The following is a 72,089-nucleotide window of genomic DNA, read 5'->3' as shown; positions in this document are numbered from 1 at the left end:
ATCTGATGTTTAGAGAACATGTTGATATAAACTAGAAGTCAGGAGGGGAAAGGCTAACAGACACTAAGACTGGACCATGCATTATTCTACATGTAGTGCGTGATGAAGAATATTAAATGACCATTAAATGCAGTATTTCTCTAACGTGGAGACGTGAAGGCTAGACAATGACGGAAACTATCGATGCGATTCAGTAGCTTTAGGAATGCAGAGAAGGAGGACTGAACTGATAACTGGAATCATAACATATTCTTGGCAGACTCAGAGGCAGAGCCAAGGTGAGCCGGGCACTGCGAGGCAGGAAGTAAGTGAAGGGTCGAGGATACAGGTGGGGGCTGTATCGCTCCTCAGCGAGGCTTCAGGAGACAGAAGCCGAATCTGGTGTCCGGGCCCTTTTGAGGCCTAGAAACGGGGACTTTTCAATAGAATAACGTGCACACTGAGAAACGTGGCAACGTAGTTTTACATAGGCCTGATATTCGTAGTATTCACGAGAACTGGAAACTGGCATACTAGAGGTGGACACAACTGTAATTGTGTCATTAATCGGACATAGGGAATGCATATGCATATTTAATCATGCACACATAACATATGATGGATGACACGTAGGGACACAGAACATGGCAAAATTTACTTTTCCACATTGTCCACAGGGCTACTCAGGGCCTACCTGAGGGGTGACCAATGTGTAATAAAAGGGGAGTATAAGGCCAGGCAAGCGGTTTTAAATGAAAAGTCGAGGTGACAGTGATCTGAACACGCAGTCCCTGCAGTGGCAGCCCTGAGACAAGTTTGAAAGGCGGCTTGTGTGGGTGGCACAATCAGTGCTGCAGCACACTAATAGCATATATATTACAGGCCCTGGGTATATGGTATGCCACTTTACAAAGGACTTACAAATAAACTAAGTATGCCAATCAGGTATACACCAATGTCAACATGGTTAGGGGAGAAGCACACGCACTTTAACACTGGTCAGCAGGGGCAAAGTGCTCAGAGTCCTGACGCCAAAGAAAAGATACAACAGGCAGTGGAGGCAAGCAGCAACAAGTTGGAGGAAGACCACCCAGTGAATGACAGATCTAACAGGGACTGAGAGGCAGCGACTGTGGTTCCTAATTCAGAAGCTCAGCATATATTTTGAAAACTGTGTATGCTTTAGAAAGGCAGTGAGTAAATGGTATTTTCTGCCTTTCTATGTAATTTACAGCTTTCACATCCCAGCATCTTTTTGCCTGTCCTAAAACTACCAGGTGAAAATGGGCCCTTGGTCCTCAGACAGACAGACAGATGCAAACAGCTCAGCGAGGGCACAGCTGCAGTACTTTAGATTGTTTCTCTCATGACCTCATAACATGTATTTAGCTTTGAGCACACACCAAAGGCTGCTGAAAAAAATATATCTGTATCAAGAGGCCTCACGACTGCCCATTGCTTTGGTAAAAGGCGTTTGCAACAAACACTGCCTTAGGGGCAACCAAGGGCCTGTGTTTGTGTGAATCACAAGTGTTTTGTTCTCCGGCCCATAAGGCTAAAAAACTCCTAATGTCCCCATCTGCTGCCCCCTCATGGAGTTCCATTTCAGGCTGTGTCTGAGGAAAGGGATCTCTGCACAAGACTAGGACACAGAGAAAGAAAACAGGTTATAGGTTTAATGAGACATGATTTGCTAAGTTCCCTTCAGCCAGTCTATTCCTGCAACATTCTAGAGCACCCCTAGGTGGCAGAAGAGTGCTGTGAGGCTGAGGGGATAGACTTGCAGTGTTTCTTCTCTTAATATTTCTGGACATTTCTGGAGGAGAATATGTTTGTTATTGTTATAGCCCCACACACCTCAAGGCTACATTTAGCACACTGCACTCTATTCTCACCTCCACTGACCTTGTCTATAAGAGCAGTGTTGCAAAATGGCAGTAAAAATTATTGGAACATAATTTTGAAGTAGAATATGTTCCAGGGGAAAAAAACATTGTCGCTGATTGTCTATCTAGATTACCAAGTATTAATTACACAGATAACATTAAGGAGGTTGATGATGGAGATGTATTTTTTTGTTTTGCCATTTCAGAGTCATATAGTGCCATTTCAGAGAGTGAGTGGAGAGATGGATATTTATGTGATGAAGACATCAAAAAGGTGATGGACATGATTCTCACAGGGTGGAGCTCCCAGTTTTCCATTGAAGATACCATTGACAAATTCAAACATGTTTTTGATGAGTTGTCAATAATTGATGGTTTGTTATTCGTTCTACTTCTCTGGTAGTCCCTACCAGTATGAGGAATAAGGTACTTACCCTAGCTCATGAGGGGCATATAGGCATACGTGCCATGAAGAGGAGGATCAGAGAACAGTTCTGGTGGCCCGGCCTTGATAAACAAGTTGAACATTTTGACAGAGATTGTTTACCATCAGTGATAAGACTCAGGTGACTGTCCCCAGTCCTGTTCAAGCTGTGGAAGTTCCGTCTAAATCATGGTCCAAATTGGCAATTGACATCATTGGTCCCTTGAAGTTAACAGATCATGGTATTCTAGAATATGGTATTGTTGTCATGGATTATTTCAGCCATTGGCCAGAATTAAAATTTGTTAATGTTCCGACAACTTCTAGCATCAAAGAATTTCTGAAATTTCTTTTTGCTAGGGACGGGATTCCAGATGAAATTATATCCGACAATGGTTGTCAATTTACGTCCTCAGAATTTGAAGAATTTCTAAAATTCTTAGATATAAAACATATCAAAACATCTCTCTATCACCCTAGGAGTAATGGCCTTGTGGAGAGGTTTAATAGGGTAATCAAAGAGAATATACAACTTTCCAAGGCCAGTAATCTCAATTGTAAAAAAGAACTTACAAATCTATTATGGGCAGTACGCATTACATCCAATTCAGACACAAGAGTTTCTCCTTTTGTTTTACTTAGAGGCAGTGTTCCTTCTTCAAAAATGTTAAGGGGATGGATCGGTGTGTTCGGTGTACCAATAACTAAGGGGCATATTATCAAGGACGGGCGATACATTATCGCCGCTTAAAACGGCGATAATAGGCTTAATAATATGCTCTATAGAATTCCTCTCGAAGCCCATGTTAGATGTGAAGACATCTAACATGGGCTTCTATAGGAATTCTATAGGGCATATTATCAAGCCCATTATCACCGTTTTATCGGCAGTTTCCTGCCGATAAAAGCGGCGATAATGTATCGCCCGTCCTTGATAATATGCCCCTAAGTTACAAGAAGTTACGAAGAAAAGAGCTGAAGCTCAAACGAAATACATTCAACCTTGCACCAGAGAACTCAAAGTAAAAGTGGGGGATTTTGTACGAGTTAAATGTTCTAGAATCTTGCCAAAGGGATTGTCTAAGTTTTCTCAGCCTCAGCTTGTTGTAAGAACTAATAAGAGTGCTGTGCAATTACAAGATGGAAGGCGGTGGAATAAAAGTAACATTTCTGTTTCCAATAAGTACAATTCATTTGGTACTAATCAAACCATCACTTGTGCTGATCTACCTTCGACATCTTCCAGTTCTCATCTTCGTGAACACTCTCCTAGATCAACAAAGTTACCTAATAAATTTCATGAATATGTAAAGTATAAGTAGGTGTGATAATATGTTTGTACTCCACTTTTCTTGTTCATGAAATATTGTTTATATGATTTTAATTAGTATTATATATGTCCGAATAGAATTCTTTTTCTGTTCTATCAAATGTTTTACATATTTTATTATGCTGTATTTCTTTTAAGTTTCTGTTCTGTATAGGGGAAAGATGTGTTGGGTTCTGGAATGTGGAGGACGACAGTTAGAGGTTACAGAGAGAGGTTGTATTTCTGATCTCTCCGTCCTGTTGGCAATAAAAGAAGAAGTTTATGACTTACCTGACTCCACGACTTCTTTTCAAGCAGCTCATGGGTTTCCATTCAGAGAATTGACCCCAGGACCTCCCTTAACCCCTTCGACGCTCATGACGAGCTGGGCTCGTCATGAAGTAGCCTCCTCGCACGCTCATGACGAGCCCAGCTCGTCATGAATAATGGGTTTTTGTAAATCCCAGCGCAGCAGCAGAATATGATGAGCTTCCATGGGGTTAAAGGTCGCTCTGGACTGGAGCTCAGGAAGAAGAAGAGAAGTCTTGGACCAGGACACAGAGTTTGGAGGGAGCCCAGATCTTCGGTGTTTGAAAACACAACACACAGAAGTGCTGGAGGAAACTCAATCTGTGGTGTTTGAGAACACAGCGCACAAGATGAAAAGAGCCATCTCTGGGCAGTGATTTCTCAAGGTAAGCTGAGAATTGGAGTTATCTAAATGCTTTGCTTCGTGTTCTCTTCTGTTAGGGGCAGGCTTGAGAGTCTGCGGATCTAACCACCTTCATTTTCAAACTCAACAACCGGTTCAGGGTTTGTAGTTAGAGGCCAGAGTCTCACAGGGTGACCCTTCGTGTATTTAATTACCCCTGGCCCAGCTGTAGTGAGGGCAGATAAATAGTGAGGTGTGTTCCCAGGACTGAAGCACTGGCAGACTGTGAGGGCAGGCTGTGGAAGAAGGCTCTGAGTGCAGGCTGTGAGGGAGGCTGTGAGAGGAGGCTGTGAGGGCAGGGAGTGGGAGGAGGCTGTGAGGGCAGGGAGTGGGAGGAGGCTGTGAGGAGGCTCTGGGAGGAGGCTGTGGGAGGAGGCTGTGAGGGAGGCTGTGAGGGAGGCTGTGGGAGGAGGCTGTGAGTGCAGGCTGTGGGAGGAGGCTGTGAGGGCAGGGAGTGAGAGGAGGCTGTGAGGACAGGCTGTGAGAGGAGGCTGTGAGGGCAGGGAGTGGGAGGAGGCTGTGGAAGAGGCTGTGAGTGCAGGTGGTGGCAGGAGGCTGTGAGGGCTGTCGATGAGGCTGTGAGGGAGGCTGTGAGTGCAGGGAGTGGGAGGAGGATGTGGGGGGCTCTGGGAGGAGGCTGTGAGGGCAGGCTGTGAGAGGAGGATGTGGGGAGGCTCTGGGAGGAGGCTGTGGGTGGAGGCTGTGAGTGCAGGGAGTGGGAGGAGGCTGTGTGGAGGCTCTGGGAGGAGGCTGTGGGTGGAGGCTGTGGAGGAGGCTGTGAGTGCAGGGAGTGGGAGGAGGCTGTGAGTGCAGGGAGTGGGAGGAGGCTGTGAGTGCAGGCTGTGGAAGGAGGCTGTGTGGGCAGGGAGTGGGAGGAGGCTGTGAGTGCAGGGAGTGGGAGGAGGCTGTGTGGGCAGGGAGTGGGAGGAGGCTGTGTGGAGGCTCTGGGAGGAGGCTGTGGGTGGAGGCTGTGGAGGAGGCTGTGAGTGCAGGGAGTGGGAGGAGGCTGTGAGTGCAGGCTGTGGAAGGAGGCTGTGAGTGCAGGCTGTGGAGGAGGCTGTGAGTGCAGGCTGTGGAGGAGGCTGTGAGTGCAGGCTGTGGAGGAGGCTGTGAGTGCAGGCTGTGGAGGAGGCTGTGAGTGCAGGGAGTGGGAGGAGGCTGTGAGTGCAGGCTGTGGAAGGAGGCTGTGAGTGCAGGCTGTGGAGGAGGCTGTGAGTGCAGGCTGTGGAGGAGGCTGTGAGTGCAGGCTGTGGAGGAGGCTGTGAGGGCAGGCTGTGAGGGAGGCTGTGGGAGGAGGCTGTGGAGGAGGCTCTGGGAGGAGGCTGTGAAGATGAAAATGGCAGGAGGTATAGACTCTGAGACCTCTTACCTTCGGGGCCCAGGTACAGTGTCTGAGATCTCCAGACTGCTGAACAACATGGGCCATCAGCCTACTCAGTAATATGGGTAATAGGCCACAGTCTAACTCAACTATCCACTTTACTTTGTGCACCTTACAACAACCTTTTGCCTCTCAGTCTGTCCTTATACATCGTGATGGTACACTGGGTGCCCACTATTCAATTCACAATGATGATGTGTACAGATCTGGACAGTAGCCCAGATGCACTTTGAGGCGATCACGCACTAATATAAAGGGAACATATTCCATCACCTGCCCTTGGCTACTTGAAGCTCTCTAAAGAATAACCAGAGTACTTCTTAGATGCGCCTAGCAGGACAGTTGTGACAGATGTCCTTGCATGAGAACAGAATGTTGCCTCTTTGTAAATACTATTCCTTCTTTAGATATCCTGTCCTCAGCCATTTATTTGCAAATTGATCCTTTTAAAGCACACACTGTTGATGCATCCCAACGTAGTGCTCATTATTTAACCTTCCAACCATGACTGAGAAGAACGATCCAAGAGACCTTCTCTGAGAGTGAGAGCAGTGAGTGTAGGTACAAAGAGAGTCTGTGCAATCTGCGGATGAGAAAATGATGCTCTGATACTACCATCTGTACAATGTATCATTATCTATCAACCTTGCTGAGTAGTGTACAAGGGAAGTCCACACTACATACTGTTGGGACAGTAATGTGCTCCGCGCCCTACATGGTAACAGTGATACTCTACCTCTCGGACAAGAACCCCAACAAAAGTCAGAAAATCACCGCCTCCATGTCAGAAGTTGCTGACTGGATGAAAGCCAACTGTCTGTAGCTCAACACCGATAATACAGAAGCGTAGATTTTCGGTAGTGTGGTAAATAAATAAATAATACCTCTCTTTTGACTAGACATATATCATAACAGATAGCTCAATAAATAAGAGTCAAGATTCGAGGTAGTAGGAGTTTCGCAGGTTTAATACAGCATAAGGACAGGAACAGGACAACCTGCATAGGAATAGGATGGCATGGCCCAGCAGCTGCTGGGGCTGGATCTGGGATGAGCGCGCTGACTTTTAATAACAATACATGAGCATATATACATAACGCAAACACATAGCATTACATTGCAGTAGGCGTAGCAGTGGGTGGAGCAGAAGGTGTGACGCGTAGCAGTCGCGAAAGATAAGGGCGAAAGTAGGTGTAACTGGGCGTATACATAGACATGTGATGCAAACGTAACAGAATATGTCATAAATGGGGCGGAAACCATGGAGGGGGCTACCTAAGGAGCCGGGACCTCTAACCTGATGGTGCGCGCAAACTAGCAATGACGTATCACTAGGAGAAACTGGGGGCTTCGAACTCTGTGCTAGGAGCAGAGACTGAAGTCTGGAGAGTCAGGGCGACATGTACCTAAACAGTATCTAGTATCTGATGTTTAGAGAACATGTTGATATAAACTAGAAGTCAGGAGAGGAAAGGCTAACTTGATTCTAAGACTGGACCATGCATTATTCTACATGTAGTGCGTGATGAAGAATATTAAATGACCATTAAATGCAGTATTTCTCTAACGTGGAGACGTGAAGGCTAGACAATGACGGAAACTATTGATGCGATTCAGTAGTTTAGGAATGCAGAGGAGGAGGACTGAACTGATAACTGGAATCATAACATACTTTTGGCAGACTCAGAGACTGAGCCAGGCTGGGCCGGGCACTGCGAGGTAGGAAGTAAGTGAAGGGTCGAGGATACAGGTGGGGGCTGTATCGCTCCTCAGCGAGGCTTCAGGAGACAGGAGCTGAATCTGGTGTCCAGGCCCTTTTGAGGCCTAGAAACGGGGACTTTATAATAGAATAACGTGCACACTGAGAAACGTGGCAACGTAGCTTTACATAGGCCTGATATTCGTAGTATTCACGAGGACTGGAAACTGGCATACTAGAGGTGGACACAACTGTAATTGCGTCATTAATCGAACATGGGGAATGCATATGCATATTTAATCATGCACACATAACATATGATGGATGACACGTAGGGACACAGAACATGGCAAAATTTACTTTTCCACATTCCCTCCTTGTCACTACGTTTCCATCAGGAAACATCAATATTCATGATACCATCTATCATTTCATACAGTATCATTTGCTCGTCTCGAATTATCCTGGAACGGACTTTAGAACGGGGCTTGGGACTAGGAATACAAGAGGTAGCACAAATGCCGCAAATCGCAGGGCCACATTGTATACAGAGGCAGCAGCTAAATATGATCGCTACTGCAATACCTAGGAAGGACAATATTTTCCATCCCCAGGCGGAAATTATATTCCAGAACCAACCGGACCATGTCCAGGTGCCTGGATCTTGGTGTATCAGATGGGCAATTTTATGGAGTCTGGTTATAGCTGAATAAACAGACGGCGCGTTATTTGGAATGAAAATGCAGCAACTAGATCCGATGACTCTACAGGCCCCGCCCCTATCGGCCAGTATGACGTCAAGGACGAGACGATTCTGTAAAACGACAAATCTCATAGCAGATTGTTCTTCTGTTAAGTTACCTAGAGCAGAGGCAGTCTCATTTACTACAGCTTCGAGGGTTCTGGTTAACCTACGGATCAGTTTACTATTCTGGATAGGTCCTATAAAGAAGAAGAAACCTCTGTTGAAATCTGTATACTGTTCTAGAGCAGTTTCAGTATAATCGACAATTGGGGACTCCCTTCTATGTCTAATGTGTACTAGATGTGTATTTCTATGATAATCAGGTGGGGCTAGAAAAACTGGTGGCAGTAGGAAGGCAATGTAACAGGTTCCCTCCCAATCGAGGGGCAAACGAACATATGCAGTTTGACCACAAATAAAATAAGAATGACGTGAAGCTTTAAAGATAGATTTCCCACTGTCACTATACTTGACAATAGTAGTACAATCACTATGTCCTACGTGTACGGAACCATAATTTCGGACACATAATTCACCTTTGACTGGTAGTACTGAAATAGCAGGTAAGTCTGGAGTAGTATCAGACTGAACATTCAGGACCATGAAATTCGAAGAATAATTACCTAAATTATACACTTCATTTTCTAGATCTAAACCTGTTCTGTGGGGAAGACCTTGCTTGTCTGGAAAACATGTACTGTTAAGAAAAAACATATCTGTTGAGGATGACGTTAACGTGGACCATGCTCCACACGAACCATTATGTGAAAATGGATAAGGAAAAAGTGGCAGGACTCCCTTCTGTGTCTGGAAAGGGGGGAGTCGACCACACACCCAACAATTAGTGGCATTGCTGGTCTGGTGTGAGTAATGTAACATGCGGATAAATGAGTTATTTCGCATAGCGAGGCGGTAAGACAGTTCATGAGGAGGCAGATCACTAAACGTGTGCTCTACTGTAGCATTAGCAGACTTATTTACATGAAGAACTGGGAAATACAAGAAAAATGCATAACTGGTGCAGGAAATCATAAGGCTGAGAAATAATATGAAACATAGAAAAACGATACATCGGATTGAGTTTTGACTAACTCTCTCACTATGGGGGTCTATTTTATACATGTCAGAAACAGTCTAACCGTTTCACCTAGGGGAGGACTTAGACAATCAAACTGACTGACTTATTTTACTAGACCGGAGTTTTAGCTTGTACTCCTGTTGCGGAGTTTTCTCTAACAGGGGAGGGGTTGTAGCAATGTCTTTTGCGGGACAGTCCTTGAGAACAATATTTTGGCAATCCTTCAAATCCTGGGAAATGTTCTTTAAGACGGGTTTCAGTCCATTAAAAAGTTTGACATGAGAAAGGTGCACCCAGCCTTTGCGTCCTTCCAACTTCACGGCTGTACGGGTGGTGAGGAGGACCTGTCGGGGCTCTTTCCAACGAGGTTCCAGCGGACTTGATCTGTCAAAGTTGCGGACCATCACCATGGATCCTGGAACGATTTCGTGCGGTGCCACCTCGGTATTGTCTGGAAATGCGGCGGCAACCTGTGAACGACATGAGTTGAGGGCAGACATCAAGGAAGCTAGGTAATCTGTCAGCATATTACTTGAAACATCGGTAATACTTCGGGGTCTAGGAGTACCCCACATGTTAGGGGGGCGGCCGAAAACGACCTCATACGGGGACAGACCTGATCTGGAATGTGCGACCATGCGCATATAAAATAAAGCGACTGGTAGAGCTACTAGCCAGTCCACACCTTTTTCTTTACACACTTTTGCAATACGGATTTTCAGGGTCTGGTTATGTCTCTCTAGGAGACCGGCTGCTTCAGGATGGCGTACACAATGAAACTTCCACTGGTACCCTAATAACAGGGAAACATGCTTCATGAGTTCAGATGAGAATGGCTGGCCGTTGTCAGAATATACGACTCTAGGGAGTCCATAACGAGGGAAGAACTCACGAACCAACTGCTTAGCAGTGGTCGCGGCTGTGTAATCTGGGACTGGATATGCTTCTGTCCACCTGGACAAAGCGCATACAACTACAAGGACATACTTGAAACCTCGACATCGCTCCATCTGAATATAATCCATCTGGAGGACTTCAAAAGGGTGGTCAGGGGGCTGGAATCCACCTTGTTCCACCGGGACACTTTTACCTGGATTAAACTGGCAACATATCATACAGGTACGGACTTTCTGCTTGGCTGCAGCTCGTAAATGCTTGTTAAACCAAATGTTCTGGATACTGTCTAACATAGCTTTTTCTCCTAAATGTGCTGGACTATGTGCGGTATTAATAATGACTTGAACCATAGAGTCGGGGAGAAACCATGTGGCTCTACCCTTCGTTAACCATCCTTGATCTGTCTGGACCCCTCCTTGTTCGGACCATTTCTTGATTTCTTCGGGAGTAGCATGTAACTGGATATCTATGACATCTTGTGTAGGGTCCTTAACTGTCATACATGTAATCGGATCTGGAGTATGTGTCTGTGTCGGATTAACTTGAATGTCTGGAGTCTGTGCTGTAAGCTTGGCTGTGCGATCTGCTAGATCGTTACCTTGAGAAATGGTGTCAGTAACCTTCGTATGTGCTTTGCACTTCATAATAGCGATAGATGTCGGTAAGTGTATGGCATCTAACAGAGCTTGAATAAGGAGACCATGCTGAATCTTGGTTCCATGAGAAGTCATGAAACCTCTCTCCTGCCAGAGCACTCCGAAGTCGTGTACAACTCCAAATGCGTAACGTGAATCTGTGTAAACATTAACTTTCAAGTTCTTGGCGTGTATACAGGCTTGTGTCAGAGCAACTAGCTCTGCTGCTTGAGCGGACAGGGTATCAATACGGTGTGTTTCAATAACTTCGGTGTCAGTAGTCACTGCATACGCGGCGACTAGTTCTCCTGTACTTGTTCTCATACATGAACCATCCACATAAAGTGTCAGGTCGGGGTCTGGTAACGGAATATCTGTCAGATCTTGTCTTGGCTTTGTCGTAATGTTAACTACTTCCACGCAATCATGTGTGGCAGAATTCGAATTAACTGATGGTAACAGTGTAGCAGGATTCAGGATGTTGCAGCGTCTGATTTCTATGTGTGGCTGGAACAGTGTCAATTCATAACCTGTTAAACGTGCAATTGTCAAGTGCTGAGTCTGTGTTCGGTTTAAAAGAACCTCCACAGAGTGTGGAACTTGTACTGTCAAGGAGTGTCCTAAGACTATGGAATCACTTTGTCTGATAGCTAGTGCTGTGGCTGCAACTGACTTGAGGCACGCAGGCAGAGCCTGGGCTACAGGATCTAATGTGCTCGAAAAATAAGCACATGGCTTGTATTGTCCTGCTTGATCTTGTGTGAGAACAGATAATGCTGTACCTTCACGTTCAGTAACGAAAAGTGTAAAAGGCTTACTGTAGTTCGGTGTCGCTAGAACTGGAGCTTGGCATAGGGCTTTCTTTAACTCATTGAAACTAAGTGTATGTTCAGATGTCCAAGGGAGGACAGTCGATACGGCTGCCTCCTGTGTCGTTAACTGTATCAGTGGTTTGGCTAGAAATGCATACTGAGGAATCCATTGTCTGCAGTAAGAAGTAAGGCCGATAAAAGCACGTACCTCCTTCTGGGTCTTGGGCTGAGGAAGACTCGCTATTAACTGGATACGGTCTGGTGTCAACTGCCTACCCCTCTTGGACAGTAAGTGTCCTAAGTATACCACTTGCTGGACACAGAATTGAAGCTTAGAAGGGGACACCTTGTGCCCCATCTCGGCTAGGAAATACAAAACTGTAAGTGATGCTCGCTCGCAAGCACGTTCAGAACGGGCTGTGATCAGTAGATCATCGACATACTGGAGCAGGGCAGTGTCAGTTGGCATGTGAATGTTGTCTAGTTGTCTCTTGAGTGCTTGACTGTAAATACTAGGACTTTCTGTGAAACCTTGAGGAGCGCGTGTGAACATATAGCTCCTTCCATTTAAACAAAATCCGAAAAGGAACTGGCTGTCTGGATGAATAGGAACACTGAAAAATGCGTTCTTGAGGTCTATGACAGTGAAGAACGTGGCTTCGGAATCAATGGCCGTTAATAGGGAAGAGATGTCTGGGACAACTGGGTACTGAGGAATAATACATTTATTAAGCTCTCGTAGGTCAATCACTAATCGATATACTGGGGGTGCATTTGGATCAGTACGTTTCATGACTGGAATGATCGGAGAATTACATACGTTGGAGTCAGTTTCTACAACCACTCCTTGAGCCATGAGCTCGTCAATAATTTTGGATAAGGCTGCTACAGCCTCAGGTGGCAATCTGTACTGTCTGATTCGTGGTAACACTACACCTGGCTTGAGAGTCACACGATAGGGTGTGATTTGCATGTAACCTACATCAGTTGGACCTTGCGCCCATAAGTGCTGCGGAACATTAGACAGTCTTGAATCAAAATCTCGTAATACATAGTGACCCTTAAAGTCACGTAGGAACAATCGTATTCCCTCTGGGGAACAGCATATAACTGCACCTAACTCTTTCAGTGTCTTAATACCTAATAGATTTTCTGGACATGACTTAGTAAGTAACAGATCAGTAGTGCGGGACAATGGACCTACTTCTAGAGAAACTGGTTTTGAAATCTCATTTACGATAGGTTTTCCTGAAAATCCAAGGGAAACATTTCTTGAGCCTGAGAGCGGAGCCCCTGGAACTTCGGCATGACTAATTGTGGTCCTACTTGCCCCTGTATCGATCAAAAACCTTCTGTCTTTCCCTAATACTTGACTGTGAACATAGGGACCTTCTTGATCTACAGGTATCTGGATGAGAGGCAAGCCTACCTCCCTCTCTAGGCTGTTTCATGAATACTGCTGGTACTCTGGATACTCAGACTGTGCATACTGGTACATCTGCGATGTAACATGCTGTGTTGCAGCAATAGGCTGCGGTGCTGTAACTGTCTGTGGTGCATTCTGTGACTGAGGAATCTGGGAAACTTGTTCTTGTCTAGGCGGACGTGGTCTTTCTTTAGTCTTACCAGTAGCTATGTTGTGTTTCAGAACTGCACACTCATTTATAAAATGACCTGGCTGTTTACAATAATTGCAGTTCCCTTTAACGGGAGCTGCAGGATGACTGGCTTGATTCGGACCCCTCTTCTGACTGTCTTGAGGAACAGATTGTGCAACTAGTACTTTCATTTTCGTGTCTTTCATACGTTTTCTTTCGTGTTCTTGCTCTTCTCTGATTCTATTCTGATGATACTGAAGCATTTGCAACATCTGGGACGGGGTATTAGCTTGCCAGGTACTTTCGACTTTCAAAACTCGATTTTTAATTTGTGGACTTGAATTCTCGACTAATTTGGTAACAAAAAGGTGAGGGTATGACTCACTACTTGTCTTGAGGCCACTGTTGATGCTGAAACACTTTTCAAATCTAGAATAAAAATCACTAATATCTTCGTCTTGTTTCTGTTTACAGGCTGAGATTGCATCCCAGTCTTCTTTTCTAGTTGTCAATAATCTGGGTAAAACTTGTATTAATAATTCTGGTAATTCTTTACATTTATCTCCAAGACCGGTACCTGGTACTCGTGCCTTGTCTTCAGCTTCTAGAACTGCCCAATCGATCTTTTTCTCTCCCACCTCCCATTCTTTTTCCTTGAGCTTTTCATACACCCCTGCGGGCAGCAGAACCTTTAACATTTTAATTATATCTGGATACGTGTATTCTCCCATACGGAGCATGTCTTTTAATTCTCTATGGAACCCTGCTGGATCTTTGTCATGACAGGGAATTAATTTCTTCATCTCGAGGAGTTCCATCTTTGTAATTGGAGTGTATACAAACACTCGCTGCATTTCGCCACCCGTTCCTTTAACTGGGTGGACTTCTCGTAACGGATTCTGTCTCTCCATGTAAAATGGTTTACCTTCTGGAGGTGAGGCATGAACAAAATGCGGGTTCAGAAACGTTCTATATTTGTGACGCTGTTCTAGAATGACACTAATTAAATCGGTACCTAGACCTTTCCATCTATACTGGAGTAACTCGTTCAGGACATCATGTAACGGACCTGGATCAGAGTGTTGACCCTCATACAAAGTAATGAGGTGCTGGATCATATACATACCCACCAGTCGTTGTTCGGCTGGGGGCATTTTCAGAAACATTTGTGCCACTATTTCGTCTGGAAAAGTGGTAGAATCAGTAATCCATCGGACTGCTGATCGGGCTAGTTCTTGTTCATGCATGGTACTTAACTCACTGTAACCGATTCGTGATTTCAAAATGTGATCGGTAGCTTGAAACACTTGTTCTAGTGAACCTTGTTCTGGTGCTGGAGAATGAAGAATAGACTTGTGTTCTAGGCGTAAATGGCGATCTGGAAATCTAGATTTTCCTACATACGCTATTCTGGCGGAATTCTCGTCCTCTATCTCTTCAGTATCAGAATTACTTTCTTTCTCGCTTACTTGTACTGCTTTACGTTGTTCGTGTATCTTTATTATTTCTCTACGGATTTTCTTGTACATACTCTCCATAGCACCGACGGTCTTGTGCTTACCCTCGGCTATATTATCACTCCACCTTGTCAGGATTTTCATTTCGGCCGGATCTTTAGACGGGTAATCTTGTTCTCTTATGAGACAATTGATCAGAAACTTTAATATCATGAGCTGGATCTCGGCTTTCCTTTGAGACATGGCCTCGCTAATACTTTCTGGATCATCCCCTGTACGGATGAAACGATATATTCTGTCTAGATCTTCTTTCATATTCGGTAAGGTGACTAGATACTCGGCCACCTTTCTTACGCGGAATGAATATAAAACCATATTATCCTCGCCTGGGACTGGATCATAGCCGCATTCGGCAAGGGATTTTCTTATTTCTGCTACAGTCTGATGTCTAGGCGTACGCTGTGACGCTTGTGCATGTAATTCGGCTGTCGTTAAACGTTTGTGTGGCGGCGGGGTTTGAGGAGTACCTCCCCCTGCGGCCCCTAAACTGGAGTCGTCTACTGAGGCTCTTCGTCCTGGCAGAGTGGGAAATGGAAATGTAGGCTGGACTTGTATGACGGGCTGGACCGGGGGTACCGTAACAGGTACTCCGGTGTCTGGAGGAGCGGGAAGTGCCTGATTTACAGGGACTGGTGGAGCGCGAACAGGATTTGCATATTCTGGGACTGTGTCGTCCAAATAGGACGAAATAAAAATATCAGCTGCGGTCTGTTTGTGACGTAGCTTGGTCGGAACTAATGGTGGCGGGAAATTACTGGATGCCTCTGGGGTCGCTTTTGGCAAGCCCTCGGCAAGGAGAGGATACATACCCCTAATAAGGGCATGCCTCTGTCTGTCTGACTGTTCGGCTTTGACTTGTTCACCTATCTCGATTAGTTCTTTTTCTTGTGCTCGTTCTAAGGATTCTCTACTTAATTCTGACTTTCTGATTTCCTTTTCAGTTCTTTTATGAGCTTCTTTGCGCCATAACTCGATGGCATCTTTCTGTGACTGTCTGGCTTTCTTTTTCCATAATGCCTCTTCTACTCGCATGATGCACTCGGCATCCCATGTACCCGATACGGGCCATCTATACTTTTCTTCTAACTGTTTGGTATACTCTACCCATAAATCTAGATACAATATGGCGCTTATGCCATGCTTCTGATACATAAAATGACCTGGACTGTCCCTCGGCGGAACAGGAACTGCTTCTTCTAACAAACCCTTTCTAGTTTTTAGCTGACGTAATCTCGAAAAGAGAGACATTGTAAACTTGAATCGGAACACAATACAATACACGAGAAACAATAACAATTTGGAGAACAATTCAGGCATACCACGACATTGGAAATACATTGAACAACATCATAACATAACAGTTCGGACAGAATATTACCTGGAATACTGAGAACAGAAACACAAGAATTTCTCGAGAACGGAACAGACTAGAGTTACTGGATGCACTGCTGAAACAGTACGGAACATACCGGTCCCATAAAGGGACGCATCAAGACCCGTATCCACCTAGGTGAACACTTCGTTTGTGAGTCTGTGTACCACCAACCCACGGACCAGAGTCAATTTAGATTGACCCTGTCTAGATACTACCCCAGTAATGGTACTCACCGGGCAGCAAGAACGGAAGGCCTCGGACTGGACTGGACTGCTACGACGACGACGGACTTCGGACTTCAGTTACGGGTGGACCTCCGGATACCTCGGACCTTGGACTCTTGGCTTGGGCTCTGGTCGGGACTCGCCGCGTTCCTCCACCGTCTCGTTTGGATGCTGGACCGCCTCCTCCGTCTCCTCCGTGGGCCTGAGGGATACTTGAAGCAGAAATATCTGCATGTGCACGGTATGGTTCCGTCACGGCTGCAGAGGGTCAGGGGGTCGGCGTGGCTTCACCGACGCGTGGGGAAAGGGCAAGTCCCTGTTCGGGCGCCATTATGTGGTAAATAAATAAATAATACCTCTCTTTTTGACTAGACATATAACATAACAGATAGCTCAATAAATAAGAGTCAAGATTCGAGGTAGTAGGAGTTTCGCAGGTTTAATACAGCATAAGGACAGGAACAGGACAACCTGCATAGGAATAGGATGGCAGGGCCCAGCAGCTGCTGGGGCTGGATCTGGGATGAGCGCGCTGACTTTTAATAACAATACATGAGCATATATACATAACGCAAACACATAGCATTACATTGCAGTAGGCGTAGCAGTGGGTGGAGCAGAAGGTGTGACGCGTAGCAGTCGCGAAAGATAAGGGCGAAAGTAGGTGTAACTGGGCGTATACATAGACATGTGATGCAAACGTAACAGAATATGTCATAAATGGGGCGGAAACCATGGAGGGGGCTACCTAAGGAGCCGGGACCTCTAACCTGATGGTGCGCGCAAACTAGCAATGACGTATCACTAGGAGAAACTGGGGGCTTCGAACTCTGTGCTAGGAGCAGAGACTGAAGTCTGGAGAGTCAGGGCGACATGTACCTAAACAGTATCTAGTATCTGATGTTTAGAGAACATGTTGATATAAACTAGAAGTCAGGAGAGGAAAGGCTAACTTGATTCTAAGACTGGACCATGCATTATTCTACATGTAGTGCGTGATGAAGAATATTAAATGACCATTAAATGCAGTATTTCTCTAACGTGGAGACGTGAAGGCTAGACAATGACGGAAACTATTGATGCGATTCAGTAGTTTAGGAATGCAGAGGAGGAGGACTGAACTGATAACTGGAATCATAACATACTTTTGGCAGACTCAGAGACTGAGCCAGGCTGGGCCGGGCACTGCGAGGTAGGAAGTAAGTGAAGGGTCGAGGATACAGGTGGGGGCTGTATCGCTCCTCAGCGAGGCTTCAGAAGACAGGAGCAGAATCTGGTGTCCAGGCCCTTTTGAGGCCTAGAAACGGGGACTTTATAATAGAATAACGTGCACACTGAGAAACGTGGCAACGTAGCTTTACATAGGCCTGATATTCGTAGTATTCACGAGGACTGGAAACTGGCATACTAGAGGTGGACACAACTGTAATTGCGTCATTAATCGAACATGGGGAATGCATATGCATATTTAATCATGCACACATAACATATGATGGATGACACGTAGGGACACAGAACATGGCAAAATTTACTTTTCCACAGTAGGAGCACCTCACTATAGAACCCGCCCGCTGCCCGGCATGCTCCCCAACCTGAGGGCCAATGCCGCTGTAGCAGCGAGGGATTACAGACACTTCGTCCTCGCCCCTGCCCGCACCACAGCAAGAAGGATGTGCAGGTGTGTCAAGATTCCGTCTGTCCAATTTGTGGCTTCGAGTTGGGTCTGTGACTATCTATTTAACACGACCCAGTTCCCCTTTCAGGACTGGTAAGCCGGGTCCATTAATTCACACTGCCATGATTAACACTCGCTCATTAGGGAGCATCATCAGGATGTCTTCGATCTTCTTTTGGACAAACCAGTTGACCTCCTGTTTATTACGGAGACATGGCTGGATGAATTATTTAATCCCACTGTTACGTTGGCCATTCCTTATGGCTATAGGGTCTCTAGAGTTGTCCGCATGGGGGAAGTGGGGGAGGAGTGGCTATAATATATATATAGAGAGATAAGTGGGTCCTCCATAGGGGTGAAGCCACACCATGGGGGGGAATATGAAGCCCTGGATTTCAGTATTGGCACTTTGGATCATTTTACCTCGGAATGCTCGTTGGTTTACAGGCCCCCGGGTCTGGCAGCGCTTTTCTAAAGACCCTGGGGGATTGCGCCCAGGGTACTCTGCTTTTCCCACTATATTGTCCTTGGGGATTGGAATGCAGGGGACACCCAATAATTCATAGACACACTGAATCTTGCCCCGCTCACCCAATGGGTCAGCCTCCCAACGCATCTTGGAGGTCACATCCTTGACCCAATATGCTCTAACTTTCCCATCTTGAAGATCCCCTCCTGGTTCCTTGGTCTGACCACTACTTGATGTGCTTTTCCTGGGTGGCAGCAGACAGTAATTCTCCATCATGGAACTATTGCGTACCTGCTTTTGCAAAAATGGACCCGCTAATGTTCAGTAAGGTTCTGGAGGCTTCCAGGCCGACCCCGCCAATGGCCTGGTAGGGGGCTCGTCGACTTTACAAACTGGATCACAAAAGCAATGGATCTCCTATCCCCTGCTTCCCTCCATATGCTCTCCAGGGATTCTCCATCTAAACTGTGGTTCATGCCCGATCTGACCGATCTAAATCAAGAGTGTAAGAACTTGGAGCGAGGCTCGTGTAAGGAATTTGGTTAAGCTCCTGCTTAGGAAAAAAATGTACTACCCCGCCATTGCCCATGCAAAAGCCTCTATCACTCAGCCCATATTGACTGTAGCCAGGAAAAACACCAAGTACATTTTTTACATTTTTCAGAGCTTTCTGGTGCCCAAAGCCCAATCAAGCACAATCCCATCTTTAAATTCTTGGTGCAACAATCTCTCCAGTTTTTTCATGGAGACAATGTGCACGATACAGGCGTCATTTACTTCTTGCAGCAGAGACACAGCTGTGCCCTTGCCTTCGGGGATCTGCCTGCCCCCCCCTCATTCCTGGGCTGCTTTTGATCCAATTGACTTGGCTAACTCACTTCGAATCCTTAAGGGCTTAAAGTCAGCCTCTCCATCAGACCCTTGCGCTGCCAAACGTCTGGTTGCAGAGATTGTGAACCCGGAGGTTAACAGACTCATTAATATGTCCCTCCAGGAGGCTCTTATCCTGGTGGGCTGGAAGCAGGCTAGGAACCTACCACTACTAAAAGACCATCCCTTGACCCTCTGAGCCCAGTGAGCTATCGTCCCATTTCCCTTTTGCCCAGTGTGGCAAACGTATGTGAAAAGTGGTTACTAAACAGCTTGCTGTAGTGAGTAGGAGGAGCGGGGGTGCCGGACTAGCTGGGGAGCAGCAACCTGTACGTCGCTTCCTCTCTCCTGCCCCCCTCAAGATGAAGTAGGCTGTGGAACCTCCCGGACCTGACCAGCCCCCCCGCCGCAGGCATTTAATTAAAAAAGGCAACCGCCAGCCTACGGTCAGAATGACAGCAGCGGATTCCAGGGGAGATGACCCTTGTGGGTGCCCTGAGCACTGGCTGACCTCAAGATGGAGGTCGGACTGACCTGAATCTGTCTGTGCTCGTGACCATGGCCTGTGTGGACCTCAGACTGCCATACCTTGCAAGGTAGAGATCAGCTGGTCTGGCAAATTCTTATTCTTGTTGAATCGAATCGTAGCGGCTTGGGGGGCTTAGATACTAGCGCTGACATCTAGCACAGGACAGCAGCACAGGACAGCAGCACAGGACAGCAGCACAGGACTGCAGCACAGGACTGCAGCACAGGACTGCAGCAAAGGACAGCAGCAAAGGACAGCAGCACAGGACTGCAGCACAGAACTGCAGCACAGGACTGCATCACAGGACAGAAACACAGGACTGCAGCACAGGACAGCAGCACAGGACTGCAGCACAGGACTGCAGCACAGGACTGCAGCAAAGGACAGCAGCACAGGACTGCAGCACAGAACTGCAGCACAGAACTGCAGCACAGGACTGCATCACAGGACAGAAACACAGGACTGCAGCACAGGACAGCAGCACAGGACTGCAGCACAGGACTGCAGCACAGGACTGCAGCACAGGATTGCAGCACAGAATTGCAGCACAGGACAGCAGCACAGGACAGCACAGGACTGCAGCACAGGACATCAGCACAGGACATCAGCACAGGACTGCAGCACAGGACTGCAGCACAGGACTGCAGCAAAGGACAGCAGCACAGGACTGCAGCACAGAACTGCAGCACAGAACTGCAGCACAGGACTGCATCACAGGACAGAAACACAGGACTGCAGCACAGGACAGCAGCACAGGACTGCAGCACAGGACTGCAGCACAGGACAGCAGCACAGGACTGCAGCACAGGACTGCAGCACAGGAATGCATCACAGGACAGAAACACAGGACTGCAGCACAGGACAGCAGCACAGGACTGCAGCACAGGACTGCAGCACAGGACTGCAGCAAAGGACAGCAGCACAGGACTGCAGCACAGGACAGCAGCACAGGACTGCAGCACAGGACTGCAGCACAGGACTGCAGCAAAGGACAGCAGCAAAGGACAGCAGCACAGGACTGCAGCACAGAACTGCAGCACAGGACTGCAGCACAGGACTGCATCACAGGACAGAAACACAGGACTGCAGCACAGGACAGCAGCACAGGACTGCAGCACAGGACTGCAGCACAGGACTGCAGCAAAGGACAGCAGCACAGGACTGCAGCACAGAACTGCAGCACAGAACTGCAGCACAGGACTGCATCACAGGACAGAAACACAGGACTGCAGCACAGGACAGCAGCACAGGACTGCAGCACAGGACTGCAGCACAGGACTGCAGCACAGGATTGCAGCACAGAATTGCAGCACAGGACAGCAGCACAGGACAGCACAGGACTGCAGCACAGGACATCAGCACAGGACATCAGCACAGGACTGCAGCACAGGACTGCAGCACAGGACTGCAGCAAAGGACAGCAGCACATGACTGCAGCACAGAACTGCAGCACAGAACTGCAGCACAGGACTGCATCACAGGACAGAAACACAGGACTGCAGCACAGGACAGCAGCACAGGACTGCAGCACAGGACTGCAGCACAGGACAGCAGCACAGGACTGCAGCACAGGACTGCAGCACAGGAATGCATCACAGGACAGAAACACAGGACTGCAGCACAGGACAGCAGCACAGGACTGCAGCACAGGACTGCAGCACAGGACTGCAGCAAAGGACAGCAGCACAGGACTGCAGCACAGAACTGCAGCACAGAACTGCAGCACAGGACTGCATCACAGGACAGAAACACAGGACTGCAGCACAGGACAGCAGCACAGGACTGCAGCACAGGACTGCAGCACAGAACTGCAGCACAGGACAGCAGCACAGGATTGCAGCACAGAATAGCAGCACAGGACAGCAGCACAGGACAGCACAGGACTGCAGCACAGGACAGCAGCACAGGACAGCAGCACATGACTGCAGCACAGGACAGCAGCACAGGACTGCAGCACAGGACTGCAACACAGGACTGCAGCACAGGACTGCAGCAAAGGACAGCAGCACAGGACTGCAGCACAGTACTGCAGCACAGAACTGCAGCACAGGACAGCAGCACAGGACTGCAGCACAGGACAGCAGCACAGGACAGCAGCACAGGACTGCAGCACAGGACTGCAGCACAGGACAGCAGCACAGGACAGCAGCAGATATTCTGTTAAATATGTTCCCACCTGTGCTGCACATGGCAGTGCTGTACACCCAGCACTGCATTGCCCTCTATGAGAGCTCTCAATGTCTGCTGCAGTAATGGCATTGATAACAGCTGCAGAACACGTCATGGCAATAAAGGTATTTTCATTTAATCGAGGACCTGCTTTCTCAGGAAAATGCTGGAAAGCTTGCTTTCTGAACAAAATGTTACCAGGAAGTAAAAGCAGGTGGCTGGCGAAAATAAAGCACAGTCATGCTGATTGTAATTTTAAAAAAACCTCTAAATGCAGTCACCATTATTGCATGCAGCCGAAGCTGCCATAAATAGAACGGATGGGGCGCGGCCGCTATAGTGAAAGCGCGCCGCGTCTGCAAGGCTGTGAATGCATTAAGGCAGCCAGGAGCAGTAGCATAACGAACCGTGAGGGCCCCCCCCCCTGCAGGGTACATGAAGGGGCCCCCTCCAGACTTAATCTAGAGCTCCCCATCAGAAGTGCGGTGCTGACGGGGCCCCCTGGAGGGTGAGGGCCCCCCACGCACCGCGGGGGCTGCAGGGGCCTGTGTAACGCCCCTGGCCACGAGTGCACCCTCCTGGTGCAGAGGGTAGCGGGGCAGCTGTGCTCCCGGAAGGGCTCAACCATATTGTTATTCCCTGCAGTTGCCCCTATGGTACACGGGGCCCTTGGTGCTGGGGGGCACAGGGAAATAAGGACACAGAGCTGTGTTTTTGTTCTTCTGGCTCCGGCGACAGACGTCACATCCGCAGGGGCTGGTTTATTAATACTAAGGTCACATGATCTTGGGCCACTCCATCAGGCTGGTTGCCTGTATGGGAAATACTCGCCACACCCTTCTGACCGAGGCATGATCGGTTCGACCCGGGGGGCGCACCCATTAGCACATGGGTGCAACATTACATTCCTCCATAAAATATGCAATGCAAAACTGACAGTCAATAATGTCCATTACACTGATATCGAAACAATTCCAAACACATGGGGACAATATGGAACAGTCTTATGTGAAGTAGCCCTTCAGCATACGAGTTGGCTCAGTATTCTGGTGGAAGTGCTACTGGAATCCCCTGTCTACCTGATTTCCAGACTTCAGAGCATCCAGGCGGCTGCAGCAAAATTGGCACTTTCCCGAGGGCGAACTATCCTCTACTACCCTCGCATTGGCTGAATTACACTGGCTACCTGTACACCAGAGGATCCTCTTTAAATCCCGATGCACTGTCTTTAAGGCAGTGCATGGGATGGGCCCCCGACCACTTCAAAACAAATTTAAATGGTATGAACCCACTCGGACCCTTCGATCCTCCTCTTCTAATCTCATCAGTATACCCAGGATTGGGAAAGCCACCTATGGTGGCAGAGCCTTCAGCATAGCGGCAGCTCATCTGTGGAATAGACTACCTACTGACATCAGAAAAACAGATGAACTGATGGCCTTCCGAAAAAAGGTGAAAACATGGCTTTTCCCTAAAATCTTACTACCCATAATCAAATGACATCCCTTCCACCCCTGATGCACAGCGTTTCAGCTATATGCACACAGCGCCAGGATGCACGTAGGGTTGCAGAGCGCTTTATAAATACTATAAATAAATAAATAAATAAGGTGGTATTTGGAAATTCCTTGCCCACTCAGCTCTCCCTCCGAGTCGCTGGCCTGAGAACCATTCCCACTTTCGGGAGAGCCTCCTGGTGATCTTGAGCCTTCCTCCGCAGGGGGGACAACTCCCACGACCAGTTCCATATCAGAGACCACACCCGGGCTGCTGGAGTTGGCTGCTTCATCATCCGGGTCAGGGCGTTGTCCTGTTTCCAGTTGGGGCTGGCTCAGCTCCGCAGGAGCAGCAGAGGGAGAGTGAAACCTCTTGAAGTGTGCAATGTTCCTGGTCACCGTTTAACCACCTCTTCTAACCATAACACAGGTTCATCGAAGATGAACTATCACCCAGGGCTTCTTCTTGTATGGGAGATTGAATTTGCTGTTTGTCATACGGTTCTGAGCAGGTCTAGATCACCCACTTTCAACTTTGATGGTCGAGCCCTCCGGCGGCTGGCTTATTTCAGCATGACATTGTTTCCTGTGATCATCTACCTGGTCATCGTTTGGATGACTGGGGCAACACTGCGGGTGGTGTGGAATGGTGTCAGCGACCACTCGGCCCATAGACAAATGCCCGGGAGCGACCCCTGTGGTGGAATGAGGTGTTTGACGATAGCTTCTCAGTAATGTGACATTGGCAAGCTCCACTGACTGATCACTTTGTTTAATGTTCGCATGAATTTTTCCACCTCCACCGTTGGCTTGCGGCCACAGAGGGGTGATTCTTCTGTATTTCTTGGTGCAACACACCTTCTCAAAGTGATTGAATTTGCCACGTCTCGCAAATCTGTTGAACTTCGCTGGACACTCCGCCGCATTGTGGGGCACTCCTCCGCAGTACCTGCAGCTTCACATGTGTCTTGGCACTGCGCTCCCTGGTTCTTTCTTACCCTGTCCGGGCACTATCTTGGTGGTCACCACAGTGACTGGTTCCACTTTGACGGGTATCTGTAGTGCAGTCGTCCTTATTGTATGCAGCTGAAGCTGGCCAAAACAAGCATTTGCAATGCAATAGGACTGACATTCACGCGAGACCTATTGCATTGCAAAAGGGAGTGCTGCAGGCACAAACAACGGGGGGAAGGGAGGTTGGGGCAAACGAGTAGTCACAGACTTTGGGGAGTCGAACAAGAAGAAAGTCGTGCCCTGCAACAGTACAAGTAAAGGGGCCAGTAGCCATGGAAGGACAGAAATTATGACATGACTGTCAGAAGTTGGTACTAGCAGTATCCTCCAAAGTAAGTCCAAGCAAGGAGAGTGTTTCCCAAAGTAATTTGAATTGCTCAGGTAATATCTATACGTTTAATGATAGGAGTATACAGAGCATGATTGATTATGTCTTTGTTTCTTATAATTGACATCAGTAAATCATTCAATGTTGTGTTGAGGTTAGCCCTCAAATGATCATAATCCAATCATCCTACCATGTTCAAGCTTTCACAAACCCTCTGGAAATAACTGATCAATCAATCTGTGTGGAGCCGTGCTGAGCATGTACAACTTACAAAACAGGATTTGATTAACTTTGACACTTTGACAAACAAAAGACTGATCTATAATGTCAATAAAATGTTGCATTGTTAACTGGTGATGTCTGCTCAATGTATTGATTTAGACATCTTCAAGCTAGCTCTAACTTTGTCAATGACCTGTTAACATCTTCAACGATTGGTCCAATAACTTTTAAGAAGCATAAGTGTTTGACTCACGCTTGTTTGAGTGCATGGTCTGACTTTCACCCAATTTTTGCTTGAGACATGAATGAGATTATGAAGCTTTGGTACGTCTATAGGAAAACAATCCTTAGTAGGAGTAGTTGCGAGCCAAGGCTTGGGAGGACTTGTGTTACTTTCTTTCATCTGCTTTCATTAACAACACAAGTGCTTCACCTGAGCAGTGTTGAATTTCCAGTCACAGCTCAAGTGCAGAGCAGTGTCACATCTGAGTGAGTATCTCCTTCTCCCAGTTTTGATAATTTCTTAAACGAGAATATGCATTTAATTACAATAGTAAATTATTTCCAGCCTTGAAGAACCCGAGACCTGCATGCCAGAAGGAGGTATTGGCTGTGCACTCCTCAGTTTGTTACTGAAGCTGATAAAGTGAGCAAGAAACCAGAGAACAAGGAACCCTGAGCAGAAAACAGTAAATATGAAATGCACCATATCATTGTTGTTAGAAATGGGGGTCTCTAGTTGGCAGGGGTAGGTACCACTGTCCAAATAGGGACCCTTGCTTCTAGTCAGGGCAAGGAGATAACCCTCTGAGATAACCCCTGCTCACCCTCTAGGTAGCTTGGCACGAGCAGTCTAGGCTAACCAGAGGCAATGCGTAAAGTATTTGTACCAACACTCACAGTAACACAGTGAAAACACCACAAACTGACTCCACAACAGTTCACAGCTCACAGTACCTTTAGTTGCGACAAAGTTCCAAAAGCAGAAGCTGGTGCGGTGGAAAACAAGTGATGCGGTACTCCTGAGACCCTGGGGAGGCGATGCGACAGCCCCGCTGCAGCAGCGGGCGTGTTGCGACTAATCCGGTCTGTATGGGGAGGAAGGCCACTTGTATGGATTACGGGGCGTAGGTTCCGTAGGAACCTTGTTCTCGCAAAGGTACGATGCAACGATCTTTGGCATTGCGACGATCTCCTGGGCGACGATGCATGGACCAGCGGTGATCTTCTCTCTCGCAGCTCCTCGATGCGATGGCTTCTGCGACGACACTCGCAGCGACGTGATGCGGTCCGCAAGCAAGCAGTGCGGCGATCTCACCCAGCGACAAAAGGCTCTGCAATGACGCTCGCAGCGATGTTAGACTTTCCCGCACAGGTCTGGTGCGTCCCGCAAACGAAGGATGCGACGTCTCTGGCAGCGGCAACAGGCGCTGCTGCGATCTCGGCCATCGTATCAGCGGGAATGTCCTCGCCCTTTCGGGGATGCGCTCCGCAGCGAGCGATGCGATAACTTTTCAATTGCAAAAGTCTCTTAAGCTTAGTTTCAAGCTTCCCAGCACAGGTACAACTTCCAGAAGCCCCACAACTGGATCAAGTACTCTGGGAAGGACAGAACTCTCTCAGCAGAGTTCAGGGAAGCTGGAGGTGAAGTCCTTTTGTTCCTGGGACTTCAGAACAGGGAGCCAGCTCTTCTCAGTCCCTTGGAGATTCCTTCAAGACAGGGGACAAAGCACAACAGCAAAGTCCTTCCCCTCTCCTTAGCAGCAAAGCAACAGCAGGTCTGTCCAGCAGAGCAACAGCTGCACAGTCTTCCTTCTTCAGTTTCAGCTTTCTTCTTGGCAGAGGTTACTTCTTGATTCCAGGATGATCTGATTTCCTGTTGACAGGGGTCTTGTACTTATCCCCCTAAAAGTCTTTGATCCCTTTGTGCAGGAGGGCTCTGAGCCCGGCCTGAACCAGTTCTGGGTGTTTCTTGAGCACTTTGTTTTGCTGGCTTCTTCTTTCCTTTCAGAGTGAGGGGCCGGGTCGTCAGCCGCCCAGCAGGAGGTGGAGCCAGCATTGTGGAAGGAAGGCACAGCCCTATTCAGGCCCAGGTGCTATCTCCTCCCAGCACTTAACTTGCAAATGCAGTCATTCAGGCTAGGGCTGACTCAGCCAGCCTCCTGGGGAATCCCCAGCCCCTGTCACTCTCAAACCAGACAGTCAATACACAAACAGGCCAAGGCACACAGAAAGGTCAGACAAGAGAACAGCAACTTTCTAAAAGTGCAGTTCTCAAACACAGGAGTTAAAAACCATCTTTCCTAAAAGATGTGTTATTAATTTCTGAGGTCAGGGATACCAGACTTTTATGTCCTATCTTGCTTCTATGGGAAGATATGCTGGTAACCACTGTAGCCAGCATCCCCCATGATAGCCTATGAAGCAAGATAGCCTTGCAGTAGTGAAAAACGAAAATGGCTGTAATTCACTACCAGAGCATGTCATCTGCACAAGTACATGCTCTACCTTTCACATACACTGCACCCTGCCCAAGGGGGTACATTGGGCCTTCCATAGGGGTGACCAATGTGCACAGAAAGGGAAGGGTTAGGCCTGGCCAGTGTGGGCACTGACCAGTAGGACATGGCAGTTCACAGACTGCACACAGGCACTGCGGTGGCAGGCCTGAGACACCATTTTAGGGCTACTCATGTGGGTGGCACAATCAGTGCTGCAGGCCCACTAGTAGCATTTGTCATCACCAGCCCTGGCACACTCGGTGCACTTTGCTAGGGACTTCTAGGTAATACAAATATGCCAAACATAGATAACCAATTACAATACAATTTACACAGAGAGCATATGCACTTTAGCACTGATCAGCAGTGGTAAAGTGCGCAGAGTCCTATTGCCAACAGCCACGGGTCAGGAAAAATAAGGGAGGAAGAAGCAAAAAGTTTGAGGATGACCCTGCAAGAAGGGCCAGTTCCAACAATTGTGATACAAACCTGTTCTTAGGCCTTTTCTTAGGCATGCTATCTGCATCTTCATTAACCATGGTAAAGGATTTAGCCCTCTTTTGCCTCAAATTGAAGGTGGTAGAATTCCAATTTACAGATTTATTTCAATGTATGAATGTATAATTGATATAATATACAACAAAACAGCATCTGCACCATAGCTAGCAGGAGTCTCAACAAATAGTAGGATGGAATGGGATAAGGTATTTACTGCATAAAATAATAACCGAACAAAGATATTGGTATTTTCTGGGTTGGTTAAATATCTCTTATTCAAGGTTTTGGCCCTTTTAGTGTGGCACACATACGGGTGCAGTATTTACCAGCCCAAAGTCTTCATGTTTGCTTCTACTTTTGGCATTTTTCTTTCTAAATTGTCAGAGGTGTGACTTTTAATTTATGCTGTCAATCCTCCACCCGTGTTAAATATCCCTGAGTAGAAATTATGTAAATAATAGATATGATGTGTGCACATATGTGTATGTGTTTGTTTGGATGGAATTGAGCTCTGCACTTACAAGCATGGCCTCAGTACAATTTAATATTTACTCAATAATTCTGCCTGACATCATGTCATACAGTTTCTTTTTTATACATTTCTAAGGAGTGATGCCAGTACCCAGTGAAGTGCACCCAGTCACACACACACACACACCCACAAACACACACAGGGTGCAGCCACATCCTGTGTATAGAGCTCAGGTATCCTGTGCCCCACCTCTTCTGTGACAGGATAAAAGACATGTCCTGAGCAGGAGATGAACAGGGGACGCAGGCAGGTGATCAGGCACAGAGACTCCATCACCCTTCTTCCTACTCTCTTAGCACCATGAGGGCATTCCTTGCAGCTGTGGCCATGCTCCAGGCACTGATAACTGGAGGTAAGGTGAGCGTGCCCTTTTACTGTCCTAATCGTTTTGCGTTTACTTAAAGGCGCACATAGATTTGAAGAGAGTAATGATCAGGACCGAGCTCACTTTTCTGCAGATATTAGCTGTAAGTTTAAATGCCCCCAGCTGACCCCATCTACTATGATATGATTGCCCGTGTTCCCTTTGTCCCTGGCTTTCCCTGAATGTTCCATTGTTTATCCCAGTTTTGGTCAACCTGTAATTGCAGGGGAATCCCCACCCACAGACTGAAAATCTGGTGCTGTCCTTGGGACCCCCCTTGGTGTGCTCCAAGGTGGGCTCTAGGTGGAATTATTTGAAGTGACGTGGGGGTATTCAGAGGGTGCCCAACTTGACCTGAGGGTCTGCCTGAGGTTCTTCCTTGCTAGACCCTGCCACATTTCTTAGCCCTGTCCCCTGAGACTTGTCTCCCTGTGACAATGCAGTCATTAATGGTGTCAGACATCGCAACAGGTGCAGGATTGAGGGTCATCACACTCAGAGCATCTGTTGTCACAGTTTCCATAAGTTGATCACCAGAATATATTTGCCTGAAGGTTGGGAGTGTGGAGATGCAAGTGGCTCGTTGAACCAGCCATTTCAGAGGCCATCTGTGCTTGCAGCGTCAGGACACGGGTGGAAGCAAATGTTTCCCAGTCTTATTTCCACAGTCCTCTCACAGGCAGTTAGTAATTCCTAACTTCTTCATCTGTCTCAGGTGGTTTGATGCTGGGATTGTGTCAGGTTTGAAGTGGTAGAGCCATTCAGGCATTGCTGATAATACTGATCGAAGAATTATAATTGTCAGGTGTTTCCACAAGGACGTCACGTCAATGTGACTCAGATATTAAAGATTGCTTTTTTGTCATGAAATATGGAACAAAATCTGTACCAACGAGTCTAATTTGTTCCTGGACTTGGGCTCCATCAAACATGAGACTTGTGTCCCAACTCCAGTTCACTATGGTGCAAGTGCGTGTGCATGGCACAAGGCGGCCACACGTGCTCCAGCACAGGCAGAGAGATAAACAGCACAATAGCTATGTAGACACTGTGCAGTTCTACTCTGCCTTTTGATGCACCACAGCGCATCAGCTTTGGTTGCTGCTATGTGTTGGTTCAAATGTTAGTAAATCTGCCCCTCTGTCTTTCATTAATTCCACTTATCTCTATTTTCCCTTTTCTATATATTCTGTCTTTCTCTGCCTCCTTCTTTCCATTTCTGTGTTTCTCTCATTCTCTCTCTGTCTCATTCTGTTATGATATTATTGCCCTCAGCTGGTGCTCATCTCTCTCATTTTCTGTTCATGTTCCTTCAGTTTTTACTCTCCAAACAGCTAGAATTCTCTGAATTCTTTTTATTTTCCATTGTATGTTGTACCATTGACCACCAGGTGCCACATCACAGAAGTGCACTTGGGGCGCAGCGGGCGTTCGCGCCTGCTTGCCACACTCCAGGCACTTTGGTATTACAGAAGGGGCCTCTGACACTTGTGCATCCCCGTCTGTAATAACGATAGCGCTGGCACACATAAAGCGCCAGTGCTATCATCAGACAGCCGTCACACATTTGCATGGGAGTGCGGCCTATGCAAATGAGGGATTCCCGTTGTCTCTACGCCCGTCCCATATTACAGATGTGGTGCAGAGACAGAAACTCTGTCCAGAGGAGCACTAAACGAGGCACACTGTCAGTGTGCCCCCTGAGGGCAGCCCTATGAAGGGGACCCACTCAATGCACCTGCCTGCAGGGGATTTGTAATCTCCCTTAAGTGTGGGCAGGTCGCCGCCTGCACTGAGAAAGATGGAGCAGCTTCAAAGCAGCTGCTCTATTTTTCACATTAATTCACTGCTCCCAGCACAGCATGATTCTGCTGCTGCCCTGAGGGCAGGGCATTGATCCTAACATGGCACATTTAAAAGATGTGCCTGGTGCAAACAAGGAAAATGCACTGTTAGACCTGGCACCATTGGAGTGGGTCTCCCTTCCATTTTTGCTGTTGCCTCATGTGTTTTTGCTGGTGTTAGATGCTTTGGGCACCGTGTCACTGCTATCCAGTGCCACAGTGCAAGTGCTCCCTATTGTTAATTGATGTATGAATCAGTGGTTCCATGTTTGGCTAGTTGGTTTACTTGTCAGACCCTAGAGTAGTGCAGAGGTTGCCCAGGGCGTGTAAATCCAAATGCTGCTGGTGGGCCTGCAGCGCTGGTTGTGCCACCCACAGAAGCAGCCTTGTAAAATGTGTCTAAGGTCTGCCATTGCAGAGCCTGTTTGCAGTCTGGTACTGTCATGCTGGCTGGGCAAGTGTACTCACTTGCCAGTTCCTAAACCTTCCCTTTTCTTCATATCAGTCACCCCTATAGTGACCCATGGGCAGGGTGCATTGTAAGTATAAGGCAGGACAAGCCCTGGTGTGTGTGGCATGTCCTAATAGTGAATTACAGCCATTTTCGTTTTTCACTATTGCAAGGCTACCTGTTCTCCATAGGCCAGAATGGGCTGTTATAACATCTTATAATCCTAACTGACTCAAAGAACATGGTAGAAATTCCAGTTTAGTATGCCTGAACTCAGAATGATAAAATATATATTAATGTGAGTTTGGTTTTAACATTCTTTGTTTGCAAATGCCACTTTTAGAAAGTAGGTATATGCTTTTCTAACCATTCAAGCCTATCTCTGCTAAGTTGTGGATTCCTTTGTCTGGTTTTGAGAGTGACAGGACTGGAGGATTCCAAGAGACAGGCTGAGTCAGCCCAGTGGTGAATATAGAGATCTGTATCTAGATGGGAGGGAGGAGTTGCACCTGAACCTTGAATAGTGCTCCAGGACTGTACTTGCCTTCCACAATGCTGGCTCCACCTCCTGTGGAAAGTCTGATGTGCTTGCCCTGCACTGTGAAAGGAAAGGAGAAGTCTGGTAAACAGAGTGCTTCAGAACTTGTTTGGACTGGGCAAAGGCCCCTCTCCCCTCAGAGAACAAAGATTTTGGGGTATAAATATTGGGATCCTGATCCCATGAAATTAGATCACTTTTGAACTACAAGAAGAAACCTTTATTGAGGAGAGGAACCTGAAGAAACTGAGAAGAGACTATTCCCAAGCTGAAGTGCTGCTTGAGAAATTGGCCTGCAGTGGTTGCCTTACTGCCAAAGGAAGGAGAAAGGAACTTAGTGTACTTTGGTTTCAACTTGTGAAGGATCTCCAAGGGCTTGGAAAAGAGCTTGTCTCCTGCTGAAGTCTCAGGGACAACAGACTTCACCCACCCAGCTCCCCAGAGTTTTTGGGAAGTGCCTGCTGTTGTTTTGGGCCTTCTGAGGGACTGCGTGTCACAAGGAGCTGGAAGCGTGACTCAACAAGAAGAAGCGCGTCGCAGTCGCTGTGCCTGCCGTCGCAACTCCGAAGGAGGGTGTCGCCGCTGGAACTGTCGCACTGCACCGCATTGGAGAGAAGAGTGCCTCAATGAAGAGGAAGCGCGTCGCCGTCGCTGCTGCTACGGTCACAACTCCGAAGGAGGGTGTTGCCGCCGTAGCTGTTGCACTGCACCGCATCAGGAGAAGAATCTCGCAATGAGGTCGGAGCGTGTCGCTGTGCCTGCCATTGCAACTCCGGAGGAGGGTGTCGCAACTGGAACTGCCGCACTGCACCTCATGGAAGAAGAGCACCTCGCGTCCCCGAGAAGCGCGCCGCCATCGGAGCTGCTGGCGTCGCCTCTTGGATGTCGCCGCTGTAGTTGACGCATCGAGCGGAAACTTCACGCATCGTGGGAGAAGAACGTCACTGTTGGAGAGCTGCTGCCGTTGCATCACAAGGATGTCACAGCTGCAGTCCATGCATCGAACTGAGAAGTTCTCGCATCCCCGAGAAGTGTGCCGCATCTGGAAGATCTTTATTTCTTTGTATCTGAATTTTTCCGCATTTCCCGTCGCTGCGACATTGCTTGTCATGGAAGCGCAACGCAACCTAAGCTACAATGACGAAGAGTGTTGCATCTAAGAACTGAACTGTATGTGGTCATAAATGCTTAACACACAACGCCTCTGAGATAAAACCTGTCTGCTCGTGCCAAGCTACCAAGGGGGTGAACAGGGGTTATTTTAGAAGTGTAATCCTCCTATCCTGACTAAAGGCGAGGGTCCCTATTTGTCACAATACCTACCTGTGCCAGCTAGAGACCCCCAAATCTAACATGCACCATATGTATGATACAGCCCCAGACGTTTCTTGGCCTCTCCTCATTGCTAAATCATTTCACTGCAAAGAGTGAAGGGGCCCTACTCTAAGGCTATAACATTGATACGTTTTTTTTTACACATATTGAATTGAAAGCACAATTATTTTCAGATCTCTAGAATTCATTTCATTTTTCCCAGCAGATTGCCTCTTTTGCGAGCAGTGTCTTGCTACCGGCAGCAGTCAATGCTCAGGGATCTTCAAGCAATGCTCTCCTGACGTCACTCACTGCATAAAAGGACTGGAGAACAACACAGTTGGTGAGTGCCACATGCCACATTTTGGTAATGCAACTTAATAGTCAATATTATGGTCAGTGATCATTTTGTAAAATAATGATTACAACATTTTTACTTAGGAATTACCCTAAACGAAAAAATGTCATGGGCGCACCAAGGGGAGAAATCACAAATAAAGCTGGCCCAAATAGCAGGCGGGATCATCAAATTAGTCTCTAAGAACCAGCCTTCTTTTAAGCCGGTGGGTCCCTCTCTAGAGATCTATAGAGCACAAGCCAGGGGAGCTGTTATGTACGGAAGTGAACTCTGGGGCCATACGTGTAATCGTGATCTGGTAGTAACTGAGAATAAATTTATCAGACAGCTCCTATCACTTCCTCCAACCACTCCGCTGCTGCCCATTAGACTCGACCTGGCCTTGAGACCCCTTGATGAAGACATGGGCCTGCGGCCTCTATTATTCTGGCACAGGATTTTGTCTGTACCAGAGCTAGCGAATTACAGGCTAGAATGGCAGGAAATTCCTACCCTTCCAAACATCGGGAAAATTCCCTGGCTAAATTATATTAAGATAGAATTAGGGAAGTTAGGGCTACCCACCTTATGGTCTGACCCACTTTTATCATGTCCCGGGGTTACACGAAGGCAGCTCATTACCCAGTACCGGGAAAGTAAAATGGCTATTCACCTGCAAGGAAGCGGCCTCTGCACCCTAACGTCATAATTTTTAATAATAAAGGACAGCTATAGGTTTGAAACTGTTTTAGATACCATATCCCCAATACTAATCAGGAAACTGTATCTACAATGGAGGTATGGCAGTTTACCATTACGGGCCTATACTAGTAAATGGGTAGATTTTTCCCCGTCTCATTGTCCAGGGTGCAAATCTCAACAGGAAACTGATTTGCACATATTGTTCTTTTGTAGCGCTTATGTGCAGGCACGGAAGAAATGGATCGTCCCACTATGTAAAAACTTGGGTTTCTCCCACAGCCTGCAAGCATATATGGTTCTTAAGACCGATTTATCAGGGCACATAGTCTTTGTCGTAGTCAAATATCTGGGGATAGTTTGGCATAGGAGGAGATATCTTTTAGATGGGGAATTATGATAAATTGGTAAAATAATAAACAGTGATGTAGACATTTTTAGCATACAGAATGGCTAGTCCTTATATTTGTGTATTGATTTTATATGTTTTAAGGGTTGCACATATTTTAACATTTACTGTATTAGATCTAATGTTATTTGTACCTTTTATGGCACATGCTGCCGAAATAAAGATGATGATGATGATGATTACAACATTCTTGAGAGGCCGGGGCAGATTGCACTTCCTGCAGCCCCTGTCAGCGCTGCCAGATACCAGTACCAACAACAACTACATACAATGACAGGCCTAAAAGTATGACAATTTGGATAATACTATGTGAGCCAAAGCAGTAAAATGGGCCTGAGTAAGCACCCCGGTATTAATATTTTGATAATCCTATACTGAATTGTTAAACACTTTGCTCATGTGCTTTTTTTAAATATAGAGGGGCAGATTTGCTAGCCCCTTGCGCCTCTTTTACGCAGCGTCACTTTTGTGATGCAGCGGCGGCGCAAAAGAGGCGCCATTCTAAGGGGTATTTCCAACGTGACGCATCTGAGAGATGTATCACGTTGTAAAGCCCTGCGCCAGAAGTAGGCGTTCAGGCGCAAGGGGGGGGCGTTCCGGCGCAGGAATGTCTTCTAAAAGTGGCTGAGTGAAATCTACAAGATTTGGCCATGCTGCGTCAAAACCCTGCGTCTGCTTGAAGCAGGCGTAAGGATTGATGTTGCACTTTAAAGATAGGGCACACTGGAGCCTTGCTGGAGCTGCGTCGCGCTTGCGAAGCAACTCCAGCAATGCACCACCTTTACGGCACAGAGGTGTCACGCATCTGTGCCGTTTTTGCCCCATGGTGCGCCGCACTATAAATGCGGCACATCCATGGTGGCGGAGGCGTGGCGCACAATAAGTGGCTCATCCCTGCTGATATGCAGGGATGCAACAGTTATTGTGAATCTGCCCCGGAGTGTCAGAGTCCACATGTGGTGAATGGTCATGAACCTGTGCCGCTGACATGAAATAAGTGCAGGTGCCTAGCAGCAGAAAACACCAGTACAATCGAAGAACTGATTCTGGCCATTAACCCCTTCGCTGCGGCAGCTATTCCGCCGCAGCACTAAGGGGGCGGGGCGGCGGCGCGGCGGTCCCGTGCTCATGACGGAACCGCTCCGTCACGGCACGCGGGTGAGCTGTGCTTGTGACGGAACGGTTCCGTCACGGCCCCGCCCGCTCAATAGAACGCGCCGCGCAGGCGCGAAATCAGCGCCACGCAGGCGCGGCGGCGGAGCCTTGACGGAACCGTTCCGTCACCAGCACAGCCCACCCGAGGCTCGTGACGCAACGGTTCTGTCACGAGCATGGGAGGGGTTAATGTGTTGGTTGTAACCTTCCTCTGTGACCTTCAAAATGCCCTCCCATTGCGTCCACGCGGCAGCAACTTGTGATTCACTAATACGTGGTGTCTAGTATACATTTCCAACCTTGTCAGCCTGAGTTCTCTTGCATGCCTGGTTTCAAAGTACTTATTTGCAAACAGTCTCTGGAAGAAAATATGGGAGGTTAGAACTGTGGAAAACATTATAAAGGCATGAGAGTGACATCAGTGACAGAATACCATTAAGTAAGCATTGTTGAGGGAGATGCCAGATGTGGTACCTCATTCTAAAATGTTCAAGAGGATTTTTTCTCCCTACATAAAATTGAAATTTGCTGAAAAACATTCTACGAATTATTTTAACACACCAAACCAATGCTTTTTCAAGGGGCGGTTTCATCCATACTTCTTACTCATGTCTGCTCTGGAACTCACAATGTGCATTTTGCCAACAGGGAATAATGTTATTCTAACTGCATTCAAGGACTGTCTGGATCCTTCTCAGAAAAGAGTCTGCGAAAGAGACTTAACCCTTAAGACCTCAGTTCTCTATTTAGGAATTAGCAGAACTTGCTGCGACTCTGACTTCTGCAATGGAGGAGATGTGCAAGGTATGTATGTTCATGGCTCTGACATGCTTTGCACAGAGTGCATACAGTGTTTGTCTCTGATCTAAGAAACCGAGGATGTGTACAGGGTATGTACAGTCTGTGATGCCTTCACCTGTAACAGAGGAGATGTTTAGGGTACATGCAGACTGTGACTCTTATATCTGTAATATAAAGTAGGTATAGGGTTTGTACAGTTTGTGACTCTGACATCTGTAACTGAGGGGTTGCTTGGCTCTCACACAACTGCTCTGGCACCCGCCAAGAGACAGATAGACTGTAAGGCCCTGTGCATTGCCCACAAGTTAAAGTCCTCATGTACTAACATCTTATCACTCATAGACTGCTTCAAGAGCACAAAGATCTAATGACCTGCCCCTCCTCGCAGGCCCCAAGATGTCCCATCCATTGGACACATCTGTCGTTTATTCTCTTGACGGCACTGGGAATACCGATTTGGCCAGCTGTTTATTCTTTACAAAAAACTCTAACATAACATAACATACCATAAATTAACATAACATACCTTGAAATAAAATGCAAAGGTATGTTCAGTAACAGAAATTAAATGTAAGGTATATAAATTCTGTGATTCTGACATCTGTAACTGAGGGGATGGTCAACATGCATTCGATGTGTGACTGTGACATCTGTGACAGAGTGGTGTAAAATGTAGATATAGTGTATGACTTCTCACAAATAATCTTCATTACTCCATGTATCATGCTTCCTTGCCCCAGCTCGTAACTCCAAATCAAGAGTATACACACCTCTGAGAGTTGTAATAATATCAACCTTCACATAGATTGACTCCACATCATCAGCCACCAACGTCTTGTCATAGTAATCATATACTGGGAATTAAGATTTTAATTGAACACGCCTCCCCTCAGGATTCTCATTGGCATCAAATATGTTCTCACAGGTATGGACCAGGGATACAGATTTCAAACATGTAGAGTTTTCTTAAAGATGAGTTCTCCCTGCTCCTCCTTGTTCCGTATAAAAGTAAACATTAGGTGGGAGTTCCGGTTCCCAGACTAAGTGCATGCAGGAAGCTCTCTTAGTGGGAAGCAGGAAACTAAAAAAGAAAAACTGCTCAACAACTTGGCTAAGGAGGAAAGGAGATGCACGCTTCAGCTCCAATCCCAGCAATGATCATTGGACCAGTGATTTCAGGTCACAAAAGAGTCCTTTTGGATGTGGAGCAGGAACAACTCATCGATGGGGCGTCGGGTGTTGATCTGCCTCCTGTGACCCACCTTAGACTGCCCCTCACTTCAGATCACACTGGTCTTTATTTCATTTAGTTGTGTTAATGAGAACACAACACAGGTCAGCCCCACCGGCCTTTCCAGGCTCCTGGTTACAGGAGGGGGAGGAAGGGGCTTACCCACAGTCCATCTGATAAATGTTGTTTAAGAAGATCTCATAAGATAAAGTGCATAGTGCTCTGCTTTGCCAAAGTATCACACGGGCAGGGCATGAGGTTATCGACCCATCCTTTTTCAGACGGAAATGCTACTAGAAAGGGCAAAGTGCATCAGCAAAATCTGGTTTAAAGGAATCTGATCTGTACATGGCTGGCAAAGGTTAGATAGAATTGCTGTGGGCCGAGAAGCAAACATGAGAGGCCCATCGCCTTGTGTTGTGAGTAGCGCGTATTGGCCCTAGACTGATGTCCCTCTTTGATGATGACTTTCCTATTCGTGGGAATGCTTTCAGGGATGTCATAAAAGTACCCTAGTCCTATCTGTTGGAATTTGTCTTTTACAAATTGAAGCCATGGGATTGTAAAGGCACTGTCCAGGTTAATACAATCTTTGATTACTTCCCCTGAGAACATTACTTTCCCAGCCAGCCACATTTCTGCCCATAAGAGCAGAAGAGCACTACCTATGCTGTCCTGTACGAACGTTAACCCCAGTTCTTGATAGCAAAAGTATGTAGGGGCTCTAATGGGGGTCATTAATAACCTTTTTATAAATGTATTTTCCAACACCTGTGGTTGGTGGCTTTTGTAGTGACTCCACTCCCCTGCCCATAGGTTTCCACAGACGAACATTTAGCGTTGTAAAGGGAGACAAGATCTTTCACAGGATTGTGTCCGAATTGGCATGCAAAGTGTAATAGCCCCTCCACAGTTGTATTTGTGTTTTGCACCCTTGCTGTAATAAGGGGTTCCCAATTCATCTGGTTGTTGAATAGGTTCCCTGTTAGAAGGGGCGATCTCAGAGGGCCAGGTTATGTTCACCTGACCACCCCGGGACCCACCTCTCCCACAAGTACTGCCGAGTCTTAACGTGAGGTCCTCGCCGGGGAGGACTTTGGGCCTAGGATCGTACACATTGAGCTCACACCCCATTACGAACGGACACCACACATTAGGTTTTCAGTAACAAGTTCTTTATCAACAGTAAAAAGGAATCAGCACTCTTATTTACAAGCGATCGAGGGATCGTAAAGTCTCAGGAATTCGTGAAGAGGGAAGCGGGACAGTCTCAGTCTTTAGGCCAGTACGAAGCGTACCCTGCGTACAGCTCTCAACCCTCGAGCCGGGGATACGAAAGATGATGGTCGTACTGGCTGCTTCACTCACTTCGAGTTGACTCAGGTCGTGTTGGTAGCGTCGGTGGTCCAGCCGGACCAGAGTACTCCTCAGGCTGCGAAGAGGTCAGCAGGGCTCGATCCGGAGGTGTTCTTGAGGAGCCGCGACAGCGTCAGCAGGGCTCAGGAGGTTTAACAAAGATCTCTTTAGAGTTCAAGCTCGAGCCTCGACGAGGTCAGCAGGTCTCCGAGGTTCTAGTTCTGTCTTTACAAGGACGAGCCGTGACAGTGTCAGCAGGGCTCCGATGTTCCAGTTCCGTTGTTACGAGAAGGAGCCGCGACAGCGTCAGCAGGGCTCGAAGAGTTCGAAGGTTCAGTTTTCCCCAACGGTCAGCCGCGATCAGATCAGCAGGGCTTTCTTGTCCAGGATACAACTGCCCACTAGTCCTCGGGTGGGCCTTGATATAGTCCATTGGCCCTTTGATGTCCGGACCCTCACAGGCAGAGGCCTCATGCCTTGGGGGGCTGGTCGCTGGGAGGACCGGCGGTTGGCTCTTTGATCCTTTTTGAAGATGCGCCCGGGAATTCCCAAACGCCCATCAGGGTCTGGAGCCAGCACTCGGGGAGGCCAGATGTTGGATCGAAACCGGCCCTCAGGGGGAGGACAGTGGTGTGAGAAAAACCAGTCTCTCGGGGGAGGCCGGAGGTGCATTCGAAACTCCCTGTCTTATCTCACTCGGGGATCCCTTTACGCCCCAGTCGGGAATGGCGCGTCTAGAGCCTAAGTTTCGCTGGGGCCGGGGTCAGGCTAGGCCCAGGGAGTCAGGGGCCTCAGGAAAGGAAAATGGCTGCTGGGCCCTGTGGGGTGATGCAGGTTCTGGGAGCTCGGAGCCAGGAAGTAGGACGGGGCATGCGGGACTGGTCGTCGGTTGCGGGTTCGTGCAGGGGGTTTGGGCGTACACGGAACAGGACGACCAGGGGATTCTGGGTGCAGGGCTAGGCTAACGGGGTGCTGAGGAACGGGGGGAACCACGCCACGAGGCCAGGTCCAACATTCCCTAAGTACGTAAAGTTGTTCAACTCATCTATTCTTTTGCCCCTTACAGCAACATTTCTGGTTTTTGTTGATATGGAGACACACAATGGTAAAAGATTTAATAAAATTGGCTTTTAATTCAAACGACGATATAAAATCTGAAAAATCATTAAACGATTTTTGAAGGGTATTTGTTGTTACTTCCGTTAATACTGTGCCAGCTGCATATGATAGTACTGGGACATGGTTACAACAAATTCAATGAAAATCAATCTCCTTATCCAATAAAAAAGGATCTAGGCCATTTGTGTACATTAAAAAGAGAAACAGGACTATGATGCACCCTTGCCGAACATGTTCTGTAGAGACAATCGGCTTGGTCTTTTCCCACTGTGTACTGTATCTTATAACAACTGTGGGGTTAGCTTGTAACCTGCGTAGGAAGGCAATCAGTCATTCTTCCCATCAGGGCCCACAATTTGTCCTGCTTAATGGTGTCAAATATTAAACTTAACAAATGCCAATACTGTTCATTTAGTTATAACCTATTTGGTGCAACCATATTGAAAACAAGCATTTACAATGCAATAGGTCTCGCAGTGACATTGTTTTGAGTAAATGGCCTTGTAAATGACATTGTTTTTTATATTGTACATGTTTTGTAAAAATGTATTTAAATGATTGTAATGTCAAATGCAAATAGTGTTACAATTTGTAAATCCAGTGATGGTAGAGTCCGTTCTGGGGAAGGGGGCGCTTCGCAAGGTGAACAAAAAGCCTCATGTGATTTCTCTTAAAAGGGGAGAGGGTGAGACCTCAAAAGTAGAGGGGACAGGGGAGCGAGGACTTAGAACCAAAGTGATTGGGTTGATCTGTTTAGAATGTGTGGGGAGTTACTGTTAACATTTAGTTTAGGGTGAGGGACATAGTGAGTAAGGTCAAAGTGGACCAGGGATGCAAAGTGTGAGCTTTATCCGCCCCAGAACTACTTGTGTACAAATTCATAAGCATTCCCTTTGGGTTGTGCTCGGTCGTCAACCATGTGACATCATCCGATCCCATGAGAGCCAAGAAGGATGGATCTAGTCGAAAGCGCCTCCTGCTACAGTCTCTGAGCAACAGTAGTCGCATTGAATCACAGCTGCTCATTCCTTTTACCCCAGGAACAGACTAGTAAATGCTGCCAGTGGGGCTGGGAAGAAGCAGGGAGTGTGTTACATTGTAGGGGAATTTCCATAGTGCTTGGTATCCTTGATCGGGCTTTGCAGTGGTTGATCGAAGGATATCTGGTGAAGAGAAGGGCCTCCTTGTCATGATCTAAATTTCAAGTCTGGAGGGGGCACCTCTCTGTCGCTCAATAGTTCTCTCATCTCACATACACCCTAAACCACACACAACCTCCCACACGCTGAACATAACGCACACACCAAACTGCACATGAGCGTCCCCAGCCACACACTCTAAAACTCAACTCTCCCACACTCTGAACAATACACACACACCAAACAGCACCAGTGCACCAGCCGCACAGTCACACGCAAAATCGCACACAACCTCTCACATGCTGAACCACAACACATATCAAACTCTCCAAAGCACAACTATACACTAGTCCTTACATACACCCACTGGACCGCTAAAACTCACACACCAGCCACACACGCCGAACCACATGCATCAAGACAAACTCATGGGGTCCATAAACTCCAAACCATGCACATATGTATAGACACCAAACTACAAAAGACATACACACATGAATCTACACAAAAGGCACACAGAGGCAAGCACACTAGTGCTCACAAAGGCGCGCATGCCGATAAACACACATACCCAGACAAGGTATACAGACAAAGGCCCACGCACCCCCCCACCACATTTGCATTCACCCATCATCACCCAGTAGACACATGCATGCCATGCGTACACAAGCAGGTCGACGGAAACACACAGACCAAGATGAACATTTGCGTACAGAAGTACATGGGTGATGTCTGAATTGGAGAGACAGCCCCTTACTCTGTACCTTTGATAAGATTGCTCCTCTCTCTCAGATTTTTGTCATTTCCTCTCTTTTACACGCACACCTACAAACGCGTATTCCTCACCCTATCTTTTTTAACCACACACAGACTCGATCACTCCTCCACCTGTCTTCCATACACACACACACTTTGCTTGCCTCACTCCTCACTTGTCAGTTTCTCCTCTGTTTTCCCTCTCCCACCCCCCTTCTGGTTCTTTCTATCTGTCAGCCTTGCCAATGCACAAGCCCACCTCCCACCACCCTTCTGCTCACGGCCTTTCCATATCAGCTTCTGTGTAAATATCAGACTCCCGGAAGCTACTGTCCTTGGATCTGGGAGTGAAGGTAGCAGATCTCTCATTGATGGGAATCCACCTCCCCTGCCTGGTCATTGTCTGCCTACAGTTGACAGGTTGTGTGATCTTGGCCATATGACCGCATTCCAGTGCGTGACCCCCCCGTTGTTGATAGATTGGTTGTGTATGTTTTAGAATTAAATACATATAGGCATATAGGCCTGTCTGCAGAAGTTTCCCGGGTCTGTGGTACACTGTTAGAAAACCTCCTTTTTGCCCATAGAGAGGCGGCGTCAAGCGCCCTTTGTCACGGGAAGTTCTCACTAAACCCGAGTCAGAAGATTCCCGCGAGGTAGAGCTTACTGTAACATCTGTATTAGATAATGCACTGTCTCTATTCCTAAACACCACCACCAAGGCCCCAGTCCCCATATCTTTTTAACAAATTGAGCGAAACGTGAGCCCATTGTATTGGTTACATAATTTTGCCTCCCCTCTCCCTGAAAAACCTATCCTGCTGCAATAAATTTCAAGGCGTAGGAACCAATTTTCATTGACTCTAGAGCTGGGTGGGTGAAGGGGAATTAGGTGGTATGGTCGAATAGATGTTCATCCTCCAAAGGTCAATAACATTTGAAATGTGTGCCTTTTGCAGTTTTATGTACAATTACAGGATGTTTAGCGTCCCCCACCGGACTTGAAACTGGTTCCCCAACTTTGAGGTCGGCGGTCCTCTGCAGTGTAATAGTGCCCCAGGAGGAGGGTGGAGAAGCTGACTACGGCCACCCAAAAGAGGCCGCAGCGGTTCAACCGGGGAGCCCGGGTGCAAAAGACTTTGATTTCTGGAGACTACGTTTGGGGAGCCTGCCCCTCCCCTTAACAGTTACTTCACGATCTGCAGGAATGTGTGTGTGAGTTAGTTCTAGGTCCCTCTAAGAGAGCCCGGTGAGGCAATGGAGCTCTATGTGTACTCAGCGGATCACCTGTTCCAATCTCGGTAGCTTTATGCGCCGACTGCAGAGCTCTGTGCGAGCCGACGAGGTTAAAGGTTCCAATTCCAGTAAAATTGTAGGGTGGGTTAATGCGCCGACCTTGGAGCTCTGTGTATGCCCGGGAAGCTGCAATATCGAAGCCCAACAGGGTGGCAATAGATGTATAGCTAAACGTACCCTCACAAGTTGGTAGGCGTGGCCGGGTCACTTGTACTTCCAAAAGAGCACTTCAAGCCACCCACCAAGCTCCGCGGGGACCCGCTGCAGCGCCCAGCGAGCTGCCCACGTGCCCCATTGTGAGCTGCGCATTTCAGTTTCATTTCAATCTTTGTTACTATCAGTGGGTGATAGAGGTACGCCCACCATCTTTTCAGATATACATTTTTTTCTGTGCTGAACTTACTGAGTGCATTATATATCGGTAGTTTATTGACCCCAATTATAAAGCAAAGCACAATCCGGAGACAAACTGGCAATTATTGAGGAAAGAATCAGCCTTTCCTAACTAGCCTTGCGATCGAAATTGTAAACAAGCGGGCGGGGAGGGAAACTGAAAGCACGCGGCACAATAGCTCCTCGTGCACACACGCTCACGTACTGAGCATGCGTGCTGCCAACCTTGCCTGGGACATGGGCAGCGATGGAGCGCACGGCAGTGTCCCGGGCTCCTGTGAGCTGAGGGAGCCCCGCGTGTTGCAGCCTGCATGAAGGAGCGCACCCCGCAGAGAGAAGTCCCATGGAAGCACAACCCGCCCGGTAAGTGGGGCATGCTGTACGTGTGGAGCGTGCGTGGGCATTAAAAAAATGCAATTGCAGGAGGCAGACTTGTCTCGGAAGCGGGACAGGAGATGTGCACGGCACATGGCTGTACGTGCGTGTGTACCTGCTCAAATCGCCAAAAGCTCTGCGCGTGCCCATCTCCTGTTCCACTTCCGAGGCAAGTCCACAACTGGAGTCCACAAGTGGAGGAGTGTGGCTCACTGATTAGAGCGGCAGACCCTGATGCAGAGGTCTGACCCGGGACCAGGGTTCAATTCCCGACGCGGCAGGGTCCTGAGCCCAAAATGTCCACGGACTCGATAATTCTCACCTCGGTGCCTATTTTAATCATGGGGTCCCACGCTGCAACTCTGGGCAATAGTTGCTTAATCTCCACTACGGCGGCCCACCCGCTGCGGGATGCCTGGCTTTCACCCTGGGGATACCCAGTAGGGGTTATCTCACAGGGAAAAAAGCCAGGACGGGTTCCCAAGGCAAGCGCCTTGATGCCTTCGGGTGATACGTGCGCTATATAAGTCGCAATACATTTACATTTACACAACAATAAGCCTCGCTGGCGACAGCGCTTCGCGCTGCGTACGCCAGGCTCGACCTAAAAATGTGAGCAGCCACGTGGTGAGAAACAAGGTAATGAAACAAACATGTTTTAGTATCCCTTGGCCTCTGGCTAAAGGGGAACAGAGTCAATCCTCTAAAAATAGTTGGTAGACTCCGTAAATCTGCGTCCATCCCTGACTTGTGACCTGGCCAACGGTGCACAGACATAATATCGACTCCAAAATATCGTCTGGACAGAATATCGAGTTTTAAATATCGTTTGGAGAAAATATCGACTAGACAGAATATCGACAGCCAAAATATCGTTTTTAAGGTAAGTGAAGTAATATCGACTGTAAATAATATAGACAGTGAAAATATCCAAGTATATAATCTAGATAGTAAAAAATATAGTTTTTTAAATAATATTTAATTATTTATAGTGTGTTTATGTTATAATATGTGTGAAAAGTGTCAATTTATTTTATTATTTTTTTTAATTAATTATTTTTTTAATTATTGTGTAATTTAATTCTGTAGCGGGTTGTGGGTTTATAGGGGAATAGGGTGGGAAGTAATTTAATTATAATTAATTAAATATGTAAATTTATTAATTGGTAGTAATAATTAATTAATTGGTAATTAAATAATATATGTTAATTATTTAAAATTTAATTGGTAATTAATTTTATTTAATTGATTAATTGCTAATTATGTCAATTAAAATAATTTATTTTCTCTAGCGGGTTGTGGGTTTATAGGGGAATAGGGTGGGAAGTAATTTAATTATAATTAATTAAATATGTAAATTTATTAATTGGTAGTAATAATTAATTAATTGGTAATTAAATAATATATGTTAATTATTTAAAATTTAATTGGTAATTAATTTTATTTAATTGATTAATTGCTAATTATGTCAATTAAAATAATTTATTTTCTCTAGCGGGTTGTGGGTTTATAGGGGAATAGGGTGGGAAGTAATTTAATTATAATTAATTAAATATGTAAATTTATTAATTGGTAGTAATAATTAATTAATTGGTAATTAAATAATATATGTTAATTAGTTAAAATTTAATTGGTAATTAATTTTATTTAATTGATTAATTGCTAATTATGTCAATTAAAATAATGTATTTTCTCTAGCGGGTTGTGGGTTTATAGGGGAATAGGGTGGGAAGTAATTTAATTATAATTAATTAAATATGTTAATTTAATAATTGGTAGTAATATTTAATTAATTGTTAATTAAAAAATGTTTGTTAATTAATTAAAATGTAATTGGTAATTAATTTTATTTAATTGATTAATTGCTAATTATGTTAAATGAAAGGGATATTTTTAGGGTTCAGGGTCAGTTTTTAGTTTTTGGGTAAAGGGGTATTTTTAGGGTTCAGGGTCAGTTTTCATTTTTTGGGTAAAGGGGTATTTTTAGGGTTCAGGGTCAGTTTTCAGTTTTTGGGTAAAGGGGTATTTTTAGGGTTCAGGGTCAGTTTTTAGTTTTTGGGTAAAGGGGTATTTTTAGGGTTCAGGGTCAGTTTTCAGTTTTTGGGTAAAGGGGTATTTTTAGGGTTCAGGGTCAGTTTTCAGTTTTTGGGTAAAGGGGTATTTTTAGGGTTCAGGGTCAGTTTTTAGTTTTTGGGTAAAGGGGTATTTTTAGGGTTCAGGGTCAGTTTTCAGTTTTTGGGTAAAGGGGTATTTTTAGGGTTCAGGGTCAGTTTTCAGTTTTTGGGTAAAGGGGTATTTTTAGGGTTCAGGGTCAGTTTTCAGTTTTTGGGTCAAGGGGTATTTTTAGGGTTCAGGGTCAGTTTTCAGTTTTTGGGTAAAGGGGTATTTTTAGGGTTCAGGGTCAGTTTTCAGTTTTTGGGTAAAGGGTTATTTTTAGGGTTCAGGGTCAGTTTTTAGTTTTTGGGTAAAGGGGTATTTTTAGGGTTCAGGGTCAGTTTTGGGTTTTTGGGGTACATATACAATATTGCCTATTATTTAATTAAATGTTGTTACTATATATATATGTTTTAAGAAATATGATTAAAAATATATATTTTTTTTTACTTTCATTAAATATTTAATTATTAAAAGTTATTTTAAGTATTGTTAATTATATTTTAGTAATTAATTTTTTATATTAATGTAATTAAACATTGTTTTTAGTAAAGTCGATATTTTTTACAACGATATTTTTGTAAACGATATTTTGTAGTCGATATTTTTGTACTTACCTGTTTGTACATACAAACTCGATATTTTTGTAGTAGATATTTTCACCTCGATATTTTGGGTACTCGATATTGTGGTAGTCGATATTCTTTCAGTGATCCCTGGCCAACACCTACAAAACAAGGCTTGCTTCTATGCTGTGATGTACAGATGTCCAGCAGTACTTACATTCTTCAGTGACAATACCTGGCATGTTCTGGGCTCAGCTATATCTTTTGAACAACAATAGACAGGCAGTTCTTGGGGTGTAAAGTATTATTTAGCAAGAACAATACACAGCCTGTCCCTTTGCTCCCCAGCATATTGCACTCCTGACCATACCTGGTCTGTCTCTGAAGTACTGCAGAACGTAGGTTCCGCAGTACGGTACCCACATTCAGTGGAAATACTTGTGACCTGGTCTGTGGCTCTACAATACCACAAGCATTGGCACTACTTAACCTGCCCTATGGCTCTGCAATATCTTTCAGAGGTGACAAGTCCAGACCTGTCCCTGACCAGCATCGGATTGGGAAGGCGGGCAGTCAGGCATTGGGCCGGTGCCTAAGGGTCACCTGTGGACCGGTTTTTGTCAGCAGCTCTGTCCACCCGCATACAGAGCCTTACTGTCTCTTCCCTGCCAGGACAATGTAATGTGGGGCCAGCATCATGAGCAGGAAGGCTCGGAGTGGGTGGTTTGAAGCAACTTTGCTACGCCAGTATTGGTCTGGCTGCTGCTGTCTTAGCCTGGCCCCTTTGAGGCCAGAGCAGACACTGAGAAGCAGTGTCCCACTCCCCTGCTATGCTGTTAAACTGAGGCGCCAGACTGGGGGCAGGTTATGTGACCATAGGGCCATGATCACCTCAGCAGCGCTGGAGCAGCAGCTCTGTGCTTTTCTTCACCCCTCCCCTGCCAGGCCATCGCCCTGAGGCTATAGGCTGGGAAGAGTAAGTGAAGCGGCTTCGCTGACAGCCTGTTGCTGGCACCTCAGTACCAGAGTCTTTCAGGCCTTGGTAGAAAGGGGTCTATGTTTGTATGGGCCTCACAATGAGGCACCTTTCCCAGAGAGGAAAATTGGGAGATTCTAATGTTAGAGCTGATGATTTTGAACCTATGGCAATTGGTTCAAGTTCCAGTCTCAGCTCAACATTCTGCGATTCTGGCAAAATGACTTAATTATCAAAGGCCTAAAATAAAAATGAATTTGATCTTCTGTAATATGATTAGTGCTCATATAATCGCTGCCCTCGCTATATCAAACTACAATATAAAATAACCTTCTGTTTGCTCAAGTTTTAAGAGTATGCCAAGGCTGGAAAATAATCAGTGCTCCAGTTTTGATATACATTTTTTTAATATTTCCGAATGTATTTATCCATATTTACTTTGTGAATAATTGTAGATATCGACATTTAACTCAAAGATGCACTCTTAAAGTGAAGCTTGTCGTGTTGTAGCAAATTAAGCAGCCAAATAGAACAGAACGCTGCTTCCACAGGTACATTTTGGCATTATGCTGACATATGCCACTTGATAAGGAAACTTCAGTCTGTTTTTTTTTTAATACCGTGTCATCTATCTATTCAGCTGTTGGCCTGGAATTTCATGTAAGACAACACGAAGAGTCACTTTAAAGAATCACACATTTTCTACAATTTTCGATCTTAAAAAATAGATGCAGAAAGAAAAAAACTGTTTTGGTCTTTATTTGTAAAATATCATTAAAAACTGGGAATCTCAATTATAATGAAAGAGGATTCCTTCAACAATAATGAAAACATCTGTATTTCTTCGTAACAATGCTTTTCTGCCACTGTTTAGTTGTATTATCCGTCTGGGATCATTAAAGCAGCTTTAGGCCACATTTCAAACTGTGTTCACCTTTTGTTTACTGTTTAAAGTACATATTGATCAGAGGAGAAAATACCAGCTTTAGGTGATTTTCCTAATTTTCCTACCGGCCAGGAAATTAAAATGCTGGTAATGCTGGTTAAAAAAACAGCCAGGTGGCAAACATAGCCACATCAGGAGTTGTGGTCTTTGGGCTCTTTTATTTCACCTCGCTCGCCCAGCCAACATAGAATGCTTCTAGTTTTCACTAATGTTCCAGCCTCAACGAGCCTTTAAATACATAATTTATCAAACATTCTCTAAAAAATGAGCCCAGTGAGATAAGTGATCCTTGATTATGTGGCCCTTTTATGGGGGGTGCCCGGGCCAAATTGGAAACCCAATTCAAGCCTGCCCTGACCCTGTAACACTCTACATCACGGTCAATGCCAGGCATGGGGCTGACATTACTGAGGCTCTGCGGTAACTTTCCTGCAGTTACAATACAAGCAAAGCCTGTTCTGGAGCTCTGTGAATCTCTTAACGTCACCAACCAGCCTGCCCTCCCTGTACTAGTATGGAGTAGGGACAAAAAGCACTGCCTGTCCCTGGGCTCTTCAGCACCCTACCAGCGTGGCAACACATGTATAATACCCCATATAAATAGAGGCGAGAGGGAGAATGGAAAACTGGGGTGGGTTGAGGAGAAACAACGGCAAGAGAGTCTGAAAAAGAGAAGAGCAGGTAAAAAGAACTGCAGAAGTGGAGTAGCAAGGAAGAAAGCACACACCGACAGGTGGGAGAGAGGTGCAAGAGAGAGGTTAGGAAGCACAGATGATACAGTGAAAGAAAAGACTGAACAGCGAGGGTGAAGGGGGCTCCGGGAGAAGTGATATTCAGAATGCGGGTAAACAGTAGGTGCGCAGCACGAACGGTAACGGACTGAAGGTGGAGCTACATTTGGACACGGCTACAATCATCATCAGCTTTAAATACTAGAATCCCCAAATCTCAGTCCCGTGCCCCATAAGTCTGCCGTCCCTCGAAGCTCCCTCTCACCTCCATTCTCGGTACCTGCTCAAATGCTTCCGAGGACTTTGAAACTCCCCGCACTGCGCATGCGCGTCAGAGGCAAGCGCAAGGCACGCCGGGAGATGGAGTACAGCTGGATTTCCGTCGGACTTCTGGGAACTTTTGTTTCATAAGTGTTTCATTAGAATTAATGGTGGGAACGCCACTAAAGGCTAAACAAGGAAGCCTGGGGCTGCCGTTTGTGTGTGTATGCAGTGTGTGTATGTGCGCATGCGTGAGTGTATGCAGTGTGTGTGTATGTGCGCATGCGTGAGTGAGTGTTTGCGCAAGGGAATGTGGACAGGAGAGGGGCACGGCGCCGTGCGCGCTCACGAGGTGAAAACTGAGCAGCTCTGCGCTCGTGCACCCTCTCCTGTCCACATTCCCGAAAACGGGCGACATAAGGTCTTTCGCTGACGCGAGACCTAAAAACAACATGTGCTACAGACCTCTAAGTCTGTCATAAATACATCTTTTACTTTTTAATACATTTTTTGTCATAGCAAAACATTTTCAAATTTACAATACATTTACATTTTTCACATCAGGATTGCAACAAAAATAACACATTAAAACATTTACAAGTCTCAATTTCCCCCATTCAATCTCTCATTCAACCTTTACACTCATTCCGACATACATCCGCTACATTCACAGCTAGCACTATCTATTTACAAATCTTTCATTCATGGTTTTGAAAAAATGCCATAGAAACCTAAATTATCTTTTAATCTTTCCAAACACAATCTAAAGCTTTGTTAGACTTTTCCTATGGCTCAAAAAAAACTGGTCTACGCGTTTCGAACTCCTAGTAGCTGTGTAGTTCTCTTCAGGACCCAATAGCTGGAAGACAAAAGAGAAAGATTTTGTTCTTACATTTCATCTTCAAAAAAAAAACTAGCTGCTCACCACCTTTATCTCCTAGAACACTCTTACCTTATCTGGATGAGCTTTCTGATTAAACCGACGGCAGGAACTGTACTAAAAACAAAGCCAAACCGACAGTAATCAACCACCAATTCATAAAGATATCTACTTTGCCACTGTAATTTTACCAAATATCAAGGGGAACTAGACTTGCATCAATCTCGTGTTCGACGTCTCATTGAAACTCAGCGCCTTCACCTTCAGACCTGAAGCACATATCAGCATTGGTCAGTGTCACCATTTAGTCAAACATGTGTGTGTGTGTTTACAGGGGAAGTTTTTGACTTACTTATTTTCGTCCGGCAGGTCTTATGCAAATCCTCTAACCTCGTACAACTTGGTGGGGGCGGTGGCGCAATCGGGGTGAACCTACGAGAGGGTAAAAATGCTTGTGAGGCCGGCGATTCTTCTAAGCATTTTTGCGTAATGACCGACCCTCGCACTCGGTCGTTAGTCAGATCAATACCTGTGGGGCTGATGAATTCACTCGGGTTGCCGTGTTCAGCGCAACTCCCAGTCGCAATCGCTACATAGAGACGCTCTGCGTCAATTACTTATGTTTACTTCCATGTACAAAGCTTGTAGGGATATGTAGTCCGTTGGCTGTTCCGAGGCGTCTGATCATCTATGTTTATTCGGAAAAACAGTTTGCGACCTATGCTATGCCCACATGCTGAGCCCGCCTGAATGGCGGGGTCGCCGTCATTGCGTGCTGATCCATATTTATTTTCATTTGCCCATCTCAATGCTTTATGGGATATGTAGTAGCTGCGACGCTCGTGTGTTGAGGTCAGTTGAAAGTGTCTCTAAAAAAATTTAAAAAATTGAGTGAAACAAAATGCTAGATTGATTTGCACAGCCTAAACTTTGATGGGATCCAGTGGGAGCCCTCGTCTTGTGTCTTTTGCAATTCAAAGGGTATGAAACTTTATTGATCTATGGGTGAAAATGGCATTATTCATCTACTTGTGGTTTGATTCTCCTGTGTCCTCACAATTGGGGCATCTTTTTCAGGTGGACCATCAACGGATGCCTACACAGCCTGGACTAAAATGAGATCCAGGGGGTGCCCTATGTCGTTTCCAATTCAAAAGTTATGAAACTTTATTGACTTATGGGTGAGAATGGCATGAATATGGTTCAATCTGGTGAAGCTCCATTATTCATCTACTTGTAGTTTGATTATCATATATCCTCAAATGTGAGGCGTCTTTTTTCAGGTTGGCTCTCAATGGACATGAACCCAGGCTACAACTCACGAAAGTAGCATGTGCTGTTTAGCTCAATGTATAGATTTCAGACAATGTGTTCAGACCATCCACTGCAGTATTGAATTTCACGCTTAGCATTGCTTCTCTTCTAGACAATTTTATCTCGAGGTCGCCACCTCTTATATCTTGCTCTACTTTAGAGATGATTGTCCAGATCAGGTCTCTTTCTGTATGATTGTGTAGCCACCAATGGTTCACCAACGGGGCCATTTGTACGTCTTTTTTAATTCTTGATTTATGTTGTGTAATTCGGGTTCTTATTTCTTGATTCGTTTTCCCTATATACAACATTTTACACTGACATTTTATTCCGTAGACGACATAGCGTGATTTACAGTTCGTAAATGTCTCGTGTTTCCAGTAGATGACGACGTGTTTATGGTCTCGACCGGTAACGAAGAAAATCTGATCAAATTCCATCACTGGCTAAACAATCGAACACAAGAAATCAAGTTCACCCTAAACCATTCAACGACAAGAATGCCTATCTTAGATGTGGAGGTCTACCCGTCTGCAGGAGGATTGGTAACCACCCTGTTTAAAAAACGAACTTACCGAAATAAGGCGCTTAATTTCTCAAGCAATCGTCCTCGGAATCTAAAAGAGAACTTGCCTTATGGGCAAAACCTTCAAATTAGACGCAATTGCCATTTCAAGGACGAATCTCAAATGCATGCCTTGAAACTGACAAAAAATCTTAGGGAAAGGGGGTACCCAAAGAAATTATTTAAAAGGGCCATGAAGCGTGCGTGGTGACCCCCAAGGGAATGTCTCCTAGAAAAAAGAACAAAAAGTGAGATGGACAGAACTGTATGTGTCTCTATGTTCTGCCCAAATTCAAACATGTTAAAAAAAAGTAATAACTCAGAATTGGCATCTGGTAAAAAACTTGAATGAGACACTTAATAAGGTGCCTTTGTTTACCTTCAAAAAAGAGTGCAGTATCGCCAACCAAATAGTGCGGGCTGCCCTACCTCCAAAAAATCCAATCTCAGTGAGAACATTCGTGGGGTTACCACCCGTACAAGGACACCACAAATGTGGTACTTGTATATGCTGTGCCACTACAGAAGAATTGAATTTAATTTAATTGAATGTGCATTTGTAAAGCGCGTGGCTACCCGGAGGCCTCCCAGCGCTAGGCAAGGCTACTCAGTAAGTGATAAGAGCAGGGGGGGAGCAGTTTAGGGGAAAAGAAGAGTTTTCAGCTGTTTCCTGAAAATGCCATGGCTGGGTTGGTTTCGAAGGTGTATGGGGAGAGCGTTCCATAATCTACCTGCGTTCAGGGAGAATAATCTTCCGTCACTCCTAGCTCGTTTAATTTTTGGAATGGCGAGGAAGTGAGGATCATTTGAACGCAATTGCCTCCTGGTTTTATGGGGGTGGAGGATGGCTGAGAGCAAGGGGGCCATTTGCCCTGGATGGATTTATGGACAAGGCAGAGTGCCTTAAAGCTAATTCTCTCCTTCACGGGCAGCCAGTGAAGGAGACGCAGGGCGGGTTTGGCTGAGGAAAGTTTGGGGGTTCCTCTGAGTAGCCTAGCTGCATAGTTCTGGAGGACCTGTAGGAGGTTGATAACCGAGGCGGGGGCACCCAGGTAAAGTGCGTTACCATAGCCCAGTCTAGAAAGAATGATAGACTGCACCATGGTTTTCTTGGCTTGGGGGGGAAGCAAAGGGAGAACCTTCCTGGCTGTTCTGAGGAGACCAAAGCAAGTTGCCACCATTTTGGAAGCTTGTGTTTGAAAGGTCAGTTTGTTATCCAGCCAGATACCTAGGCTTTTTAGTTCTGGCTTAGGGACAGGGACAGGGCCCATACAAGCTGGCCAGATGGTTCTGAATACAGAGTTATCAAAATTGCCGAGGGTCATGACCTCCGTCTTTCCACCATTTCATTTCAAGTGGGAGGATCCCATCCAGTTGACCACCGCGGTCAAGCAGGATTTTAGGGAGGTGGAATACGGGTTGGATTGATTTAGGGCCACTACAAGTTCGGTATCGACGGCGTATGTAACTATCTGGATCCCAAACGGGGCTACGATGGATGCTAATACTAGTGGGACCATATAGCAGTTAAAAAGGGTCGGGCTAAGCGACGAGCCCTGTGGGACACCGCACCGAAGGGGGTGGGGGGTGGAGGTTACACCATCCTCGAAGACCTGGAACATGCGACCTTCCAGAAATGAGCGGAGCCAGTTCAGAGCGATGCCGACAATACCCAGCTCACTCAACCGGTGAATCAGAACTTGGTGATTCACTGTGCCGAAGGCTGCGCTTAAGTCTAGAAGGATGATGGCAGCCGCTCCTCCTGAGTCTAGCAGTCTACTGGTCTCCTCCACCACTGTTAGCAACGCGGTCTCCGTGCTCTGACCAGGGCGGAAGCCTGTTTGTGAGGGGTGTAGCAATCTAGCGACTTCCAGGAAATCGGAGAGGATGTGGTTCTCAGCGAAAATCTCAGCGATTTTTGAGATTCCCGGAAGGAGGGAGATTGGCCGGTAATTACTCAGGTCAGAGGGATCAAGGTGAGGTTTCTTGAGAAGGGTGCTAACCAGTGCTCTCTTCCAGTCGGGGGTACTACACCCGAGTGGAGGGAGGCATTGATAGTATCTGAAATTATGGGACTGACGGTAGCCCCAACTTTGGCTAGGATGTACATGGTTACCGGGTGTCTAGGTGACCCACTCTTTACTGAAGGTAGGATTGATCGTAGCACCTCAGAGGATAGATGGGGGAGGTGATCGAGAAAGTGGGGAGTTGAGGGAGGGGGGACTCTGGGCGCAGTCACCGGAGGGTCAATGGGGGGAGGGTTTCAAGGATGTTCAGAATTTTTTTAATCAAAAAAACTCGGCCTGATTATCGCAGCGGGTGCCAAAAGGGTCCGCAGGGATAGGAGCTACGGGGAGATTAAGGAGACTGTTTATAATGGCAAAAGTCTCTTTAGGGGAATTAGAGGCCTGTTGGACTTTATCCTCATAATAGCGCGCCTGGGCTTTCCTCATTTCCTCCTTATATTTACGTATGGCTTCCCTATAGGTGAGCTTTCTTTCAGGGGAGAAATCTCTCCTCCATCTCCTTTCTAGGATTTTGCAATTTTGTTTCAGAATGCGTAGCTCCGATGTGTACAAAGGCGATCTGGTGGCGCCAGCCTTTTTTGAGATCCAAACTTTAGGAAGGACAGTGTTAAGTAATTCCTCTAGCCAGTTGCAAAAGTTGCGGTGCATGGTCAGCGGGCATTGGTTTGGCTGAGGGGTATGTTTTTCCAGTTCAAGGATCCAATTCTCTTGATGGAGTTTGGACCAGGGGCGTGTGAGAGACCGAGGGGGAAGCGGGGCTAGGGCAGGGAGGAACTGTGGGTGCCAGGAGAGGGGAACCAAGTAGTGATCGGACCAGGGGACGGGGATTGGATCATTGCTTTTCAGTGTCTCTAGGTTTGAGAATACAGGGTCGAGGCAGTTTCCCAGCGAGTGAGTTGGGAGGGTGACTTTTTGTTTCAACTGGAGGGCTGCAAGGTCCTTGGTTAGATCAACCGCGGTTGTTGACCCTGCATCGTTAAAGTGCAAGTTCAGATCACCAAGCAAAGTGAAGTTAGGGGATGAGCTGGCTAAAGCAATGGAGGTTTCTATCAGTGACTTACAGAAAGCGCCTAGCGCACCGGGTGGGCGATAGACCAATATGCCTGTGAGTGAGAGAAGAGGAGAGAATTGGACTGAGAAATTAAAATTTTCGCAATCCTGCAAGGGGCTGTTGAGCAGGCTGCATATGAGATGATCCTTAAACACAATCGCGATCCCCCCTGGTCTGTCTATTCTCTGAATCCCATAACCCTGGCGTAGGGCCTAAATCAGGTCTGGGTCCGAGCTGGCATTAAGCTAGGTTTCTGTTAGGAAAAGGATCTCGAGGGAATAATGTTCTAAAAGGAGCGAGATTTCTATTGAGTGCCTGGGAAGGGATCTGCAGTTCAGCAAAAGGAAGTTGAAGGTAGGGCAGAGTGGGGTGGGTGGTGGGATCTGCGGGAGACAAGAGAAAGGGCAGTGAAGACATTTTCTCTTATAGTTGTTTACTGATATGGAATGGAGGCAGTTGGCCCTAGGTGTTCTATTGAGTTGCCTGAGTTGTGAGCTGGAGTATCTGAGGTGCCTTGAGGGGGGGGACCAGGGGCTGTGGTCCCGGGTCTCGGTCGGGCGCGGACGGGCGAGAAACGGGTGCAGACGGGCTTGCCTTAGGCGCGCCCGCTGCACGGTCTCGGCATGGGCATGATTTATGCACCTCTTCCGACGCCAGGTGCAGCAACTAGACCGATGCCCCGAGCGTCAGGAGCGCCCGCCGGAAGTGGTGCACGCGACCTTCCTACCCGCCGAGCATTGAACACAGCTCGCACCGGGAGGTGGTTTCAATGTGCCGCTGCCAGCGGTGAGTGCAGGGTAAGTGAAGATTCTTGCCTTTGTGCAAAATTACAGATTTTGTGCAAAATGAGCAAAATAAGCAATGTTTTCTCGGTCCAGGCTACTAAGACCGCCGCCACTTGCTTTGGACTAATGAGGATGCTCCGGCGGGTGCTCCCTTTGCTCCCTCTCCAGGCGAGGAGGATCATGGTCCAGGCCCTGATTCTCTCCCGCCTGGACTACGGGAATGCTCTCTATCTGGGAGCACCGGCCTCGGTACTTCAGAAGCTTCAGGTCACACAAAATAGTGCGGCCCGCCTACTGTTTAATCTGCCCCGTCGGCAGTCGGCGAGGAAGGCTCTGAAAGACCTCCATTGGCTCCCAATGGCTGCCAGAGTGCAGTTCAAGGCTTTGTGCATCCTGCACAAATCCTTCCATCGTGTAGGCCCAGCGATTCTGCACCCCCTGGTTACGCCCTATGTTCCAGCCCGCTCCCTTCGTTCTGGCACCCTGCAGCTGGCTACCTCCTCTAAAATCAATAAAGCCCGGTGGGGTGGCCGCTCTTTTTCCCACTCGGCGGCCAGACTCTGGAACGCCCTTCCCCTCACCATCCGAGGAAACAGCAACCTCCTGTCTTTTAGAAAGGCCTTGAAAACGCATTTGTTTGCAAAATCCTGCTGATCTGCCCTGAGCCTGCGCTAAACCATTTAATCTTCAAGCGCTGCGAGGCCTCAGGGCAGTTATGCGCTATACAAATGCAATTTTTCATTTCATTTCATTTCATTTTAAAAACCACACAACAAAGTATTTTTAATAGCCGCAAATTTTGCCATTTCCAAGCAAATATAGTACTGTGCGCATTTAAAAGCGATTCACGATCATACCCTTGCTCTGACACAGCCGGAGTAGCCAGCCTTTGGTCGTCGCGCCAGGGCCAGTATTTATGCGCCTCTTCCGACGCCGGGTGCAGCAACTAGACCGCTGCCTCGAGAGTCTGGAGCGCCCGCCGGAAGTGGTGCATGCGTCCTTCCTACCCGCTGAGCATTGAACACAGCTCGTGCTGGGAGGTAGTTTCAACGTGCCGCTACCAGCGGTGAGTGCAGGGTAAGTGAAGATTCTTGCCTTTGTGCAAAATTACAGATTTTGTGCAAAATAAGCAATGTTTTAAAAACCACACAACAAAGTATTTTTAGAAGCCGCAAATTTCGCAGTTTCCAGACAAATATAGTACTGTGCGCATTTAAAAGCGATTCACGATCATACCCTTGCTCTGACACGACCGGAGTAGCCAGCCTCAGAAGAAGAAGGAAGCCTTTTTGAACACAATAACATCTACTGGAAACACGAGACATTTACAAACTGTAAATAACGCTATGTCGTCTACGGAATAAAATGTCTGTGTAAAATGTTGTATATAAGGAAAACTAATCAAGAAATAAGAACCCAAATTACGCAACATAAATCAAGAATTTAAAAAAGACATACAAATGGCCCCGTTGGTGAACCATTGGCGGCTCCACAATCATGCAGAAAGAGACCTGATCTGGACAATCATCTCTAAAGTAGAGCAAGATATAAGAGGTGGCGACCTCGAGATAAAATTGTCTAGAAGAGAAGCAATGCTAATTGTGAAATTCAATACTGCAGTGGATGGTCTGAACGAATTGTCTGAAATCTATAAATTGAGCTAAACAGCACATGCTACTTTCGCCAGTTGTAGCCTGGGTTCATGTCCATTGAGAGCCAACCTGAAAAAAGACGCCTCACATTTGAGGATATATGATAATCAAACTACAAGTAGATGAATAATGGAGCTTCACCAGATCGAACCATATTCATGAGTGTTTCACCCATAGATCAATAAAGTTTCCTAACTTTTGAATTGTAAACGACATAGGGCGCCCACTGGATCTCATTTTAGTCCAGGCTGTGTAGGCATCCTATGACAGTCCACCTGAGAAAGATGCCCCACATTTGAGGATAAACGAGAATCAAACCACACGTAGATGAATAATGGAACTTCATGCCAGTTTCATCCATAGATAAATAAAGTTTCATAACCTTTGAATTGCAAAATACACAAGACGAGGGCTCCCACTGGATCCCATCACAGTTTAGGCTGTGCAATTCAATCAAGCATTTTGTTTCACCCTTGATTTTTTTTAGAGACAGTTTCAAGTGACCTCAAGACATGAGCGCCGCAGCTACTACATATCCCATAAAGCATTGCGCCAGGCAAATGAAAATAAATATTGATCAGCACGCAATGATGGTGACCCCGCCATTCAGGCGGGCTCAGTATGTGGGCATAGCATAGGTGGCATTAAATAACAAACTGTTTTTCCAACTAAAGATAGATGATCAGACGCCTCGGAACATCCAACGGACTACATATCCCTACAAGCTTTGTACTGGAAGTAAACATAAGTAATTGACGCAGAACGTCTCTATGTAGCTATTGCGACTGGGAGTTGCGCTGAACACGGCAACCAGAGTGAATTCATCAGCCCCACAGGTATTGATCTGACTAACGACTGAGTGCGAGGGTCGGCCATTACGCAAAAATGCTTAGAAGAATCGCCCGCCTCACGAGCAATTTCTCCCTCTCGTAGGCTCCCCCCGATTGCGCCACCGCCCCTACCAAGTTGTACGAGAATAGAGGAGTTGCATAAGACCTGCCGGACGAAAATAAGTAAGTCAAAAACTTCCCCTGTAAACACACACACATTTTTGACTAAATGGTGACACTGACGAATGCAGATATATGCTTCAGGTCTGAAGGTAAAGGCGCTGAGTTTCAATGAGACGTAGGTCACGAGATTGATGTAAGTCTAGTTCCGCATGATATTTAGTACAATGACAGTTGCTAAGTAGATATCTTTATGAATTGGTGGTTGATTACTGTCGGTGTGGCTTTGTTTTTAGTACAGTTCCTGCCGTCGGTTTAATCAGAAAGCTCATCCAGATAAGGTAAGAGTGTTCTAGGAGATAAAGGTGGTGAGCAGCTAGTTGTTTTTTGAAGATGAAATGTTAGAACAGAATCTTTCTCTTTTGTCTTTTAGCTATTGGGTCCTGAAGAGAACTCCACAGCTACTAGGAGTTTGAAATGCGTAGACCAGTTTTTATTGAGCCATAAGAAAAGTCTAACAAAGCTTTAGATTGTGTTTGAAAAGATAAAAAGATAATTTAGGTTTCTATGGCATTTTTTCAAAACCATGAATGAAAGATTCACGTCTGAGCATACCCTGCCAACTTATGGCGAACAAAGCGGTACAAAATGGGTGGTGATGGACGGAGCATCTGAACCAATCACACACCCAGTCAACAGATCTGGGTTTAATCCATCACCATTCTTTAGCACACTCTGCCACCCAAAACCCAGATCTACAGGGTATACTCAGACATTGAGTCCCTTGCTCACTTTGCCACTGGATTCAAGCAAGCCTGGCTGAAGATGGCTGAAATGCCAGAAACCGGTCCTAGGAAGCTATTCTCCTCAATCCTTTTTTCTTTTCGCAATAGTAGTATTGTCGCAGTACAGTACTGTCGCAGGGTGTAGCATGAAGGGCCATTTCAAGGTTATTTTGGGCCTTTGTACATTCAGTGTCAAACCACCATACCTCTTGGGGTTCTCTTCAATGGGTGGGTCTGGTCACCCTTTAAGCTACATCTGAGCAAAGCAGCTCAAACTCCCAGACAACCTCATCTGGAAAGCAATCATGCTGTAAACACCGCATAATTAGGTGATCATTTGCTATAATAGTGTCTTCCCCAAATTGGGGCGGGCTTATCTTGCCCCAGTGTAGCCCAGCCTCATCATAGAGACCTTTTACCAGATCCCCTGCTGGACTAATTTTAGACCTTAAAGGTTCAGAATTAGCTGTCAAACTCCATAAGCATCATAATCCATGCATTAAGTGAGATGTTAAGGCATCATTGTTAAGTTAATTTAGATATGACCAATGTGGGTCATGCTCGTTAACACCATATTGTCATTCTTTGGGGATTTTGTCTCACATCTAAAGATAAAATCCTGTCAACAACAAGAAAGACTCTTCATTCTGTCAAAAGGGCCTGTAGGAAATGTGATGATGAAAGAGTCTTCTTCAATTGGCAGCCAAAGGTGCCGTCCATAAGTGCCGACCCGGTCCCTGTCAGCATCAATTTTTTTTCTGCCTCTAAGGAGTACTGTTGCCTAGTGATTATTCCCAGGGGGATCTTGAAGAAGAGGAGCATGCTTGATCTGAAACCTCCTCTGATATCAGCTTCTCACCAGCTTCTGAATGTTTTTGAGCAGCTGCCAGTAAAGACAGTGTGGCCTTTAGATGCTGCCTTGAAACAGAGGCTAGAGAAGAAGTGAAAGCACAACCTGCTGCACATCCTCTTGCCACTTTGTCTCTTTTCCATGATACACCTCTTCCTCTAAGGGCAGGTGGTATTTTTATGAAGCCACCTGCTCATAGTCTCAAAGATGTCAACAGGAAAGTGGAGATTCAAACGCAATTGTCTCACTTACCTGGAAATATTACTTTTTGAAGATGAAATCAAGACTCCTACTGTGTGTCCATTGTGGTGCCTGCAATGATGTGCTGCCTAAAATCTGCTGCCCACTTTCCCCTTCCTTTAAAACAATCTCTGTATGCTGGGCATGGAGCCTGGGCTAACTGGTAAGGTCAAAACACACTCAATATACTGGCATGGACACGATTTACTTAAAACTGAAGAGCGCATTGCCCCCGGGTGCATGGTTGATTTGTGGATGGGTTGTAGCCCTCACATCTCCCAGACATGGAGAATGCAATGGTTCAGGTCCAGTGAGTTACATCAACAGACTAAATTCTACAGCAGTTAATGGAAAATATTGTTATTCTGGGCAAGGATAAAGTAAAAAATCTGGGTCTCATGAGTTAAACCTGACATTTGTTTTATTTTCATACAATATGGGGTATTTAATGCTATTGCTGTGAGGGTGAGAGAAGTTAGCATCGACTTGGCACCCCTTTTATGAATGGAATTACGCTTCTCAATTCCTGTTCTGTGTTATTTCAGTGCCTGCTGTAGACGAAACCCCCAATGGATATAAATGTGAGGATTGTTTCACTACCGAGACTGTGGACCCCTGCGCAGGGGCTGGGGAAGTTCAGTGTACCGGGGAGCTCAACACCTGTACCAGCTTCTCTGGAACTGCCACAAGACCTGGTGAGATAAACCGATTTATGTAATTATGAGTTATATATCCCACTGCACAAATGTTCTGAAGGGGCTGATTATGATGTTGGTGCGACTGACGCCGACTTGCCCTCAGTGTCGGTATCACTGACATCTCTAACCGCCATCAGACTGTTGCATTAGGATGCAGTTGGTCCAACCCCATTGGTCCACGCACTGACCAACAGCTTCCGACAGGCTCCAGGATCCCACTGGGCAGACGGTCCTTTCACTTTCCCCACAATGGAGCCAGTTCTTTCTCAGGCACCACTGTGGGGATTATGATTCACCTTTCTGCCAGCCATCTCGTATAAGTTCTTCCAATGTGAAAAAAGGCTGTCAAAAAGGCTTTTTTGGTTTCCCTAGCAGGGACTCTTTATTTTTATTTACTTTATTTATTTACTTGAGTTTTATATAGCGCTGGCTAGTCGCAGAGGTATCAAGGCGTGTAGAGGTTAAGGGGGTAATGTAAAAGGGCGACAGGGAGGGAGATTAAGTGGAGAATAAAAAATTAGTTAGCATTCGCGCCAATAATTTTCAATTCCATTAAGGACACGGAGGAGAGGCTTATGCTTCTCTTTCTCTTCACTGCCACCCACGGCAGCCAATCAAAACACCCCTGTATTCAAAACAAACCACACTTTGTGCACGGAGGGGTCCTCTGGTGCACCCATGAACATCCTTACATCATGTAGCAGACACCACATGGTACCTTCCAAAGGGTCCAGGGACGTTTGAAAACATGCCTCTTTGCATTGGTTCGTGCCTCGATACAAAAAGGCATGTTTCCAACCGCTTCCACAGCCGTCAGATCCCAATTTCGTAAGCAGGATGACCAACTACCTGTCAGTCAGTCTGGATCCCGCAAAAATGGCGGTCGGGTGCTCGTCTGACCATCATCACAATCTGCCCCTAAAAGCTGTTCACACGAATCAATTTTAATTATTTACATAACATCCAACTGACTATCTTCAGCGTGCACGGTTTTACCAAATATATTGTAGAAATCATCCCACATTGACCAAATATATCCTGATGATGTGTTATTTGTACAATGCAAACCCAGACAAAATGGCACAAAGGTGCTGTACATGGTCCAAGGCCAAATAAACCATGGATAAGCTTCAGAACAACTGAAGGGTTTGGGAAACTGAGTCTTAGACACCTGGAAAATGTGTGTCTTGTTCCATCCATTCTACACCCAGATAGCTTGGGGCCGGCTCTACAAAAGGGTCATCAGGCTCATTTATCAGCTGGGTCTTCATTGTATCTGAGGCAGGGAAAGAAGCTTAGTAACCGTACATTACAATGTATGAAGGGCATCTGAAGGCAAACCAGGCGTAGTCATTATCATAACTAAATTTTTTCAGCAAATAACCCTACCAGAGCACCACTTGCAGGTTATAACTTCTTGGCAACAATTATGAATCATTTCCAAAAGGTCCCTCCCACACACACAAAGATGCATTTTTCAGAACTGGCAGAATTCATAGTTGAATCTGAAGAAAGGCTGGATCAAAGTGTTCCTCAATTTAATTGCTGGTCAAATGATAGACTTCTCACAGAGAAGGATGTCAAATGTAATATTTCTGTAATCAATGTATGTTGTCAAGTCAGACTCTCCTTTCCAGTACTGGTAACCATGGACATTAACCAAAAAGTTACATCTTCTCAGTGGAGAAGTAATGACAAGATTTTTCTCTATTTCTCCTCATTTCGTCCTCTGTGTCTTGCGTTCCACAGCACTCATAGAAAGAGGATTATCCTCTGAATTGGAGGAAAATTGTGCAGCATTGGTAGCATTCACATATGCCCAGCAGGCAGCAGGCCCCGTCTAGACATGGGAAAGCAGACGCGAGTTCAGAGAAGGGGCAGTAGTGGGCTCCAGAGCTTGACGGCCAAAGTGGAGCGCATGTGAGCCTGTGATTTGGCTCAAAGCATGCCCTGATGTCTGTGAGGTATGTTCCTTCCAGGGAAGTGCACCTACAAACTGTCAAGCCCACTTTCAACTGGTTTACACCATTCGCAGTGCATCACTCATCACCACATCGATCCTTCCAGGGAAGTCAGCAGCTATGGATGGGTTTAGGAGGGAGGACCTGCGTCATCCAGAGCCTTACAGCTTGGGTACATTTAGGTCAGTGGCACAACTCTGTTCCACCTAATCAATATTAATTCAGAGGATTGCTGTTCATATAATATTTAATTGTCCTGCCCAATGGCGGAAGAGATTAGAGGATGCAGAAGTAGAGGCCAAACAATATAACTCCTTCAGTCCCTGCAATTCTTACCTTTTGGGTGTAATTAACGCATAGCTCGTCATGAGGCACAGTGGAGCTGTGCTCATGACGAGCTGGGCTCGTCATAACAGCCACGCCACTCCCCCGCGCAACTAATTCCACACCTGTGCGTGCGTTCTACAGGAGTGGGCGGAGTCATGACAAGCCCAGCTTAGCATGAGCACAGCTGCACTGTGCCTCATGACGAGGTGGGCTCGTCATGAATACCGCGGTGCTGCGCGCGTCCTCCCTCCCCCCCGCACAGGAGGGGAATTACCCCCGCGGTTAATGGGTTCAATGTCTATCATACAATATATCGTAAGGGAACATATCAAACAATAATAACACCCTCTGAAATAATGAGATGCGAAGGAATGCAGTAAAAGGCAGGTGATCAGGATGGTTATAATCCAGATTTCCTAACAGCAGTGGTTCACTCTTGTTGTGTCCTGAGTTGTATGTGAGCACAGCGAGCTACATACTCACCATGGCAGGTCCTGTAATTCACCACTAGAGACTGACACAACAGACAGCCAGCAACCATACCATGGAGAGAAACAATACCTATATTGTGGACATGTGTGTGTGTGTCTCTCCTATTTTTGAGGATGGGTTCTCTCAGGTAATTCCATAAATATAGAGCACACTGTGCAAGTTGTTCAGGATGGCATAGTCCAGTGTCTCCTCCACATTTCCAGTTGGAACCACAGGAGTGCATTGTTGCTGCTGTATCCATAGCACAAATAGATGTGCATCATATTTATTGCCACTTTATAACATTGGGAGCGTAGAGGGCCATAATATGATGATGCAACAGGATGGATTTTTTGTGAACTCCCACTGATGGGCTCACCCCCAAGGTGAAGTGGTATTTAAGAATGATGCCTGAATATTCAAGTGCACCAGGAGACTTGCATAAAGAGACACACAAACACAATCAAAAAAGTTGTATTTTCTGTCACGAATGTGGTACAGATCATTATAAGATTTGCTGAAAAATAACTGAGAATTTCTGTCATTGGTAATCAGTTTAAAAGCATTTATTGTAAAAGAAAAGATTTGACACGATTTCCAAAAAGCAGTAAAATATAAAAAGAGTCTCTTGGTAAACTCCATAACATAGTGTGGGTGATTGACATTTATTGGTGACAGCGTCAAGCTGAAATGATTACTTGTGTTTCAGGCCAATAGTTTCCTTGTTCCATGCAGCCCTCTACATTCCCAGCATAAGGACATGCATGGAGCTTTTGTGACAGTCAGTTTCAGCCTGAAATCCCAGAGCCTCGAATCCAGTCCAGGAGGCTTCTAAGAAATGGAGAAGTGTGGCTCACTGGTTAGAGGAGGCAGACCTGGAAGCAGAGGTCAGCCCGGGACCAGGGTTCAATTCTTGGCTCGGCGGGGTCTTGAGTCCTAAAATGTCCATGGACTCGACAATTCTTGCTCCGGTGCCCACTCGATTCATGGGTTCACACTCTGCGACTCTGGGCAATAGCTTGCTTAATCTCCACAACGGCCCCTCGCGGCGGGATGCCTGGCTTTCACCTTGTGGATACCTTGCCGGGGTATCTCACAGGGGAATACTAGGACGGGTTCCCTAAGCAAGCGCTTAGAGACCGCTTGGTGATTTGCGCTATATAAAATTCCTGTACATTTACATTTACAAATGGAGGCATCTGTATAAGTTGCCAATCTGAGATGTTGGGGACTTTGGAACTGGGATGGGCATGAATTCTTTCCAAAATGGAAAACAAACTTTTGTGTAACAGCCTTGCTAATGTCTGATTCTGTTCTGTGTGTTTCTTCCACAGGTGAAGATGTGAAGCAGTACACTGCGAAAGGATGCGCTTCTCAAGATTTCTGTCACTCATTCTACCTGGCTGGGTCGCATGCCTACACGTATGACTTACAGTGCTCACCTGCTGAGAAGCTTTAAGACCATCAATTACACCTGTTATGCAGCAGTACCCGAGCTTAGTAGTTTACAGCAGAAACCTTTTACAGTTTTACAAGTACTTGGCATTCAGAGTCTGGACTTGTGAAGTGGAATTCTGTAAGAAAGAAGCGGATTGAATGTTGTCAGCCTCCTTGGGGCACAGAATACACATGGGCAGTGTGCTTAGTACTGTTTGGGCATTTATGGACCAACAACCTCCATATTGAGCCATCTTTGGTTCCTGGGTGCATGAGATGGTTTCATGTGCTTGATGCATTGAGTGATCCAAGCCCAGGTCCTTCAACCATCTACAGATATTGGCTTGCCGTGAGAGAAGGTGACTTCATCTGTAACCATGGAGGAAACTGAAATCTAGTGTCACCTCTCTATTTTAAATAAAAATACAAAATTATTATTGTACAGTCAATGTATATCCTGCCATTAAATATAAATGCAGATTACATATCAAGTCCATGTGTTTATATGTGATGCACCAATAGTGTAACTAACACACTTCAGCATGCTCAAACACTCCTTCAGTTTGATCATTTCCTTTCCACCACCAAGGGCTGTTTAATTATGAACACATCTGTGCCTGAACCAGAGAGACAAGGAGTCACCTCCCATCTGAGATGCAGCTGTAAGTTTTGGATCAGCCATTGGGGCCTCAACTCAAGGTCATCCTTCTTTCTTTCCACAACGATGACCATCAGCGACGCTCTCAGGACACTCCCAACTACCTCACCGTCTACTATCAGTGGGACGTTACCATGTGCTGCTGGCCATTCCTGCTCTGTTCCTCTTTCTTGGCCTGAGAGTTAAACACCTCTTTGAATATCAGATTATGGAACACATCTCCCACATTGTGTTGATGATGTCAAAACGGAAGAACGCAGAGTTATGAGTTTATATCTGCTTTGTAATCTTTTGACTGGTCTGCTTTATTCTGTAGCAACCCCCATAGCACAAAAAATACAGAGCTGCTTTGTAATTTACATTGAGAAAGGTAATACACCTAAGTTGACACTGCCGCATCTACTATGGGTCTGTGTTTTATACGGACAGCTATTTGTTGAGTGTTTAATGGGAGAGGGGTTGTAAAAGGAATGAAGGTAAATATACACCTATATAGAAGAGTTAATGTCAAAGACAGGATGAGACCCTCGTTGAACCCCGGCGGCAGTGAGCATATCATGCCGTCACAGTGGAGTCCAATGGAGGACGCGTTGGACCAAAGTGAAGTTCAAGACGGTCTCTCAAGTGAATGGTGGACCTCAGGTTTGCCGTGAATGTGTCTCCAAGAAAGTCTAGATGATGATTAGAGATACAACAAGTGAGTCCCAGTTTGGAAATCTGGGTCGACTGTTAGTTGCTTAAGCTGTAAAATGTTTATGCTGTTCCCAGAATTAAGCCTTTAACACATACTTTGAAGCTCCTCATTATGATGTGGGATAAAACAAGAATATACCAGGTTTGATGGTGACCCATGACAAAGAAAAAAAAACATCCTTGCTGAAAAGAAGGCGTCTTATATGGCAGAGTCTTACCCACCGGTGGCAGACATTGGTTATGGTGGAGAATCAGAAAGCAAATGAAGAGGAAACATAGTTAAATTCAATTTACTTCTAAATGTTTAAAATAAATCCTCCCCAGATCAGGAATCCAATGACCTGGAAGACTTAAAGTGCTCTTTTGAATGTCAAATGAATATTGGGGCATATTACCAAGGTATAGCGATATTTATCGCTAAATGCGCTTAGCGCATTTTTTTTTATCTCTGCCTATTGCTGGATATGTTAGCGGAGAAAACATGCTATTAGCAACGTTTTTCTCCATTGTGCTAAAATATCCAGCGATAGTGGCGAAATGCGTGAATATCGCTGAGAATACAGCGATATTCACGCATTAGTGACAAAATGCTCTTAGCCATGTTATCCACCTCCCATTGGATAACATGGCTAAGAACTGGTCTGAGCAGGCGTTAGTTTTTGACGATAGCAGGAATATTTCCATTGCTACGACTGCCTTGCTAGTAGGCGATAGCGACGTTAGCGACTGCTTGCAGTCGCTAACAGGTTGGGTACGCCCACTTTGCATGTCATTAGCGATAATTATCGCTGACATGCAAAGCGGGCCCCAAACTGCTCGCTATCGCCTAAAAGCTGTCGCTAACATCAGTTAGCGACAGCTTGATAATAGAGCAAAAGAATTATCGCTGCTTAGCGGCCGTAAACTGCCGCTAAACCGGCGATAATTGCATATCGCCACCCTTGGTAATATGCCCCATTGTTCTTGGATTTTTAGGAGGGGAGGGTGCTGCGGCTGCTTCTGTGTGGCCCTGAACACAAAAACAATGTGCCTGCAGTACTCCTAGCCCCCTTGCACCACCACAGTCCAAATTTGCACATTTTTAAACAACACTGCACAGGATTCTGGGATGCCCCTATGCTCTCAGGTCTATAGTAACAATTGTAACAAAGTGTATTATTATTTTTTTATATATTTCTTTTTCTTATCATGAAAAACATAAACAAACAAGGCAATAAAAGACAGTACAGCTAGATATGCGCTCGAAGAGGAAGGAAGTGCATTACAATTTGATACAAATCATCAGTGCAAGGGGGGGAGCAGGGGGGAAATCAGAGTCATAAACATTAAAGCTTAAACATCGATAGGAATGTCAGGTCAGGGGGAAAGTGGAACATCCGGAGCATCCGCGAGGGGAGGTGTACATATATCACCCCGGTAGGAGTTCCATTGCCCCCAGATTTTACCCCACTTTTTAGGTCTGCCGCGCGCCACATACACCGTCTTCTCTCTGAATATACACCAGTTCATGTTCTCCTTCCATGCCAGGACTGTGGGCGGTCTCTGGGAGCCCCACAACTGCGCAATATCTCTCTTGTCAACCATATTACCAAGGGTCCCCCACTGAGTCTGCGCCACATCATAGTCCGTCGGCTGCCAAACATTCAGCAAACAACGCCTTGCTTCAGGCAACAGCGCGATACCCGTGACCTCTTCCATCACAGCATGTACTTGACTCCAGAACACTACCACTTCCGGACATTCCCAAATTATGTGGAGGAAAGTACCAGTTAAACCGCATCCACGCTTACACAATCCATCCACAGAATATCCTATACGAATCAGGCGAGGGCCGGTCACATAAATCCGGTGCAGGATCTTGAGCTGTACGAGGCGGAGACGAGCCGGAATCGCGACCTCCTTCGGTGAGGATATCGCCGACTGCCAATCCTCGTCATCCAACTCCAGACCGTCACTGGTCCAAACATCTCTAAGTTGGACCAACAAGTCAACTCGATCATTAATCAATTTCTTATATATCAGAGAAATAGTGCTATCGGGAACATATCCGTCAAGCACCCGATCTTCAAGTGGGGATGATTTCGGGATAACAATACCTGCAGAAAAGACCGAACTCAACGCATGGCGAATCTTTGCATAACGGAAGAACTCCTTGTCACTCAACTCATATTCTACTTTCAACTCTTCAAAGGTCTTAACCCTATCTTTGGCCCAGATATCACTCACCCTGCAAATACCAATCATATCCCACTTCTCGAAACCTTTCATCTTCCACAGGCTGCCCAGTTTTTCAGATGCATATAGCAGGGTCGCTCGAGTGAGTCGATCTCTCCATACCGTTGCCGCATTCGCACATTGCCACACTCGTACCGCTATCTTAGTGGGTCCCGAAAGGTTCTTCCCAGTAGATTTGGAGTAAAGCGCCCTGTTATAATCGCCACCCGGCAGCAGCCACTTATCCATCTCAAACGCAGTATTTAACGCTGGACCGTACATTCCATGATTAATTGCTCCCAGCTGGGAGGCCCAATAGTATCGCCTTATATCCGGAAGTGCAATACCACCGTCATAACAGGGAAGCGTAAGCTTTGCGAGGGCGATACGCGAACGCCCGCCCCATATCAACTGTCTCTGCAAACTATCCACCTCCTTAAAATAGCTCGTCGGAATGACATCAAATGTGTTCTCAAGCGCGTATAAAAACCACGGCAAAGACATCATTTTAAAAAGAGCTGCATGCCCAAGGGGGGACAATGGCAGTCTGCGCCAGGCCACAACGTTGGATTTTAACCGTTGGAGCGGGGGAAGCAGATTACGATCATAACGGACCAAGGGTCTAACGTGATAAAGACCCCCAGATACTTAAATCCCGTCTGCGCCACTTGTATAGGACAACCGCGCGGCAAAGAAGGGGTGTCACCCGAGAGTACATAGACACAGAACTTGGTCCAATTAATCACAAGGCCGGGGTTCTTCCCGAACGAGTTCAACACATCAAACAATACAATCAATGACTTTTGAGGCGACGTGAGATACAACAAAATATCGTCTGCATAGAGTGATATTCGGTCCTCAAAATCCGGGGTCCACCAAATACCCCTCATCGATGGCTCCCACCACAGCCAATTAGCCAGGGGTTCCAAGGCAAGGGCAAAAAGAAGCGGGGACAACGGAAACCCCTGCCGCGTGCCCCTCCCAAGAATAAAGGATTTGGAAACGCGACCATTCACCACAATCTGAGCCAGTGGTTCCTGATACAAAAGTTTCACACAGCCGATGAAACCAGTACCAAAACCGAACATTGCAAGAGCAGCCCAGAGATACAGCCATTGCAATGTATCAAAGGCCATCGTAGCATCCAGAGAAGCCAAGATGGCCGGTTCACGCAGTGACGCTGCTCTCGCAAGAACGGCATGCAAGCGCCGCAAGTTCAATGCTGTATTACGATGTGGAATGAAACCGGATGGATCAGGTCGCTGATCACCTTTATCAAACGGTTTGCCAGCAATTTTGCGAGGATCTTGGGCTCCGCATTTAGAAGCGAAATAGGCCTATAAGATGCGCAGCGATCCCGCGGCTTACCTTCCTTATGAATCACTACAATGGTCGCAAGTCGCTGATCACGCGGGAGGGAGCCGACGTCTCGCGATTCCAGGAACATAGAACGAAGATACAGCGCCATTTTGTCAGGACGCAGCTTGTAAAGCTCAATGGGGAGACCATTTAGGCCCATAGCTTTCACCGAGCGTACGGAACGAATAGCAGCAGCCACCTCGTCAACAGAAAGTGCTGCATCCATCAGTTCCCTATCTGAATCCGACAGGCAAGGCAACGCAATGTCTCGTAACAGCAGATGTGAGTCTTCCTCTGGTCTATCAGACACTGGGGAATACACTTTTCGAAAATGTTCCGCGAAACACTCCACAATCTCGACAGGATCAGTCACTCTCACTCCATCCACGCTCTCAACCACAGGGACCAACCGACTCGCCCTCTCCTTCCTATTTAACCAGGCAATCAATTTCCCAGCCTTATCTCCCACATCATATAAACGTCCCTGCTGCTCTCTACTCTTAACTTTAGCAGCATCCGTTACCAACGACTTATAATCAAGTTATTTGAGACTGAGGAGATGAATCTTGTCATGAGTGATATCCAACTCCAAATCCCCTTCCAGCTCAGCTTTTTCGGTCTCAAGGTGGACTACCGCCTCGTTTTTGCTTTTTTTGGCGCCTGCAATTAACGACAGCGCCTGGCCATGGATAACCATCTTGAAAGCCTCCCACAGTGAAACAGAAGAGGACACAGACCCCACATTCTCGGCAAAATAACGATCCAGAGACCTGACCAACTCTGCCCGGGTTTTGGGGTCACGGAGATACCAAGGATTGATCGGGGCCACTCGACCCTCTGCCCCCATCTTCGTGTCCATCAAAAGCCACAGTGGGGAGTGATCCGAAATACCCCTAGCCAGATGTCTGACTTCCCTGACTGAAGAGACCTGCACTGCCAGCATCAGGAATTAATCAAGTCTAGAGAGACTACCTTGAGCACCAGAGTGGAAGGTGTATTGCGACTGTCCGGGTGCAGCAGCCTACAACAATCTACCAGTCCCAGCGTCTCCAGAAAGTCACCCAACCAAGACTGTGATCTCGTGAGATCCCTGGGGGGGTAACGGTCCTCCCTACTGGAGACGACAGAATTGAAATCTCCACCCATCACCAGGATGCCTTCCGGAAGGCCCAAAATTACTCACCCCAAATCAGAAAAGGTCGTAGTTTGCAGGCCAGAAGGAACATATGCGGAGAGCAGTGAGACAGTTTTCCCCTCCCATCTACCAAGGAGAGAAGCATAACGCCCCCTGTCGTCATGGATTATGTCGTCTACCTCTGACTAGGATACCCACCCCCCTAGAACCAGTAGTGAATCCAGAGTGTGCCACAAGACGATAACCTTGCCG

The 72,089-nt window shown here is 46.4% G+C and overlaps 1 protein-coding gene across 2 annotated transcripts; it reads left to right on the top strand.

The window, feature by feature from the left end:
• The first annotated feature begins 28,706 nt into the window (after positions 1-28,706).
• Positions 28,707-66,263, top strand: LOC144828259 (uncharacterized). Of its 2 annotated transcripts, none has more exons than XM_078686333.1 (5): positions 28,707-28,926; positions 33,309-33,428; positions 36,334-36,489; positions 61,430-61,579; positions 65,676-66,263. In XM_078686333.1, the coding sequence occupies exons 1-5, from the start codon at positions 28,875-28,877 to the stop codon at positions 65,798-65,800; spliced, it is 603 nt and encodes a 200-aa protein (XP_078542459.1). In that variant the 5' UTR covers positions 28,707-28,874; the 3' UTR covers positions 65,801-66,263. The 2 variants fall into 2 exon arrangements, with proteins under 2 accessions (XP_078542459.1, XP_078542460.1); XM_078686334.1 differs by having other exon boundaries at positions 28,805-28,926; positions 33,312-33,428.
• The last annotated feature ends 5,826 nt before the right edge of the window (positions 66,264-72,089 follow it).

This window comes from Lissotriton helveticus, chromosome 4_1, assembly GCF_964261635.1.
Source record: "Lissotriton helveticus chromosome 4_1, aLisHel1.1, whole genome shotgun sequence".
Classification (NCBI taxonomy): Eukaryota; Metazoa; Chordata; class Amphibia; order Caudata; family Salamandridae; genus Lissotriton; species Lissotriton helveticus.
The sequence above is the reverse complement of the archived record's forward strand: the minus strand, read 5'-3'. Positions and strand labels throughout refer to the sequence as shown.

Coding starts and splice junctions, on each gene's coding strand:
- LOC144828259 (XM_078686333.1), top strand. CDS start 28,875: ATGAGGGCATTCCTTGCAGCTGTGGCCATGCTCCAGGCACTGATAACT. Junction 33,429..36,333: donor ACTGGAGAACAACACAGTTG/GTGAGTGCCACA, acceptor TTTTGCCAACAG/GGAATAATGTTATTCTAACT. Junction 36,490..61,429: donor CAATGGAGGAGATGTGCAAG/GTATGTATGTTC, acceptor GTGTTATTTCAG/TGCCTGCTGTAGACGAAACC.